The sequence below is a fragment of the Uloborus diversus genome, chromosome 5, assembly GCF_026930045.1.
Source record: "Uloborus diversus isolate 005 chromosome 5, Udiv.v.3.1, whole genome shotgun sequence".
Taxonomy (NCBI): Eukaryota; Metazoa; Arthropoda; class Arachnida; order Araneae; family Uloboridae; genus Uloborus; species Uloborus diversus.
In genome coordinates this window covers 168,437,488-168,509,576 of record NC_072735.1, presented here as the reverse complement: position 1 = coordinate 168,509,576, position 72,089 = coordinate 168,437,488, and the positions used below count along the sequence as shown (strand labels likewise).

The following is a 72,089-nucleotide window of genomic DNA, read 5'->3' as shown; positions in this document are numbered from 1 at the left end:
TTCTAAAATAACAACAAAACAATGTTAAAATGAATACTTAATTCGGTCAAAAAGTTACAATGTTTATGCAGACTAAAAGCAACAAAAGCAAAGACAATTAACACCAAAATGTAAATAAAAATCTTGAACAGTGTACCAAACAATTAAACATTTTTCAACACATAAATACATGTAAAAGCGATATTGCATAACAATGCATAACACAAATGATATTCATCATCTAAGGAACAACAATGTACATTTTGTACATAAATAAGATGGCAAATTAAAAAATGATAATTTTTTACATTAATCAAGGACTGAAGCTGGTTAAGAACTTTTGATCATTTCAAATGTAAGTGTTGTTTAAGAAACCAAAAGTCGTAAAGGTATTTTAGCTCAGCAACATCTACAAGTCATTTTCAATTTCCTTACACACAGCAAATATGGCATATTAGAATTTTTGGCTCAAGTACATACATTTTTACATTTTAATTAAAATATATATTGGAAGGTACAAAAGAGGCTTCATAGAAAATCATTTCCCCCTCTATTTTTCACGATACATTTTCATTCTTCTAATATATGCGTTACTGTGAAAGCCTCGAAACCTGGTAAACGTCGACATTCGCTGGTGAGTGTCAACATTTACACAGCACAGACATCGGGGAAATACTGAACATTTCCTGTGAATGGGAGGTGAATGTTGACATTCTCCAATTTCAGTCTCTTTCACAGTAGCATATATACACAAAATATACACATAGATAGATAGCAGGGTGGCACGGTGGTTATATCGAATATTTCAATGGGGTTGGGGTGGGAGTCAAAGGGTGGGGCATACTCAATTAAAATTTTATTGGAAGACAAAAAAAAAAAAAAAAAAAGCAGAAGAGAAGAGCAATCACCTCCCTCCTCCGTGAATGATGACCTACAGTGTGATAAAAGAGAGAATTTTGGGTGTAAATGTTCCTCCCTAAATCCTTTGTTTACACCATATTGCCATTCAAAGTAGAGAGGTACCGAGTAGCACTTTGGCCGAGTACCGAGTTACCAAGTAACTCGGCCTTTCACTACTCGGCCGAGTATCCCAGTACCAATTATGTTGAAAGAAGGACCACCGACACACACCGATGAATTTTGAACTTATTGAAATAGTAGTATAGACCTCCTTGTCCATATAATAGTTTTTAAACTAAATTCCTGCTGAAATTTAACTACAAAATTTTGCAAAAATAATGTTTTTCAAATTAAAAATGAATAAATAAAAGGTATGACTTATCAAGTTGGAATTAAAACAAATTATACAAATTTATTCATTATAGGTCTTAAACATAAATAATTTTTAAAAGCAAAAAAACAAATGTGCAGGAACACTGCAGACACGTTTTTCTGTGTTACAAGGATCGTCTTCTCAGTGCATAACATGTGAACTAAAGAATGTAAAGGCATATGACAAAAAATTCGACTTTTGCCGGATGCCTTTAAATCAACCAGCTCACATTTTGTGCATTGAAAAAGAAATTCCTCATAACGCCAAAACACGTGTCTGCAGTGATCCTGCACTGTGCTTCTAACGTTGTTTTATTTCCTTTTATTTTTAAAGCTAAGGTATTTTTATATATCTTATAACTAATTTTAGTTTGTAGCAAAAATTCCATATTTGCACAATTTTTAACAAAAAAGTTTTATTAACTTTCGAGACATTCGAACCAAGATTTATTCCATTGAAGTATTTCAAACTTTTTTTATCCTCAAAATTTAAATTTGAATTGTAAATGGTTGCAGAAAATTATATATACTTGAGCTTTTTTGTAAATTTTAATATATTTAATTTTTTGCAACTACTTGGTATTGGCCGAGTATCTGATCAAAATTTGGCCGAGTACCGAGTACTCGGCATATTGGCCGAGTAGGCCGAGTACCGAGTAGTTACCGAGTACTCGGTACATCTCTAATTCAAAGTATTCACATTTATGCAGGCTTAAAGATTCATGAACAGCCTATCTCACAAAAAGAAAATTCCAGCTGCTTAGTCCATGTATATCACTGTCTTAACTCTTTTTTTTTTTTGAAATTCAGACCAAATAAAATGCAAAAACAATGAGATCTATATTTGTTCGAGATACTTAGTTAACAGTGAGTTTTAGATACAAATACAATGCAGCATAAAACAAAGTATCATGGGGGAAAAAAAACCTAAATTGACCCAGTGATGTTGTGAATCATTTTTATAAGTTAAAAATTTATCCCATTAAGTAAAGAAGAGGGGGGGGGGGAGGTTGCAAATGGTTTTTTAATGAGTGTGTATGTCCCAATGCTAATTTATCAAGCAAGTGAAACAAATTTATAAGTGCATTTAAGGAAAATCACATTTCTTGAGTATTTTATTTGCATTCAGTAGAACCCTGTTATATCTTGCCTATTGGACTATTGGATGACATGTTAGGTTATTGCCAAACAGACACAACAAACCTTTTCAGTAGACAGCAAATTAACATTTGAATGCATGGTAATGCATAAATGAATCATACTATTTTCAAACTAAATTTAGCAGTATTGACACCGCAAGTGAATACTGTGGAAAATAAGTCACACATCATTATGAATTTATTGAGATAAAAATCAGCATTTCATTAAACATCAGAAAATAGCCTATTTTATGATTTTTAATGAAAATCAGTAAAAAATAGTATGATTCAGTACGCCTCATGATGCGTTGAAGGGTTTAGGACTGAAATACAATGCAATATACACAGAAAAGGAAGGGGTGCCCACCCCCTTAAGAGCAAGGGTGCATTCCCCCAAATTAGTGAAAAATTCACTTAAAAACACCCTCCCTCCCTCAGTGGGTACCCTTGGAGAAGGAGCTATAAGAATAAGGGATAACTTTGGAAGGGATATAAGGCATTTCACAAACACGCTTATTGGAGAAGAAGCTCAGACTGAAAAGCAAATATAATGCTCTTGTTTTCCCTTGGAATGTAGAAATAAACAACATTTATAAAAGATGAAGAATGAACATTTAGCTTTATGAAAATTAGAAAATTAGATTTTCAGATGCTACATGTAGTTGAACAATACCACTTCTAAATTAATCCGCTTCCCAGCTGGCTAGGAGTAAGTTGAAAATTCTACTTACAATGATCCATTTCTTATTGCAGTTTGTAACTACCTATAATGATCTGGCATTTTGGTCAACGTAAACAGGTCATACCATACATTGAAAAACTAAACATGTTAGGTTATTATTTCAAAAACACACATTTTATGAAAGTTGAAACAGAAACATTCAAACCACAGCACAGTGATTTCTCATCCTTTCTGCTGTAAAAAGTTCAATGAAAAAACTAAAGAACTATGAGCAAAGCCATTTTCAACAACAAATTCATGCACACAAGACAATACAACAGAAAATGATTTTATAAAATCTGCTTTTAAAACTTGGAGAAATGAATGCAGATTTTAAAAGAAGTGAAAATCTGCAATTGTTTTAATCTACCTTAAGTTTCAAGTTTTACAACATGTAAGAGCTACATGCAGTAGACCAGACAGCCCGGTTACCACATTCTGAGACTGCAGTTTCGTTCTCATTAGAACTCCTCAGTCTGGCATAGTGAATGAATCGAGCTGGAGACAGATGTCATCTCATTGAAGCTAAGAGTTCAACTAACTGGTTGATAAAATAAATTTATCTACCAGTTTGTTGGTGCTGTCAGCTTCAAGGACATGACATTTCAGAAAAGAAATTTGTGAAGGAAACCTAAGGTAATTCAAAAAATTAACCGTTCTCTTCCAGAAGCTAGCATAGGCGCAGCGAGAACATTATGGGATGGACGAGTCACTGTCTCATAATGCAGTTCTATTATTGACTACTGTCCATTGCTAAGTGACGGCCCTTCCATTGAATTAATTAAAAACTCTTATAGTTTTTTCCTCCTATTTTCATCATACATAGTCTAACTAATTACAATAGACCTCTTTTGTAGAACAAATCCAATTATTTGAATTTTTGATTCTATCTGACAGTGGTCCAGTCTCCATTTATATGAACTATTGGAGTTCTACTGTAATCTAAAATCAGTGTAGATGTTCCTTAAAATAAGTTTTCATAACACCTGTGTCATCAAGTCACCTTTTAGCTAACAAATGCAGAAACTGATGTAAAGGTTCAACTTTCTGCAATGCTGCTAGGCATTCATTATTTCAAGAAAAATTAATTTTTTTTTTTAAATCAACTTTTCTGCTCTGACAAATTTGTATATTTGAAAAAAAAAAAAAATGATGATGACCTACATAAAAGTAGTTTTTAAAGGCATGAATTAAAATATGCATTGGTAAACAAAAGTCATAATATAATTTTACAAGTGATATATTCTTAACATTAACAAAGTTAACATTTTTAAGTAGATCTAAACACACTTAGACTAGATATAAAACTAAAAAAACTAGACTGTTTACTTTACTGACCTGAAGCAAGCTGCTTCAAATTTTATAGAAAAGACAGCCAAGAGAAACTTCAATGTTTATGTGTACGAATTACAACAAGTACAAACATAAATATTTGAATGCATATGTTTAAATTTTTGCTCCTAATTAAGTAAAACAAAAACAATTTGATTAACAGAAAATGGAATACATTTCACACAGATCACATGGACCCTTTGAGTGTTTGTTGAATTTTCTGGATTCCATACAAGATTATAAAAAGATTAGGTCTTGGGGAAACTTATATCTCAAACACTAACGCACATAGCTTGTGCCTTCTGCATACAATATACCAACCGCCTGGTTATCACATCCAGAGACTAGTTTCAAATTTTAGGCAGTTTCGGTCAAGTTATGGAATCATCAGTCTGGAATAGTGATTAACCAAGCTGGAGGCAGATGTCATCTCATCGGAGAAGAGGCGAGCGAAATTTACTTTAGCTGCTAGTTTGTTGGCACTCTCTGCATCAATGAGATGGCATCTTCCTCCAACTTGGTTATTCACTACTAGTGGTACCTGCACGGCTTTGTCCGTAGTAGACAATTAAAGGGTCATTTGTTTCGCCTGTATATTTACAAATAACGGATGATGAATTTCTCGCCAATTTGCTATGGCTATTTGCTCACCAATGATACGGTTCCACATTATGATAATTTGGTAATTTAATCGTCCTCGTTATGATAATTTGCTCAGTAAAATTTTCTTGTTGTTGTTGTTGCAAATCTCCGGTGTTTAGCAGCGCTAAACCAGGTCTATGAAATTCGTCACTCTCAAAAAATCCAACACCAACATTGGATCTGCCAAAAGATCCAACCTTGAAAGTCCCAGACAATTCAGTATATGTTCGGGGGTGGCCTGATGGTCGGCACACTTCACACAGGTTGGAAAAGTCTTTTTTCCATTGCAATAAGTCAATGATTTTAGATGTCCACTAATGAGCCTAGTGATGGTCGTCTGATCTCGCCTACCACACTTGAGAGATAATGCACCTCCCGGGCACTTCGCCTGGTACCAATTATGGGTAGGACGGACAGTCCAGGAGGATTTTGCATCTCTTTTAGCCTTAGAAAATAGCTCCAAGTAAGTCAAAGAATCAGGTGTATATAATGGTTCACCAGTCCCTTTTTTAGCCAAGATATCGGCCATCTCGTTACCGTGAACATCAACGTGAGATGGAATCCACTGAAAATGCACCTCTCGAAAAGAAGAAATATGCTCCAGTTTGTTAATAATAGAAACACCAGTACCATCACCCACTTTATGCCAATTAGAGAGGTATTGGATGGAACTTCGGCTATCTGACAGAATCCAAACGGCTGAAGAGCCGGATGAGAAAATTTTCTTAAAATTAGAATATAAAAAGAACAAAATCGAATTTTTGAAAAATTGCTTCGAGGTGCACTGGTGCACACTTCCATGCTACAAATTAATTTTGTGCCAAATTTCATGAAAATCGGCCAAACAGTCTAGGCGTTATGAGCGTCACAGAGATCCTGACAGAGAGAGATCCAGGCAGAGAGAGATCCAGACAGGGAGTCTTTCAGCTTTATTATTAGTAAAGATTCTATACTGGTGAGACCAAGGACAAAACTAATCTCTGGATATGATAACCGGGCTGTTGGTACGTTGCATTTAGTTCTGCCTAAGCCCTGGCATAAGGGCGGCAGCTTACTGCCCAATCATGCCTTTTTGTTTATTTTATGTCAATAATCACAATTGTATGCTTGGGAGTGGAAGAAGAAAAAACTCGTTTTGCAATCAAAAAGTCCCTACACCAAGTTGCCAATATTGGAAGATGAAAATTAGTGATTCTTATGGATAAAATTTGGGAGACTTTGCATGAATACATTTAATGACAAAAATTAAGAGTGTAAAATATTAAAAAAATTTCAGAGATGGTAATGAACAGTTCTTGCAACAGGCAAAAATGTAAAAAGTTCAGAAAAAAATTGAAAACCTTTTAACGCAGTTTGGGAGCTACAAGTTTTCAAAAGGAAAATGGATTTGAAATGTTTCAAAAATGATCAGGCATACACAATTTTCACAGTGAAGTATGAAACGGTTTCGTTTTTGCAATTGCAATCATTTCATTGTAGGGATATTTTCTAATTGTAATCATTAAAAACTTCTTTTTTCAGGAATTTCAGTGTTTTGATGAAAATTTGGGAGTCATTTTTATCATTAAGGAGTTTGGGAGAAGACATCAAAATTCCAAAGTCTCCTAAATAATGTGGAAGAATTGGCAACTAGGTTATACCCACTTTAAGTCACTGCCTGGTGTGCAGTGTTGAGATGTTGAGGGTAATCTTTGGAGTCATTTTCATTGATGACAACGTCTCTAGTGAATACTAAAGATATATTTTGTCCAATAATTTTATTCTGATCATCAAAGCAGTTCCAGATTCACTTTGATGCGGTGTATGCAAGACAGCTTCTTAAGTTTTAGCTCTGCTTGAAGAGCACTTTGATAATTGTGTGATTGTGATTTGTTATCACAGACAGACAAGAACTAACACTAACTGGACATATATTATATTCGTGAGGAAAAAGCTCAAGCTTTATATATTCAATACATAACTAAAGCTTTATAAAACAGAATGTAAGCACATTTCTACATTGTTTAAAAAATAGTACATGGGAGAAAAGCAAAAGTTAGCAACAAATTTTGTATACAAATTTGTTTGCTGTTTTGCATCAAAAATACTTCCCCATATCATTAAAATTCTTAAACTCACAAGCTTTTAACTAATCCAAGTAATATATTTTCCTTAATAGAAAATTTAAACACAAGTGAAAACAGGCTCAGATCAATGGTTATTAAAAAGTAAAGATATTACTTCTTTTGTCTAATATGCATAGTTTGAATTCTTTTGAAAAAGAGAAAAAAGAAAGAAGGATAAAAACATTTTTAAAGGAGGTCTTATCATTAATTAAATGTCACTCATAACTTTAAAAACAGCAGGAAACCCATTGTTCAAAATTCATTTTTTGATTTTGTGATAACAGATTTCAGACTAGAAACATAAGCTTCATGAATTTTCAGTATCACATCAGAATTATCCTGCAAAGAAAAAAAAATATAAATATCAGTTACATCACATATTATTTTCTCCCATTCCTGCATTCTAAAATATTACAATCTCCTTAATGTAAAATAATAATGGCAATACTTTGACAAAACTCACAAACCTTCATACATTTTGATACATAAATATTTCAAATGTATTTATCCCCTGTAAAAGGAATGTTTTTGTGGCAGAGACCAATGAAATGATAATGGAAAATGACTGAAGTCCATTGTACTACAGTTGTACCTCCTTTAAGGGACACCTCTGAATAAGGGACACATCTATTTAAGGGACTTTTTCTGGTCCCAGTCCCTTTGAATAGAGATCTCTATGCATTTGCCTCTCGTTGACGGACTCTCTATTCAAGGGACAGTCACTGTGAAAAATTACAAAAAAAAAATTTATGAGTAAATGCATTTAAAATTTCAAACTTATAGGAATTCAAGGTTCCCTTTTTGCCCCAAAATTAACTGGTAAAAGTTTGACTCGACATTCACAGGCAAATAAACAAGTAAGTATTCTAAAATTCTTGCTGGGGCCGACAGCCATGCTTTTCCCTCATTATTTTTTTCAAATGGGCTAAACTCCAACAGATGGTGAGCCGCCCATGACAAGCTTTGTATAGAAAACTTGAAATATGATCAGTTTTTTACATTGTAAATTACATGACATTAAAAAAAAAAGAAAAAAAATCTAACACATTGAAATTGTAATTAAGGAAAATCAGTTACAAAACAATAATATTACTGAATTTTCCACACAATTTTAGTTTTTTTTATTTAGTTTGAATAATTCTGAATTTTAGAAACATTTTCAAGAATTAATCTTAAATGTTATTAGTTTCTATTTATAATAAAATTATACCGAGTTTACACAGTATGCATGAATTCATCTACCTCCAAAGAAGACACCTCTATTTAAGGGACAAATTGTCCTTAGTGTCGCTTATTGAGAGGTGTTACTGTATATGTTTTTGCAATAGAAATACGCCTCTGGTTTTTCTTGAAAACATTCAGGGTTCGTACTCAATTTCAGAAATAAAACGAAGGAGTTTTGGAGGAGTTCTGAAGGAGTGAAATGAGATTCCTGTTATCCTTAAATGGTGTCACACTTTTTTTTCAACATGTTTGATCCCCTTCACCTTGTTGGAAAGTGTTATACTCCATCTTACTCCTCCTCTTCTCACATGCCATATTTTTTAAAACAAATTGTTATAATAACTGCATGATGTTACTTTTTTTCACCCTCTCTCTTCCCCTTGTCACAATTTCATGAACTCATCTCCCCTCTCAAAGCATGACATCACTTTTGGTTCACTCATTTTACAATAGCATAACCGCGATTTGCTAAACAATTGTTTTTTTACCATAATCACTTAATATTGTACATCTGCTTATGTATTTTTAAATATTTAAATAATAATTAGACAAACTGACTTTTGCCGCTGAGAGTGGGGTGGAGAGAAAAGCAATAATCATTTAACTTGAAAAAATAGCCAAGCACCATTTGAGCATGGTTTATTTCATTTTTGAAGTGTCTTAGTCATCAAATAATATTTTCACCTTCAACTTTTATAATTTCTATGATCAATTTGTAAATCCCATCTTGGTGAGGAAAAAAGTATATGAAACTACTACTTTAAAATCGCTCTTGTGGCAAAGATAAGTTGTCGATCGAAATATTTGAAGTTACTATTATAAAGGAAGACTAGTTAGCTATATAGTCTTGAACTAAAAAAGAGGGAGTTTTGAAGGAGTTCAAACCAAAATGAAGGAGTTTGAAGAGCCCTTCAAAAAAATTTCCTAAATGAAGGAGTATTGGAGGAGTTTTGAAGGAGCGTACGAACCATGTTATTCCTATTTGTAGTAAAATTTTGATTTGAAGAATATGATATTGTTCTATGAATAATACTTTCTGCTAATTTCCAACAAGAAAATCACTAGATTTCTGGAACTGGCTGAAAATGTACTTTAAAACTACAATCCTGTTACCGTATTACCCCACATTATACAGCATTCCAGAAAAAAGTGAGGTTGACCAACATGTCAGCATGTCGGATAATTCAAGGTTTATTTTGCAACAAAACAAAAGTGAATTTCCCCATTCAGTACCAATCAGAAAGCAAACCATTGTAACGAAAAAAATAAATAAATCTCAAAAGTAACCTTCTTTCAAAAAAAAAAAAAGTGTATTGCATATAATATGTGCTTATTATTTATGGTAGGTCATTATTAATGGATTTAATTGTATGACAATAAAGTAATCAATTCAGAAGCAATCATCGTAACAGCGATTTGTTCATAATTTTTTAAAATAAATTATTTTAGGTTCCTTTTAGAGAGGTAAATTTGATTTTTATTTATTGAATGGCTATGGTAAATTCTTTAGCACTAGTGTAGGGGCGGTAATTTACTGCTTAAATATTTGCTTACATAAGTTTTAATTTAAGTTCCATAAAATTATTCGTTATTAAACAATATTTTTCTTGTTGAAATAACAAATGACATTGTTAGTAAAGAAAGTAGTTTTTACAAAATTAAATTGTTTATTAATACTAATGAGATATGTATAGAACTTATATTCATTTTTAAGCTAAACATATATTTTTTATACTATTAATTTTTTTTTCTAACCTTGATTTTTCCGGCATGCCAGAAAGGACCAGGAAAGTGTTATTGAAAATCTGGTGACCCCCCAATTTTGCCGCATGCCGGATACCGAGGGTAATACAGCACTATAGTATGTCAAAATAGAAATGAATTCATTAGGAAAAGAAGTTTTATGTTCTAACAAAAGACTCTTGCCTTTGTTTTAATTCTGAAAAGAGAGAGGTTTAAGAAAACTAATGAGAATGCTCACTATTTTTAACAGTTGGGTCAGTCCTGTTTCATAAGCAAATAGATTCACAACAGCTGAAACCAAGCTTAAAAGAGATCCTTTAATTGCTAAGTCAGTTAGATAAATGTTTTTCGGCTCTTTCTTTGTTATCTGTAACAAAGGCTATCCGAGAATAATTGGCAAGAGACGAATCTGAGTCATCTAGCCTTAGAGTAAGAGCAAACCTGGTTCTAAGATGTTGGAAAAATTTAAATTTTTTAAAAAAATAATTAGACTAGAGGTTTTTTGAAGACAAATTTGGCTCAGTTAAAAAGAAAACCTATTTGCGAATAATAGTATTTCAAATTTGCCATCCACAATTTTTATAATAAAATAAAAATTTATTCATAATTTTTTTCAGTATCTGAACTAAAGATCTCTATTCAACTAAATGAATGAACTATATAAGAGTGCGTGAAATACACCGCCAGCTCAGTCATTTCCAGCCGAGGACTGCAGTTTCGTGCTTATTCGCACTCATCAGCTCGGCATAGGAAAGTGACTGAGCTGGAGATGGAAAACCTCTACCAGTGCCAGTTAGTTTCGCTGCTACCAGTTTGTTTCACACTCTTGGCTTCCTTAGAGGTTTTCCATCTCCAGCTCAGTCACTTTCCTATGCCGGGCTGATGAGTGCGAATAAGCACGAAATTGCAGTCCTCGGCTGGAAATGACTGAGCTGGCGGTGTATTTCACGTATTTCTGCTTTAGCCCTGGCTACTGGGCGGTAATTTACTGAATATATAAGAGTGATTACAAATTAAATTTTGTTCTATATTAGTCTGGAAGTTCAAGAAAAAAGAGATTCAAAACTCTATTGCGTCTTGTCCTTTGTATAAAATTCAATGTCTGACCAAATGCTTAATCCAAGCTACAGGCCTGATCATACTTCAAATCCAGTTAACTGAATTTCAAAACATACTTTTTGTACTCCATATGTTTGAATATTGTTTCTTATGAATTTTAGTTTAAAAATTTATTACAGGTTTTCAGATTTGCCAGCCCAACAAAATAAAAAAGCAGGGAAGGGGGGGGGGGGGGAGGCGGATAAAAAATAGGAGAAATGTTTGTAATTTAGAACAAGATGAATACTATTAGAAAATTGAGTTTCCATGTTCTTAAACTTACACTATAGAGAAATTAATCCACAAAATTTAAAATTTATATATTTTATTCTTATTTAAATATCAAAAACAAAATATTGATATTTGCTATTTTTATAATTATTAGTTTCACTACATTATTTTAAAAATCTTTCTTCAGTGGAGCAATACATTATGGAGGAAAACTTAAATGCAATAAAATTTGTTCAATTACATTTAATATATTGTACACAGTCATGAAAAATAGAATTACTAAAAGAAAAATTTACAAAATAGCAGCCAGCAACAACCTTTTGAAAACACAAACTGACATCAGAGCTAATACTTGTTTACAGTTGCTAGAGCTGCTGCTTTAGCATTTTCCAAAAACATATTAATAAAACTTTTGGTTAACAAACATCTGATTCCATAATAGTCAGTCATTAGGTTCTGTAAATCATCATCACTGAGATATTTGTAAAATTAAAAATACTCTTTACTATACTCTAAATAGTCAAAGTTTGATGAGTTTTTAATTAAATGAAAAGCAGCAGAAAATTATCTGGGGGCAGGTCAGAGGTTGGCTGGTCTAAAGCTGGAAAATTGGCATATCTAAATAGATTTTTTTTAAAAAATTCTAAAAGTTTTATCTTTTTTTTCTTTCTTTATTATACTTTTCTTTTGAAGATAATTTCTTAATTTGTTATATTAATAGACACACAACAATTTTAATCAAGAATTTTTCAAAAATAATAAAGCTTTTTTTTCATAGCTATCTTAACTACAGTGAGCGCTGGGGAAATTGAATCAGTGACTAATTAAATCAACCGCATTTTTAATGAATCAAATGTTAAAAAACAGAACAAAATTCAGCATTAAAATAAAAAACTGCTATTGTTTGAATCAAACACGAACACCTAAACAAATCAAATGGACATAATTAAATATTTACCACATACATGTGGTGAAACATAGCAGTTTTTTCTTTTTGTAAAATGAGATTTAGAATTTTATTTTTTTTTGCCAGCAGCGAAAGGTGGGGAGGCATGTTGTTGTACCCGTGTAGTGAGTTTCTCTAGTAAAGTCAAACATGAAGATTGAGACGGAGAGCGACATAGTGTTTATGGGAATTCTGTGCTTTAATCTTAATAACTGGTAGCGTTAACATTGGAGCAACGAGGTCCTAATTTTGAGGTTTAGATTTTTTCAAAGCACTTAAAAATTGAGTTTTCAAACTATTTTACTTTTTTATTTTCAGTAAGTGAAGAATGAATTTTTTGAATGAACGCATACTTTGAAAGATATTTTATCTTGTTTGACTAAAATTGACTTTTCTTAAATTGTATGTAGGATTCCACATTTAAAAGATCTAATTTTTGCTTTATTGAATCAAAAACGTTTAGAACAAACTTGATTCATGTAAGTGGCGCTCACTGCAGAGCCGTGTCCAAGGGGAGGGTTTTAGGGGTTAAACTCCTCCCATTGGCGAAAAATAATAAGGAAAATGAAGAAAATATATGTTTTTTTTTTGGCTTAAATTAATTTTAATGTAAAGTTTGTGTTCAGAGTTTTTTTTTTAAACTTTCTCTCTTTTCTTAAGTTTTTCTGCAATTTACAACTGTTAAAGCTTTCTCAACTGAAATAATATTTTGGAAAAACTAAGGTGGAAGAACTGCTGAATGATCTATCAATGCAAAGCATTAATATTGCTTATTGTAAGGAGGTTATGATGAATTTAGCATATGTTGTAGCAATGAAAATGCATTAGTGATGGTGTTTGGTAATGTAATTTGTATCTGCGATAACCTCTTTCTTGTTTAGTTTATTAAGCATTATTTCAATTATTTAGAACATAAAACCTGATATACATTCTACATTATAAAATAATTTGTGGATAAATTTTAGATTTTTTTTTGCAATGTACCACATAGTAAGCAGATTTAATTAAAAAGAAACAAACAAGGTTTGATTAAAGTGAACCTGTAAAATGAAGAATTACTTTGTTCACCTGCACAGCCAAAACTATCCCTCAAAAAAAAGGGGGGGGGGTTCCAGCAGCCCCTCCAGGTGTATAAACGCCATACTGGGATCGGCAATTTGTCGTAAACTAAAGGTTGTGGGGGGTTCAATTCCCCCTCCCCCAGGTAAGATTAAAACCCCTCCCTTTATGAAAATCTGGACACGGGCCTGGCTCACTGTATATTCAATTTGCCTATGGTGATGTTTGCAAACTCAAAATTGAATCGCCAATGAACGTAATAATGATCTTAAATTTAATTTTTTGGGGGAAAAAAAACATACACAAGTTTAACATAAAACTTTTAAAAGATATCGATGAATAATTAATTTATTTCTGTAGGTCAAAGAAGAGATTGCTCATGTATGAGTTGAGTATGTATGAGTATGAAACATGAAAATAGATCAAGTTGAACAACAAACCTTCAATTGGAAAATAAAAGCTTCTTTCAGTGCAGCCAATTGATAACCATCACAAATTGTTTCACTTGGCTTTACATCAGAATCTGAAAGTCATTATATAAATATATGGTTAATTGATTGCTCAGCTACACAAATAAAGTAACAAGAAAAATGCACAACATTCCCCCTAAATTGCAGACAGAGATTTATCATGTGAAATATATTTTATAAATATCTGTTTCACATTATAGCAGCATCACATGAACACGAAAATTGAACAGTAAGAAATGAATTCTTTTTAGAAGAAAAATTACAAACACAAACAAAATGGAGGCAGTGCAGTGAGAAGCAAAGGGATGTAAGCAGTTGTTTTCAAGTTTTGAGTAAAACGTGATTAAATATGAGGTCCTAGTTAGGCTTTCATTGAAAAGTTTTTCTAAATCAGCACCAACCAGATGTACTAGACAGAGGTTCACCTACCATTTGTACTGGTTATCTCCAATATTTTAATTTTGCCACTACATTCTTTTGGTTCTCACTACGTCGATTGACTTTTAGGGGGAAAAAAAACTGAAGTATAAAATAAACATGTAAAAATTTCTGCATAAAGTGTGTTCACACTTCTTTACATATAAACAATATTAGTCCATATAAATATATAAATATCCAATAAAAACAATTTGGGTCTCAACATATAATTAAATTTCAAAAGTGAACAGGTTTGTTATTTACAGGTAACTGGCAGAGGCCCCTTTTCCCATTTGGCTAGACATTTGAGTCAAGAACATTCTTATGGCAATATTATCAGAAAATGACAATGTTTTCTGAAAAAAAAAAAAAAAAAAAAAAAAGAGTCTTCTCCTGTAACTGAAGTTTAGAAAACACACCAAAAGGTCTTTCACAAAAAAGCTTGAGATCTATCTTACAAAAACAATACTTTTAAATACAAAACCTTTCACACAGAAAAATTAACTTTAAGTGATGAGACAAAGCATTGTAAAAATTCTGAATCACAGGGAGATTGGGAAGACTGATTACTAAAAGTAATACACATGCATAACCATTTAAATTCAGCATGAAAAAGGTAAAATGGCATCAAAAAGCTGTATTTTTTTAGAAATGTAAATTTAATGATTTTATAAAGATCTCAGAAAAGGGAATAGTTTCAAAAATTATTTATTTAATAGGGAATAATAACAAAAGCTTACTTAAAAAATTAGGAACATCTGTTTCAAAAGCCTTTTTGCCTCCATATTGCTATCAAAATGAAAAATACTATGTAAGTTTAAGATTATTGTATGCATAAGAGATAACAAACATAAACACTATATACTTACATCTTCATCAGCAATATAATAGGCACTTTTATATCATAATTAAAGGATATTCCGTATTGCATGCAAAATTACTACTTATAGAAACACGGTCTCACTTTCATATAAAGCTTTTGATGGTTGTTAAACTGACACCGGATTTTTTTTACCATGATTCTAATCCTTAGCATACTGCTTGAGGAACACTTTTGAACAAACATTTCCATCCAATCGCTTTTGGTATTTAAGTATATAACAACAAAACTGCACCAAAAAAAAAAAAAAAAAACTGTTAGCAAAGGTAACTTATTAATTTTCAAAATTAGTATAAGGATATATATATATATATATATATATATATATATATATATATATATATATATATATATATATATATATATATATATACAAAAATTATGGCCTGTATCATTTAGTAAGAATGAAACTTTCATACAGTGAAGGAATTTTTCAAATAGGTGCAGTAGTTCCGGAGATTACTTGGAACATATAAACATACAAAACCCTCTCTCTGTATAATATTAGTATAGATTTGGTTCATTATAAGAGGGCTATTTTGCATAATTTTAAGAAATTCTTTCATAATTATACAGAAATTTAGCACAATTTCAGTTGGAGCAAGCTATGTTTGAAGTTATTACCAAGTTAATAACCAGATTTATGGGCTTCTTCTTAAGTAGCTTAACATGCAGTTTCGAATAAAGGAAAGTAGGTGAAAACATGATTCAGTTTTTTAAATTCCTAAAAATGGAAGAAGTAGATGGTCAACATTTTTGCACAGAAAGCGGGAACTAAATACTGGTTTAAGATCAGTTCTCAGGCAAATCTTGAAGTTAGAAAAATCACTACTTTCAACAGTTGTAGGCATCTGGAAGTTTACCAAAAGGCATTGTTACTTGAACAAGTGTAATAGGGTGGTTCAAAAAAACTTTTTTTTTCAGCTAGAGTCCAGGACACCCCCTATTTTTTTTAGACTTACTAATAGTATTTTGCTGTAAAAGTTTTAGCTCCTTACCCAAATTTTAAGAAGGTGCTCAATGACCCCTTCATTTAACATTAGCCGCAGCATATAAAATGCCACAAATTTAGAACCATTTAATTTCTCCAAGTGTTTTTTTTGCAAATAATTATTTTATTGCAATGTATATGCACATTACTTGTGTATATTATGATATGCAGCATTGTTTTTTCCATTCAATGTATTTTTGTAATTCGCTTCCCATACGTTTGAAGTATGGGAGAGGGGGTTGAGCACCCTCTTTCAGTTGAAATAGGAAGCTACAAATTCTTCCAATACCACAAGTGTAAAAATATCCTATCCACAAGTGTAAAAATATTAAGGGGTGTCCCTTTATCTAGGAGAAAAATTTTTTTAAACGTATTTTTGAATCACCCTAAATTGCAAATAGGAATTAAGAAGGCTCTTGATTGTCATTAGGGATAGATTAATTCAGCAAAAGCAGCCAAACTGAGTTCAGTGTTTGTTGCTGGTCATCACTTTTGTATCTGAATGCTATTAAAAGCAAATTCTCAAAGCATTACAATGTCTTTTGATGGTCATCACTTTTGTATTCATATTTAAATGTTAATAGGAGTAAAGTCTTAAAGATTTATAATGCGCACATTAGCAAGAAGGGCTTGCAACAAATTTTTCTTGAAAGATTTCCGTTTACTCTTAGGATCACTTACAAGCTTTCCACATGGTGGAAATATTAGAATTAATGGAAAAATAAAGAAATATTAAGAATTGGGATAAAAGAGAATAGGTGTTAAAAAAGACAAATAAATAGAAAGATGTTTGTAACAAAGTTTTACTTTAAGTGGGCAGCACACAGCATAAGCAACAGAAAAAGACAAAATACAATTTCAAAATCTAATTTTATGGAAAATATCTGCAAAATATGTAAATAAATGTTGAATTGTTTCTGAATTCTTGTTGAATGTTGTTTTTTGCTGTACTCGCCTTAGTTTTTGTACTACATTGCTTTAAAACCTCGCAGGGAATTCGGAATAACCCTGTGTGTTTGTGAATTATAATTTAAATGTAAATAGTTGCAATTTATTAATGCTTAACTGATTAATCATCTGTTGAAAGGTGCTGAATGCAAAAATAACAATTGGGAAGAGTTAAGCACTTCTTGAAAGCAATATTTTTGCAAGCCCGAAAATAGTTTTAAAGATTATCAAAGGATAACATTTCAAACACTAGTTCTTTTACAGTTTAAAGAGATTCATTTTTGGTGCTGAGTTCCTTATTCCTGCCTTGGGAAAATTTTTAAATGGCAAGTCACATTAAGCTAATTTGTACAACTGAGCTGTGACATAGCAACCGGGGAGTTTTGGAGGTGAACCCCCCCCCCCCCCAGAAACATAAATGCAAATTCTAATACAGTAGTTTATGCATATGAAAAGGCAGTTTTGATTAAAATAAAACCCTTCAGAAGGTATTTTTGATCATAAAACCACCTCCAGAAAGTATTTTTTATTTAAAAGAAACCCCTCCAGAATGTATTTTTATCAACCCCCCTCCTCCAGAAGGTATTTTTTTATTAAAAAAAAACCTCTCCAGAAGATTTTTCTGGCTGCGCTAGTGCAACTGAGTAAAAATAATAAATATATTTTCAATTTACCAAACAAATACATTAAGAATAAATATTTACTTCACTTTCTTCATAAGAATCATCCAAGAGTGCGACATCAGACACGGCGGGAGATAAAATTTCACTCCGACTGAAAAGAGGGGAGAGTCTGGTGGGAGGGAGACGCTGAGCAATTTTAGTTAGGACATTTTCCGAAATAAAATCATCAGGTCGAATGATGTTGGATGATATTTTGTTGAACTCAGTAGCAGACAAATGGCTGGAATTTTTTAGCTCTGATTCAGATGAGAGAAGACAACTAGAAAGTGATTTGGAAATACTAGGGTCAAAAGAACCAGTGGATAGAAATCGCCTTCTCGGTGATGTCGGGTATTCTTGAGAAGAGGAGCGTAGGCCGTGTGCCTTCAGCTTTTTGTCGGATGCTTTTACACATTTGTTGTTCATTTTCTTCTCTGGATGGGTAGATAGGTTATTTACATCTTCTGAACTGGAGACAACTTCTTTAACAATTTCCACTTCTTTCTGGGGGTAGAAAATAAAATTGATTAGAGTTATGATATATCTATAATGCAAACTAGCAGCATTATTATTTAAACATAAAACGAGTTTAACTCTAAGACCACAATCATCAGAATGCTAGTGAACTAACAAAAGTGCGTTACAGAAATAACAAAATTTACTAAAGTGAAATACTTATAACGCATAAAGAACTATATAAGGGGCAAAGTAACAGAGCAGCATTGCGAAGGTTGCTGCTGATACTTATCACACCATTACATACGTTGTTGGGTTAGGTTTGTCCCAAATAAAACTATGCCATCTTCGGCAAAAAAGAATTATAAAGAATTGCACTTTCTAGAAAAGAACTTATTACAGAGTATATCTTTTTTATATTTTTCTTTAAATTCATTTCATGATTATTCTACTAAAATCAGTTTAGCTTGTTATCTATGTATATATTTATCATGTATGTAATTAAAATACATCACCACTCGCACAAATACAAATACAAATGTGACGACCAGCAACAGGCTCTGGGCCCAGCTAGGCTGGTCCTAGTCAATTAATTAGTCCCCAATGAAGATCAATGGGTGAAGATCAATAAAATACAATGTCTTATATTTAATTTCTCATAAAATATGGAAGTTTTTTCCTCTTTGAATATCAGTTTATCTTGAGTAATTTTGTAAAAACAATATTTTTGTAATATTTAAAAAAAAGTTTTCAAAAAGAAAAAGTGATAGCTGATTCAATGTAAACCAGAAAATCTATAGGAAATATTATACCATTATGAAACAAACTATGGGAAATGATATCAATCAAAAATTCAGAAATATTTAAGGAACTATTTTTTAGTATAGTACATACATGCAATCAGATAATGATTTTAATAGCATTGCCATTAATATGAAAAATTTCAGATCAAAAAATTGTTTTAAAAAACAAATTTGTGTTAATGAATATTAATGAAAAGTGCATTTATAAATAAACTGTTTTTAATGAGTCTATTTTGGATGCAACAAGAGAATTAATTCAGGCTAATAGCACAAAAATATTACTTCTTAGGCAAATCTGAATGCTTAGCAACTTTGAAAATATTTTTTTTTTTTTACAAAATTCTACTTGAACTCAAATGATGAACATTAAGAAATTTATTTACAACATATTTTTCATGAGCTTGTGAAAGAAGTGTTATGATATCTTGAGTTTCATCTTTTTTTGGCAGGGTTTCACTTTCTGAGGCACATCGTTGGCGTCTTGGAGTTGAGGTTTGCTTCAAAACAATGCTGAAGGATAAGAATGCAGTTTTTAATTAGGGTATCAAGTACACAGCATTTTTTTCTTGATAAAAGGTTTCAAAAAGTTAAACTTCTCTTACGTTTGAATTTTATTGCTGATTCTTCGAAGGTCTTTGTCTTCATAAAACCATGAGCCAATAATGTCACCTAAATATCAATGCAAAGATGTTTTAATTTAAAGAACAGGAACACTTAACATAGTTTTCACATTGTCTAAGCTTCATACAATGGAAAGAGACTCAGCAGTATTTCTTATGGAATGTTACAGCTATTCCATCACAAGACTCTTTGAATCATTAGAATCAAAGAAAAGTAGCAGGAGTAGGATCTGTTCCACTTTCTTTTACCAGTTTATGTGAGAAATATTTTAAAATCATAACTCGTAATACAGTGAAACCTGTGTAAGTTGACCACTTGCGGCATGGGCGCCCATATGCAAAGTTGCAAGGGGGGGGGGGGGCTCAAGTATTCTCCCAGAGGTTTAGTGGATGTTTTCCCCATGGAAACTGATTTCAGGACAGATTAGAGTCATTAAAATTTGACATTTTTAATAACTTATTCATTAATGGCTGGAGAAGAAATGTTTTTACATTTTTGCAAAGAAAAAAGTATTAAAAGCAAGGAAGTTTTAACTTCATAGGGGGGGGGGGCTCGAGCCCCCCTATGTGGGCGCCCTTGACTTGCGGTGCACTACTTTAAGGGTCAACTTAAACAAGCGGTCAACTTACAGAGGTTGATTTACATGATAAGGGCTAATTCTGTGCCTGAAAAAAGCGGTCAACTCGGACAGGTTGTCAACTTACAAGGGTGGTCAACTTCACAGGTTTTACTGTATTAGTAAAAGTAGCTTTTCTTGAGTTACCTGTTCCATTAAGACTAGATGCATATTTTATACAAAACAAACTAGTTTAAGGTTTCAAATAAGCAAATCTTAGATAAAAATAAATGAAGGAAAAAAAAGGTGGAGGGGGGGGGGGAGATGCCCCACAAATGATATAGAAATTGTTAGAAAACAAACAAAGGGATAACTTTTTCAAAATTAAAATTTAAGGTAGGAAAGCAGGGGTGCAAGTGGACTCAAGTAAAATTTTCTGAAGACAGTGTGAAATTTTCTGAGAGTCCAGTTTTATTTTTTTTCCTCTGAAAAATGTTTCTTCAATACTTCATTCCAGAAATATCCCACAGGAAATTACTTATAGTTTAAAACAAAGTATTAACAGAACTTGGAAGGCTTTTTTATTTCATTTATTTTTTTAATAAACAGGCTTGTTTTAATACCTGCCTGTTAACAATACCTGGTTTGAAAAATCTTTCAATTGACTTGTATAATTTTCACTTGTTCTTTTAAATTAATTTACAAAAACCAAAATATATTTTGCACATCCTTTTACTCTGTTAATTAAAAGAAAAAACCATGGGTAGGAACATGTAAACGGATCAGTGAAAGCATCTGCTTTGTCGTTACTGATCCCTGGAACCAGGGGCGGCAAATAGGGGGTGCGAGAGGGGGCGGTTGCACCCCCAAATTTTTCACTAAGAATAATATAAAATGGTAAAATTCAATTTAGATAACTTAGAAAAGCATTTGCCTGAATTTTCAGAACAGAAAAAACTGATGGAGGATAAGTGTTTGCCTTAACTAAAGAAGTAATCTCTTCATATGGGTTAAATATTTCAAAATTGAGTAATCTATGTTATGATGGAGCATCTTGTATGAGATACCCGTACAGTGTAGAGTCTGTGCAATTTTTACACGTAAATTCCATGTCATTTTACATAAATTTTTATGCTCATATTATAACTTAATGTTCGACTAGTAAGTGTTCATTGACGCCATGTACTAGAAACACATTTTAGCAACTCGGTGTATCATATGCTTTCATGGGAACATTTTGTAAAGATATGCTATTTTTGAAAAACATCTCACATCAAAAAAATACTTTCACATCAACAAATGTATCTTGAGGCTCTTTACTTGACAATCTCTGAGTGACACAAGATGGTCTTCAAGAGTTATAAAAGCCCCCTGGAAGAATTACTGGAAAGCGACCTTTTCATTGATAAAAAATTTGATGTCATTTTAATATGTATGCCTTTCTGAATTTTTTGTTGACTTTATTTATACTGCGGAGCGTTTTTTTGATAAATGCTACACTCTATCATAAAAATTTTAATTCGCTAATCTTAATTCTTGGATTGACAATTGCAACTCTTAGTAATTTTCGCATTAATGCATACTTGAACCAGGTGTGGAACTTTGTGACAGAACTTTTCGTAACAGTTTTTAATGTATGCCAATGTGGAAGAGGTGACAAAACCCAGATGAAGTTTTAGTCAAAATATTAAATCAATATTTTGAATAAACTGATCAATTCAGTTTCTCAAGAAATTGAGACAGGATTTAATGAGACATATTTATTATTGGTCTTAACTTCAATATTATGTAGGTCGGTTATAGAAAGCGAAAAAGAAAATATTACACTTATAAGTAATAGCATGGGGGAAGAGGAATTGTTTTGTGAATTGTGATAATACTTTTTAATGACACAAAATAAATACTAGTCTATTTAAAAAGCTTTCTTGGTTATTTTAAAGAGAGGAATCTAAAGGAAATGTGCTTTTTTGACATAACTTTCTTGATTCCATTGTTTTTTGACTGTTTCAATCAGGTCAGTCATTTGAAAGATGACTTCCGTGATTAAATTGAAAAACCGATGTAAATAAAGTACAAATTTACGCGAAAATACAGCATATAGCTATTTCAAGGCTACAATAATGGAGCCTCTTTATCGGTGTAAAAAACTACGCACACAACCAGAAAGTTGTAGGAGAACTGAACGTCAACCAATTTTGACTTTCGTGTCTCAGGAGGTTAGAGAATTGCCTTCGAAGCGCAATGAGGCAAAGCAAGACCTTCCTCTTTAGCTATACTGGCAATAAATTAAGTCATTGGATATTGATTAACTATAGTTACAAAATTTTCTGTTCTTCCTGACTCCAAAAATAGCAGATTAAAACTTTACTAAAAAATAAAAACTAGTACCGAGATATTTTGTGAGATAACTTATAACAAAATTAATTTAAAGCTTCGGTCGAAAAAATTTTAATTGTTCTTTACAAACCTAATTATTCTTAACATTAAAACGATTTAATTATCAAAGTCAGACCAAACAACGTAAGTAGAAGCACAAATTTGTAAATTACAGCAGACACGTGTTTCGGCGTTACAGGGAACGCCTTTTTCAATGCAAAAATAATGAGCTTATGGATGAAAAGACATCCGACAAAGGCTTTTGTCGGATGTCTTTTCATCCATAAGCTCATTATTTTTTGCATTGAAAAAGGCGTTCCCTGTAACGCCGAAACACGTGTCTGCTGTAATTTACAAATTTGTGCTTCTACTTACGTTGTTTGGTCTGACTTTACTATTCAGCACAAAGGTATTTATTTATCTCATTTAATTATCAGTTCTTGTTAAACAATATGTATTTTATACCGTTCTGAGGAAATTCATGTTCAAGAAACTCGACCCCCCAAACGAAATGCTGAAATGCCGCCCCTGCCTGAAACCAGTGGTTGATTTTTGAAACTTCTACCTGTAGGCCAAGTTTTTATTAAACGAGCTGGTGTGTGCATTGCATGACCTCCTTTTATGCCAATTAAATGATAATAGTGCGTTGGAGTAAGCAAAGAAACTTTAAATATTTTTACCCCCAAGTTTGTTGTGAACTGAAGCAAAAAAAAAAAAAAAACGTTTCAAACAGATTAATTTTCCCAATAATGGACATTTTAATGTGATTCAATAGTTAACTCTCTAAATATTGCAAATAGTGGTCAAAATGAAACCAGATTAAAAAAAAAAAAAACGCCAAATTTGTCGCCAAGTGTTTGCCAAATTATAACACCACTTGAATTCACATTGAAATTAACAATAATTCCCTCCCCCCCCCCAAAAAAAAAAGCTGTAAAAGAGCCTTTTGGAACATTCGAATGCAACGAAAAAGGGAGGTGCACAACTAGACCCCACCAGGAGTCTACGTACCAAATTTCAACTTTCTAGGACATATTGTTTTTGAGTTATGCGAGATACATACGCACATACACACATACATATGTACATACAGGCAGGCGTCAGGAGAAAACTCGTTGTAATCAATTCGGAGATCATCAAAATGGATATTTCGGGTGTTTATACATTCTTGTGTGGTCGGGTTGAAAAAAAATTTCAATATTCATTTGGCAAAATGGAAATTAAGGCCGATATTTGGGGTGAAAATTTTTTCGCGAATACAATACTTCCTTTACTTCGTAAAAGGGAGTAAAAACGAAATGAAATGCAAAAACACACCTGCATGATTTTTATATAACAAATAAGGTTCTTGAAGTTGAAACTGCATGTCATTTGTAATAGATTCAATGAAATTCGTCGTGCTCATGCGGTTGACAATGATAAAGCCATGATGAGGAAACAGTGACCTTAAAAAGAGAAACAGTACAGTTAAAGTAAACAAAAGCAAACTCATTTCAATGATTAACATAAATACAGTAGAATATCAAAAAATCTAAACTAATTGGGACCATAGGTTGTTCGCATTAACTAATTCCCTGGATTTTCGAAAATAACCAAGAAAACACCATTTAGGAAAGTACTCTGCCATTTAATCAGTAAGTGGTTATATAGTATGTTTGCACTATAACACAGCGCTACAACATGAAATCATATTTTTTAACAAAATCTAACAAATATTAAGTCTCATTGTTTAGAGAACATGAAGATAATTTTATTAAAAAACTTCATAGGAGTGCGTTCGGATTTTTGACGTTCTACTGTAACATATTCAAACTTTTCTAATCAATAGTATGAAAAAGATTAATAGCGTTTGAAACTGAAATTTCAGAATAAAAACCAATCAGTATATTCACTTTTTATTTATTTATTTATTCATTACTATTAATATTATTATTATTTTAAATTTTTTGCGTTTGAATTTTTTGGTTTTTATGACCAAAGAATTGAAACTGTTACTGTTAAAACACTGCTTTTTAGTTTTATTAGCGAAAAGTCTTCGCGAAACTTTACATGTTGCATGAAAATCTAACAATATCAAGCACAACAGACAGCAACATCCACGATACAACGATTTTTTCTTCTTGTTCCAGTATATAATATATATATATATATATATATATATATATATATATATATATATATATATATTATATATATATATATATATATATATATAAAGGAGGCAATGAAACCAAAAGAAAAAGTGCAGTTAAATACAAGTAGGTAAGTAGGTTACAAAGTAGTTATAAGAAAAAGCGAACTCTTTTGGAATCTTTCAACTTTTGAATTTTCCAACTTAAACTATAACACCAGCACCACTTTTTTTTTTTTTTTAGAGTAGCAGGAATAATAACTTTTCAGTTAAAAACAGTGACAAAAAATAGAGCGATCATACGATATTGGATCGAAATTATCGATACATATGATAAAATGACAGAAGAACAGATTTTCTGCTCAGAAATATAAAAATTAAAGAAGGATAGGAAATAGTTTTAATAATAAAATTACAGATATTCAAGTGATAAAATAAAAGTCAACAAATCATAGCAAGTTTCCCTGCAATGGATGCAATTCGCAACTCCAACGAACTATAGGGGGCACTGAAGTCACTGTCTAATGGCGGACTTAAAAACTAAAACAAACGCACATGGTAACGAAGAAAATGCTAAAAGTGTTGTGTTTTTTGTTCGTACGTATGATTTTTTCGCTTTATTCTTTTTAAATTAATTTTCAAAGTCTTGTGGATATTCTGGCCCACGTAGAAAGAAATGAGAATTCAAGAAGCATTACTAAACGTCAAAGATTAATGCAAACTACGTAGTTCGTAGTTCTAAGCAGCTATTTCCACGATGTTGAATTCGATATTTATCAATTCTTGATAAAACTAAATAATAATTGCGGCCTGACAAGAACAACAATTAATGCTAGAAAATTCAATATGACATTACAAATTATTATCGAAAGAAGATGATACTTCTTTGTCTTACTTGGCTAGCGCTTATTTGCATTTGTTGCTGAATTATTTCTCTCGAATTCCCGAATCGGTTAATTTAAAATTTTTCTGTTTCGATTTTTCCAATTTCTGAGTTACGATTTAATTATGTCAAGTTATGCAAATCATCTACAGAATTCTTACGGATATATGTTGGTAGTTTTCTTTTCAGTTGATTGACCATTATTTCTTTTTTCTTATCGAATTCTGTAATCTTACTACCATTTTATTCCACTCATGATAAAAATCAAAAATGGTTTAACTAAAAACGCGAAATCTCGCCAAGGCTACTTTGCTCGCACTATACTAAAACTATAACCCTAAACAAATTTGGCGAAACTTTTCAGCTGAGAATAAAAGGAATAAAGTAAATTCTTTCTCGGTTATTCATTTTGTTCTACGATAATATATTCAAGAAAATATTTTGCATACTGTCCATTCCAACTAAATGCTGCTGTAAAATATGGTAAGTTTAATTAATTTAAGATTAAAAAAAACCCCATATTCTTACAAATTCATACAAAACAATAAAAATTTTTACCTTGTATAACGTTATCCAAGTTTGTTAATCCAGAATTTTCGCTTTCACCAATTATTAAGGAAATAATGAAAACTAACATTATTTTGAGAAGCTCGAGAATACTACTAAGGGACGAATTAATTTCTGTAGCTGAAAGCAAACTAAGACACATCGATTGCGTTAATAAATACTCAGAACAAGCTGCCTGTGTTTACGTCAACAGACACACGTGGAACGCAACGTGGCAATGTTTTAGTTTCATTTGCAGTTTTGTAAATCACCGCAAGGTAGCGTATTCGAGCGCTGGAGTTCCGAATCAGATTATGAAAATCAATAAGTATGGCATCACCGCTGAATAATTAATGTGTCTTTCAACGAAACATGAGCTAGTGTTCTATACAGTAAAGTATTTCTCAATGAACAACTGAGAATCGCCAAACATGACCGCTTAATTAATGAAAATCGCTGTTTTAGCTTGCGTACTCTACACATTCCGTACCGGTAAAGAATGTAAAAAAAAAAAAAAAATCTGTTTGAAAACGCAATTATGACAAAGTTAAAATGATGAATCGCAGAACCTTTAATTATTATTTATCTCTTTGAATTATAATTTTGAGCTTATAGGGAAATGACGGGGTACATTTCGCCATCGAGGGCTGGTGGGGCTATATTTTCACCCAAATTCATCGATGAGCATTTACCCAAAACTTTGGGAAATAGGGAATATTAAAAAGAAAAATGTTTTTTAAGTTTTTAAGCAGACGAGTCAAAAAATGAGAGTTTTGAGGCATCTTAAAATAATAATAACAATGATAGTAAAAGAGTTTTTAAAAGTTCTTGCAGAGCATTCTGATGTTTAATACTTGATTTGAGGGGGGTGTTTTCAGGACACCTGTATCTGGTGCTCCCTTATCAAATAAGACGAATCTTTCAAATGAACTATAAGAGGCACTGTAACTTCAAGCCCAATTTCTTTAATCACCGTTAGCTCTAAATCGCAAATTATTATAAAAAAAAATCTTTGCAGTGAAGAAACTAAAGCAATATTCCCATCCTATAAAAACTACATGAACACCCATGACCAAAATTCGGCATGTTTCCCCCCAACGGCAAGTTCTGTAAAACTGTCTTTCCTGTCTCACTTGGCGGCTTCATAGGAAACGCACTTTTGCTCTTAACAAATGTTATGTGTGTATTTTTTTTTAACAAATAACTAATGAGTTCAGCATAATTAAACTATAAAATACTGACCTTCAAATTACATTTCACAACACTAAAATGACAAAAGTAGGTGAAAATATCTAAAACACTAACACACGAGGGGGGACCCAAAAGTAACCGGATTTTTGTTCTAAAATATTTATGTATTAGTTTATTCACAAAATTTCTTTTGTCTCTTTCAAAGTGTTCACCCTTAGATTAAATACACTTGTTAATTCATTTCTTCCACTGTTAAAAGCTCCCCTGGAACTCTTGAGCTTTGACCATGTTCAGTGCTCGTAGCGAAGCTGTTTTTACAGGCTCTACATCATCAAAACGCTTCAATTTCAGACTTTTTTTCATCCTCGGGAACAGAAAAAGATCACAGGGGGCTAGGTCGGGCGAATACGGGGGGTCGAGGATCGACTGGCCACCCCTGAGAGGCCAAGTAGCGGTTAATAGGGAAGGCTAAGTGCACGGGAGCGTTATCATGGCGAAGGAACCATTCTTCTGATCGCCCGCGCGAGCACCAACTCACTCTTGTTTCTTCCAAAGTTTCGTCAATCGTAAAACGACGACTCTCGTTGATTTTTTGGGGGATTTTTTTGAACGTTTTCATCATTTCGAGACGTGAAGGGCGCTCAGAACGAGAATGATCTTCAACGCTCATGCTACCACGTTTAAAGCGCCCAAACCACTCGAAAACTTGTGTACGGGTCATAGCATTGTCCTTGAAAGCTTGTTGAAGCATTTGGTAAGCTATTCCATTGCCGACTCTTCAAGCAGGAAGCAAAATTTCAAGCTTATAGTTTGTTCTTTCAAATTTGCCATAATGAATTCGCAGGCGGAAAGCAACAACACCCGAGAAAACCAACACTACAATTAGACGTTATCAACTACACTGATGCAACTTGCACAACTGTTTTATGAAGGTCTCTACTTGAGCCATCTAGCTGGAGAACACTCTTCTACATCTAGAATTGGCATCGCACCATTAGTCCGGTTTCTTTTAGGTCCCCCCTCGTATTGAAGATATTATATTACGATATGAGCAAAAATCGTAAGTGAACTATGAAATATTTAATCTTAAATTATAATTCACAACAGGATTAAACATGATGAAGATCAGATAGAAGACAGCAAGTCAACGAAGACACGAACATAAATCAGAATACAAAAATCGAATAAAATTTTTTTACAAGTTATAGTTTATTCAGAATTCTGCTTCCGTATTCACATGTCCCAAATGACTCTTCTGGCTAATGGAAAAATCTATAGCCTGTGAATCAATATAATGTTTTCCAACCCTTGATAGGGAGGAATATCGAAGAGTAACATTTCTGGACTCGGGAATCTTATGAAAAACTGATTAGATAAGAAGGTTTGATTATAAGAAAAGGTAATTTGAATATTTTAGACAAGACAGAAAGTTATGTTCAAAATTGTGATATTTATTTTTGGAATTTTAAGATCTACTATAGTAGACATTAGTAGAATTGTTCAAACTAGCTACTTCATTCAATCATGGTTATTTTAAACTTCAGATTCATTTATCAAAAAAAAAAAAAAAAAAAAAAAAAAAAAAAAAAAAAAAAAAGTAACTAAAACTAAAATAATAATAATAATAAAATAAAATAAAAAAAACATATACATTATATGACCAAAAGTATTGGGACACTTTAAAAATTCACATTTTTACGGATTTCTCGAGAAATAAAAGATCAATTGCTCTGTAATTTTTTTCACATAAAAGGTATACTCCAGTTGCCATTTTCCAACAAAAATTAATTTTAATATTCATTTAGGGGACGAACAACAAAATGAGGAAAGAAAAAAAAAAAAGGTTTCTGATCATTTTTAATTGTAAATAGCTGGGAATAAGCTATAAATTTCAGAAGTTAAAAATCTATCTAGAATTTATTTTTATATTTTCGTGAAAGTATCTCTTATACCCACGGAGACATAAGTATTTCTTTCAAAAATTCAAAAAATTTTCAAAGATTTTCGGCTCATATCACGCAGAGTTTTCTGTCAAACGTTACTAAACTTTCAGAGTATTTGACAGCATATTAAAGAAACATAATAATAAAATTTGAAGTTAAAATATTGAAAATTTAATGAAATATGAACGTTTAAAGCAATTAAATTTTCACTGCGCATGCGCGAAAGATAACAATTTATAACCTTCATAATCGGAAGCCCAGATATATCCTACATCTCATAAAAAAATTTCACTTTGATATCTTTAAAATCTAAAAAGTTATCAGCGATCTAATGAGCCGAATTTTAATAATTCTTGGCCACACGACGAACCGTGAGGGATCTTTCGCAAATAACCCGTTCTTATCATGAATCACTCTGCAACGATAGCAGGAAAGTGTTGCCATTTTGCGAACGACCCCTTACCATTCGTCGCCATTAGATCGCTGATAACTTTTTAAATTTTAAAGATATAGGTGGAATTTTTTCATGAGTTGTAAGATATATCTGAGCTTTGGATTATAAACGTTATGCATTGATATCTTTCGCGCATGAGCAGTGAAAAATTAATTGCTTTAAACGTTCATATTTTATTAAATTTTCAATATTTTAACTTCAAATTTTATAATTATGTTTCCCTAATATGCTGTCAAATATTCTGAAAGTTTACTAACGTTTGATGAAAAACTCTGCGTGACATAAGACGAAAACCTTCAAAAAAAAAAAAAAAAAAAAAAAAAAATTGCATTTTTGAAATAAATGCTTATATCTCCGTGGGTATAAGAGATAATTTCACGAAAATATAAAAATAAATTTTTGATACATTTTAAACTTATTTCTGAAATGTATAGCTTATTTCCAGCTATTTAAAATGAAAAATGATCAAAAACCTTTTTTTGTTTCCTCAATTTGTTGCTGGTCCCACAAATGAGAAGCAGACTTAATTGTTATTGGAAAATGACAGCTAGAGTACACTTTTTATGTGAAAAAAATTACAGACAATTGGTCTTTTATTTTTCGAAAAATCCGTAAAAATGTGAATTTTCGAGAAAGTGTCCCAATACTTTTGGTCATATAGTTTAGATAGGTATTATATATTAGGGCGTAGCCCCCCCCCCCCAAAAAAAAAAGAAAGTCGATTTTTCAAGTCGCACACCCATAGCCATAGGAGCCGGTTCGCTCTCTCTCACTTCGAACCGTTTCCCATGTCTACGCGCACACCCTCTTATATTTTTTCGTAAGAATTTTAAAAAAAGTTTCATATTTTTTGAGCAATGGCAAACCGTGTCGACTTGCGCCTGAAAGTGTAAACCAGCTCCGTGTACTAGGCCGAATCAAAAAAAAAAAAAAAAAAAAAAAATTTTTTTTTGGAAGTTAAAAATTTTATGTTGATAAACCTTGCCTCTAAAGCCTCATATGTACCACAAAAATATTTATTTAAATTAAAAGGGATTAAGATGTCCAGCAAGAGGCCTAAAATTTATAATTTCCATCAAAAAATTGATGTTTTCGATTTATCTTTTGAAAAAGTACATGTACATTTAAATAAAGTATGAAGTTCAAAAATTATTAGCGAACACATTTTCAAATCAAAATTTTCAAATAAATAATAATAATAATAATAATAATAATAATAAATAAACAACATATTGAAAAATTTAATGAATTAAATGAAAAATTTAACTTAAAATTGAAAATATCCATTTTGAGTACAATGTAGGAGACTTAAATATTGCAAGAGAGCAAAAATTTCTATTTAACGCTAATTATCGACATTACTGTTATATTTTTCATTTCGGACGGCGTTTGGGAGAAAGCATCAAAATTTGGGAATCTCCCGAACGAATCAGAAAAGTTGGCAGCTATAGAAGAGGCAATATGGAGTTTTTCTTCAGAGAAACAAACCCAATCCCTTGAAACAAAAGTGATTTTTCAGGGAGAGAGATTAGAAATTTGAATTGGGGTCCTTTAATTGGGGGTGGGGAGAGGGAATCAACCAAGAAACTATGGACTAGAAATATATGAGGCCCGGATCTATTAAATTTGCATCCCCCTCCCCACCTGCAACAAAATCTGTAGGGCCCCTCCCCAGAGACCAGCAGTGTATATTTGCAACGTTAATAATTCATTGTGCTAGTTCTTTTCGTTTTTTTTTTTTTTTCAATTTTTTTGGGTCGTTAGGTGTTTTAAGAACGTGCCCCCCCCCCCCCCCCTCGCACTGCGGGTACGCAGATCTGGGCCTGAATATACGGTTTTAGAAGAGGTGGGCGCTCTGGGAGATTTTATTGCACTTGGAAAATGCACTTTAGAACGTGAAACGACGAATGTGGGTCAAGGTTGCGATCAATTGCCACGAAACCCTTAAATTCATATCCAATCTCATGAATGAAAAGGGTGCGAGGAGGGGGGGAGGTCCAATTTAATGTAATAACAACAGCAGAACTAAAAATAAACAGAACTGTTGATCTCAGGCGATGTAAAAGGAGAGAAAAAAGTGCCGACAAAGGCCACGTAAAACAAATAACATAACAACCCTTTTGTTCCTTGCATTTCGAATTGGCCCGATAGTGGCGAAGAACACAAGAACGGTACTTTGAGGGCGAATCGCTCGAAATAAAACAGAAACAGAGAGTCGCTCGATTTGGAGGGCGAGGGGAGTGGGGGAAATTGTCAAGACACATCCATTCCTCCCCACGGAAGAGTATTTTGGGTGACTGCTTCGTTGTCGAGCGAGATCTCAGTCGGTAGGCTGCGGCGCTGGACGCAACTGGATTACACTCCGGTCGGTGGTTTGCTACCAAATTTACTTAGAAAAGTGGAAAGTGAAGGGAAAAAAAAGTCATCATAACGTGCTTTTGTTGTGTGAACTTCGATTTTTTATTTTTTTGAAAGGTAATACGTTTGGGATATACGCATTCCGGACAATACTGGACGTCACAATGATACAGTGGTAAGTGATATGATTTTTTTTAAAACTCAGTACTGTAGTTTGGAGGAGGGGGGGGGGGGGCGTTGTTCCCCGAAAAGTTTGGTTTATTTAAAATAATACAATTGTAGGGGAATGTGAGGTAGTGAAATTTTTATGATAATTTACCTTTGTCAAAATGAACTGATGGGAAATTTCCACTCGGGGGAAAAATTGAAAATAGTGGAAATTTTTGCATGGGGTAACGTGTTCAGAAATTTATAATATTTACGTTCCAAAGTTTTTTTTTCTTGTTGAAATATTTTTTTTAGTGCTCAGTATCTCACATGAAAACACAAACTTTGATAATGGAAGCTGAAAGATAATTTAAATTCACGGCGCATCTAAGTATTTTATGCTACTTTTCTCACATAAAACTGTAAAAGTATATAAAAAAGGACATAATTATATCAATAACATTAATTAGTGGAAATATTTTGAATTAGCAATTTTTAAAAATCACACCTTGGTCAAAATCAACTCCAAAGGATCGATTTCGATCATTTTGGGTGTTTTAATTAAACTTATAGAAACCTAAGAATGGCAGTTAGAGAACAGAGAACAGAAAGGCTATTTTAATACTAAAAGTTTAAGCATCGTTCTAAGAAGGAAACAAATAGACATCATTCATAGTTTTAAATATTAAATACTTTTTAAGTTTTGTAAGAAAATATAACTATTAAATTATGCACTTTAATTGGTAAAAATTCAACTTTTCCATTTTTTTCAATTTTCCCTCAAAAAAAAAAAAAAAAACTTTTTTATTTTACATCTCTAGTACTGAACGGTGGAGGGAGAGGAGAGGGGGGAGAGCAATTTTTAGAGACCCGTTTTTACCCTTAAAAATTTTAAATTAACGAAAGAATAAGTATTGCCTTTATGTTACATTCAGGGTGTTCCGTTTTAACCTGCAAGACCTTTATTTTCGCAAGTCCTAGATGTATACTTCCGATTGCAAAAATGTTCAAAATCAGATGCAGAGTTAAGATATTGAAACTTTGCAGTGAAAATAAAAATAAGTCAAAAAATACAAAATTTAACTTTTGATACGGGCGCCAGGTCCCCTAACTTATATTAAAGACAATAATTTCTCATAGAAAAATAATTCCACCACAAAAAGTTTGAAATTAGTACGACCAATATTCACCGAGATATGAAATGCAGCGTTTTGTGACTTACACCACCTTTCATTAGCCGTCAATAACACCTTTTGGGGGAAAATATAGCGGTTAACAAGTGATCAAAATCATATGTGTGCACAGAGTGTGATTTTTCAAATTGTTCGAGGTTTTGTAGTGTGTTTTTGCGTATCACGACAGAAAATTTGCATTAATTTTTGTATAGCAATGAAAATATACAAAAACTTGATTTTCTACTTTGACAACCTGCCATTCTTCTGAAAGGGCGATAAGTTCCAATCTCATCTTCTGTATGGTCCCTTAAAACTTTGAAATGGAGTATCTCCTTGAGTTTTTGTCGTACAAATGTCAAGATTTTTGTGTCAGTAATAGATTTCAATGGAGATTATTTCTCTAAATATTAGTTAGGGGACCTAGGGCCCGTATAAAAAGTTAAATTTTGTATTTTTTGACTCATTTTTATTTTTGCTTCAAATGTTCAATATCTTAACTCTGCATCTGATTTTGAACATTTTTGCAGTTGGAAGTATACATCTAGGGACTAACGGTTGCGAAAATAAAGGTCTTGCAGGTTAAAACGGAACACCCTGTAGAACTGCTTATTTGACAGACAGAGCATTGATTATATAAGTAGATATCTTTTGAGTTGATACTACTGGCAACAGTATTGGAGAGATTCTCGACAAAATGTCTCGTGCGTAACGCTAAGTTTCTTATTTTTTCCAGCTAACCAAAGCTTTCAAAAAAATAAATAAATAATAATGCTGTTGGGGGATAATACATGCTTTAATATACTATCAAAGCATAACAGTTAATCCCATATTTAATTAATTGTTACTTGAATAAAATAAAAAACTTAGCATTGCGCACGGGACATTTTTTCGAGAATTGCCCATTGGTATTGGAAGCTACGATACTGTACTTGTTGAAGAGTTTTGGATCTAGTCTTGCTTAAAGTATTTTTAAACACGATGTATTTTTTTTTTTTACTATTTGAGCTTCCAATTGCACTGAACTTTCCATTTATCATACGTATGGTCATGTTTCGAGAGAGTGACAGTACTGACTTGTAAAATTTCCCTCTCGAAGAGTTGATGGTTGGGCTCATCACCTTTAAAAATATTCGATCGTGAATTACTCGATAATTGCATTAAAACCACACACGGATGATTCATGGCTTAACACTTGAAAAGTTCTTTTTCAAAATTTATTCAGTTGAATGAAAAAAAAAAAAAAAAGAAAGAAACCTGACTACGTGGACAGCTTATATAACAGGGACGACACATCCCAAAATTCCGGTTGCAGTTATAAGATCAGCAGCAAATTAACAAAATCAGAGGATCATTTGTTACAGATAACACATATTTGCTTGATAACTGTTCACAAAGTGTCGCGAGTGAAGTTAAGAACTGCTAAATCAGGGGTGCCTCCCCCAAGAGAATGAGTGCACCCCTAAATATTGCGAAGCCTCCCCCCCCCCAAAAAAAAAGAGAAACATATCCTTCATAACAACTCTTCCAAAAAATTTCAATAGCGCAGTCTGCGCCATGACCCATCCCTAGGTGGGCATCCCTGGCTAAATTTTTAGTCAGGTAACTCGTTCCAACTCAGTTTCGACAGCTGATGAAGCTCAACTGAAAATATTCAAAGGGTTAGCGAAAAGGATGAGCATATTCTGCTCAATAGAGATGATAACACAATCGTTCTTCCTCAAATCTTCCCTGTGAAATAAAAAAAAAAAAAATGCCACATCACATACACTTAGAGTTATTTGATTGACATGTGCTATTTTTGACTTTTATTTTTTCGCTTACGTATGCTGAAGCGGCGAGATGTTCGATGACTTTGTACAGATGAATACAGTAGAGAGGCGCAAATACGGCATTTGATAAACCGGACAAACGTCAAATCCGGAAACTCGGACACACCTTGGGAAGTCAAAAAAAAAAAAAAAAAAAGGGCGGGGAAACCTGTTGCGTGCATTCCCGTTAACTCAGAATTTTTTAATTCTGCCAGTGTTTAGGTCCACATTTTAGGCCGGGTCTGAGGGGTTCCACTTTATTATGCACTAGTGGTACCCGCACGGCTTTGTCCGTAATAGAAAATTAAAAGGTCTTTTGGTTCGCCTGTATATTTACAAATAATGTATGGTGAATTTTCTCGCCAATTGGCTTGTGCCCATGTTACGGTTCCACGTAATGATAATTTCGTAATTTACTCGTCCATCTTATGAGAATTTTGTTCTTAAAATTGGAATAGAAAAAGAACCCAATCGAATTTTCGAAAAATCGCTTTGAGGTGCACAACCCCATGCTACAAACTAACTTTGTGCCAAATTTCATGAAAATAGGCCGAACGGTCTAGGCGCTATGCGCGTTACAGAGATCCAGACAGACAGAGATCCGGACAGAGATCCTGACAGACAAAGAGACTTTCAGCTTTATTATTAGTAAAGATAAAGATGACGATATTCACAAGAGCTACAAGTGTGCTGCAAAGTGCGCAAGTGCACAAACTCTTGTGAAGAATTCGCTATTTACTAAGAGAAGAGGGAGAAATTGCTGCATGTGTTAGAAGCTTGGGGAGCTCAGATGGTAGAGTTTTGTATCGGTAATTCAAAATTCCTCGGTTTGATTCCAGGTTCAGGCGGTTTATCGCTTTTCTCCTTCATCTTCATTTACATAATATCGAATGATCGAGTAACGTTCCTGACGTCATCAACAATGAAACTCGCTTCAATGATAATTTCATAATATTTTTTGGTAATGTTTGACAGGTAGGGAAATGCTTTATTTTGAAGACGCTAAACAGGATCCGGTATACACGAAATACGCCGCCAGCTCAGTCAATTCCAGCCGAGGACTGCAGTTTCGTGCTGGAATTGACTGAGATGGCGGTGTATTTCATGTATTTCTGCCTTAGTCCTGGCTATAGGGCGGTAACTTATTGAATAAGGATCCGGTATCTGAACTGTTTCACTGGTAAGACTGTCACTTTAGGAGAATGAAGAAACGAAAAAAAGGTCAACAATGAACGCTACCTACTGGAGTTTAGGGTTCATCCACTGGAGTTACGGTTAAAATTTCAACTATCAAAATATCACCAAACAGGCAATTGTTTCGTTCAAACGTAGAAGCAATTTTCACCCGTCATACCTTCACGGGCGATTTTCTAGTTAAGTAATAATAATTGCAATTTACTATATGCAGAGTCAGTGGTGGGGTTGATGACATCGGGGCCTTCCTGCACAAAGTCCGAATAGGGCATTCTTTAAAAGATAATCCTCAATTTTCGATTCCAGTTGGAAACTCGGATGTCACGGATTCCGCACGCACTGTAGATTCTTATACCTTCAACAAGAGACATTCGCACATGATTAGAATTTAAAAAAAAACGTCTTCAAAATACACTTGAGCAGAATGTGAAACCATATCACGTGTTCCAAGAGACATTACGAGCGTTTTCCGTATATGCTTAAAATAAGAATATGAGAAAGTCAGTCAGCAAAACTGATTGATGGATTCACTGTTTTTCTATGTGTCGGGCTATACTTCAATCTTTGGATACAAATTGGCAATGTGGTTTTCATTTATTAACTCAAAGTTAAGGAGACGTCAGTAAAATTTAAAGATTAATTCGATGCTTCGGTTTGTAGAATAAAATTTGAAATTCTACATACGTTTAATTCTTAGAAATTCCTGCTAGCAAACAGCCATAATGAAGCACAGAGGATATTGGTAATTACTTTTACCATCCCAATATTTTCCGAAGAGAAGGAGTCGATTCGTAACTGACGGAAGATTCTATCGCGAGCTATTTTCAAGTTCCAATAGGAGCATGACAAATGGGAACAAAGAGGAGGTCGTGATTGTTCGATTGAAAACTTCAGTATGAGCTGAAGCTTCCATCTTCTGTGAACCAGGTGGATCTTAATTGCTTTTGCAAATAGCCTCTGGCGGGACTCCAGAACGAGGAGAACAAAGCAGATGGCCCCTCATTCTTCCTTCTAAAACACCAAGTGTCTTGTGAAGCAAGGACAGAAACAAAAAAGATGTGGCTTTCCCTCTTTTGTACGGGAATGTTATCTCACCGCGAGTGACGACAGTGAACATGTCGATTACTGATATCAAATAGAAATACGTGAGACAATCATCTTATATAATTAAAAACTGAGCGCATGTACCTATGTATCTATGTATGTATGTATGTTCGAGTTACTTCTCCCGAACGCAAGTGAACTGACCATCGAACCAGGTATTGATAGATTCGTAATTTGCCCGGCTTTATGTTTCGCTATTTAATAGCGGCGACATCAATTAAAACTATTCGCAACTCCAATAAACTATAGAGGGCGCTGCAGCCATTGTTTAATAGCGGATGGAAAAGGTAAAACAAACAAATGCCGTAACTTATAACTTGCTTTGACGCTTAGTGAATGACAATAATTTTTCATCGTGTTTGTGGGAAGCTTTTTTTTTCTATTCTTCTGAAAATACATTACATCATAAACTGTCTGAAGCCTGTAATTTACCCCAAAGAAAACAAGTAAAATGGAATGTTTTACCTTTTTCTTTAGTATTATTAATCTCCGCAAGGTAACGTATTCGAGCTCTGAAGTTGCGAATTAATTATGACTAGCTGCGTTGCCCAGCTTTGCCCGGTCTACCTCGAAAAAAACCATTGCGTCAAGTGAACAGGATTAAATGAAAGAAAAAAAAACATCATGCAAAATTTTCTCGCCAAACAGATACTAAAATACTTTCAAGAAATTAAAATAAAATGAGAAAGATGGATTTAAAAGGCGTAACCATGGAAACACAAAATAAAATAAGTTTAAAAACTGAAAAAGAGAAAGATGGAAATAAACAATAGATTCAAAAAGCGTTACCGTGGAAACGCAAAATAAAATGGTTAAAAACTTGGATAGAGAACAGATTTTTGAACTTAATTTAATTCGCTTGTAACTTTTTTTTCTAATGGAGATACAAGGTTAAACTTTCGACCTTAGGTCGAGTTAGATCTGGAGTAAAAAAAAGCAGCTCTTTCCAATGCTGTCGAAAAGAAAACTGTGGGACAATTCCTTCACTTTTTATTGATGGATTTAATGAAGAAAGTAGTGCCTAAATTTCAGCTAAGCCTAAAAAAATTCGAGCTAAAAACGCAAAAAACTCCCTCCGCAATTAAGTTAGAGCATTGAAACAAATTGTGTAGAACGCGGAAAATTCTTCCCTTTCCAACGATATATAATATTACTATTTGCGAGTAATTTTGTACCCCCATATTCGGGAATGTATGTGAAAATTGGGCCTAAATTGGAATAAAAAAAGAACTATTCATCGAATTGTTTTCGAACTGGTCTGCAAACCTTCTCAGGACTTAAAGGAACAAACTGAAAATTTCAGCAAAATCGGCCGGGTAGTTCTCGAGTTTTGCGAGTTCAAACACACAGACGCTTTTTGGAGACTTCATTTTATACTATGTAGAGATACTTGGATTTCGACATAAAATCCCTAATTTTCGAAGGCTTTCCACCATTCAAATTATTATTCAGTGCTGCAACTCAACTTTTCGTAACAAAGCTTTTCTTAAAATTTGTACTGTAAAGAAAATCATAGAGAAGACAGATCTGTTGCCATTTTTTTTCTCGAACATGAACAAATAAAATTCTGGCTTTTGTTTTGAGGCTTTTCCTGTAATCGGAGGATTTATTTACTTGATTATTTTTATTTATTTATTTTTTTGTTCAAACTTGATTGTTGAACACGCGTCACTTGACATAACTTTTATTTTAGAAGTAGACCGTGCAAAGTCGGGTGACGCAGCTAGTTAAAACAATTACTATATCAGCAAGACAAATATTCATCTAGATTTCAGTAACCCACACAAAAGTAACCACATCACTTCAGATGATGGGAATTGCATATACCAGTGAAGCCTAACCTTTTTTTTACCCATGGACATGGGAGAATACGGAAAAATAAAGAAAATTAAAAACCAGTAGTTGTTGTTATCATTACTAGCTTCTTTTGTTAAATGCATCCGTTTTTCAGGAACCAATTTCTGAATATGTTTAACTCCTAACTTGTAACATTGTCTTTGATCGTGATTTTTGATTTGTAACAATAAACGAAACAACAGACCACAACGGATCAGCTTTGCGGGCCGCATGTGGCCAGCAGGCTGTAGGTTGGGCACCACTGTCATATACGATAAACGTTAATAGGATTTGATCCCCCAAGTTAACGAACCGCAGCTTCGCTGACACCTTGCATTCTTCTTATTTTCCCCCTTTTTCCCCTTGTAAGTATACAGCGAATAAATTAATCAGAAAAAAATAAAGTTTAAAAATTTTCAAATAGTTCTCAAGTCTAGGAAATAATACTTTTTGACCTTTTCTTAACCCGTAACAGGGGACGCGAGGTCTCAAAAACCACTCTATTTAAAAAATTCTTAAAAATCGTGTAATTAAGATACATTCCTGTAATTTCCCTCAGATGTTCTTTGAAAAGTTATTAGCACGGGGGAAAATATTTTTGAACTTTGAATCGAAAAATACCTTTTCCGAGGAAATTTTGCTAGAGTCTTAAGATTTTTCGAGAAAATCATATGCTGCAGTCAATAACTAACTACTCATAGTAAAAATGAATCTATTATTTATTAATGACTAGCCGCCTGCGGCGACCAGCTGGTTCGCCTTCTTACGCCATTCGCCTTTTATGCAAGCAGCCACATACGGCGCCTGTTTGGCTAACTTTACCTTTTTACTTAGCGTTTTGCCGCCTTCGGCGGCTGTTTAAATAAATTTGGCAGCAGTATTAATCAATCCATCTCTATCTTTTTTTGTGCAATTGACATTTTTATGCCAAGATTGCCGCCTTCGGCGGCTATCTACCTTGACGATCCACCTCTATTTATTTTAACCTGCCCGCCCATTTCATAATAAAAACAAAGATCACTCAAAAAACCGCTTTTTTTTTTATTTAAGTTGAGCAAAAAAAAAAGCTTTCTCCAAAATTCCCCGTAGTGTGCAAAAAGTAGCGTTTGACAAAGAAAAGAAAATCTCGCTATTTTTATTGAATTAAATGCGCACAACTATGAAATGTTTCTTTTTATAGATACAGCAAAACGTCCAGCTTGGGGGTGGGGGGGATGGAAAAAGAAATAAATGCAATCCCTGAATAAAACAAAAAAAGGAAACAAAAAAAAAAAAAAAATCAAGCGCTGCCGGAAAAACACGTGGTCATCACGTCATAAAATGTAGAAGTAAGCTATATAGTAAAAAAAAAAAAAAATAAATAAATAAAATAAAATAACTGTTTGCGCTTAAGATTCTGTCGTAAATATCGAATCGAAATCCAAGTAGTGACGTCAGAGGCATAAAGGAATGAAGAACCTTTTTTCGACCGATGCGTGAAAAGACATGATGTGTTCAGCTTAAAAAAATTGTACAAAAAAAACTATTGCTTATTCTTAAAAACTTTTTTCTTCTGAAGAGGGCGAAATGTTTTTACTATTACCAACTTAAATTTTAGAAATGAGGCTTTGATACTTTTTGCAGGATGATATTAGAAAAAAATAAAACCCGGGAAAAACTGCACATTAAAGATTTTTTCAAAAATTCGTAAAAAATACAAAAATTGCTCTGTCTTCAAATTTTTTTCATTCATCATATTTAAAATTAAACTTCCTACATTACAGTACAAAAAATATTTGTGTGGTGCGATTGGTTCAGGGTCTGTGAGGTAAAAAGTACTAAAAAGTGCAAAAAAACACATAAAACATTAAATAACTTTTTTTCTAATTAAAATATCAAAAATCGAAGCCCGAGGTGCACATCTTCGGCAAAAACAGCACCTGTATACCAAATTTCATCTTTCTAGGCCTTGCCGTTTTCCCGGGAAGCGCGCCACACACACACACACAAACATCTTATTTTATTATATGTATAGATTTCAATTTGGTTGCTTAATATATACAGAACATTTTAGTACCAGAAAATTGATTATATCAAGTTATGGGAAATTTTTGACAGCCCTTTAACTATTAGTATTTCGCGTCGTGTTTCGAGGAATAATTTAGCCTTCATTGTCCCTAGAATATCATTGCTTAACGTTTGTGAACATTTCAAGCAACTCTCAACTTCATCTAGAATATTTTGCATCTCCTTCCGCATAACGCGAATAAGATAAATTTACCTATATCCGCGGCTCTAACGTTAAGTGCCTAATGTCTACTACTGCTGAAAATAGTAACACTGAAGGGGAGGTGCAGTCTCACAGACCGCTTCTAAAGAATGCAATGAAATTTAAACCAGATGCACTCGCCTAAAGATACTGAATAAGCAAGGGAGGTGTGCAAGGTCACAAAACAAAAAGCTATTGGGAAAAACCATTCAATCGGACTGAAAATGAAATAGAGATGATCGGATGAACTTTTGAGCGGGGTTTGTGAGACCGCCCCTCCCCTGTTAAGGGTTAAGCCAAAACAGCAACTTCGTTAGAAACTAGTTGAAAACTTGCGAGAGACAGAGGAAAAGCCATAATATAAACTTACTTTTACACAGGACCACCATAAAAAGCAATTTTCGTTTTTTTCCCTTTTGTTTTCCATTTCTCGGGCATGAGATTGCCAAAAAGGGAAAAAAGGGGAAATTCATGCAAAACAGAAAATATGGAAAAATGCATGCAAAATGACTCCAGTCACAAATTCAAATCTGTTCGACATTTTTATTGGGGACAAAATTGGCAATTCTTAGAAATTGGTTTTTGCTTATTATCTATTTTTATACCTAATTCTTCCACAAAGATTTGCCAAATTTCATATGTGAGGCACGTAGAAATGTAGATGTTTAGGGAGGAACTTAAAAAATTCCCTGGATGAAAACGTTTTTTTAATGTCAGTCTGGCGGAAAAATAGTTTTTCAATTTGGTGTCAGTATTCAAGAATTTGAATTTGGTTAACTGTGGTATACATTTTCCACGTCTGAATATTTTTTTAATCCACTAAAACTATAAAAATGTTTTCAATTTCAATAGAATTTTAAAATCATAACGGGATCTAAATTTTACTTTGAATTGAAACATATTAAAGTTACATTGCAGGGGCAAATTCAGAATTTTTATCTTCCTACCTATATTTTTTTTGTTGAAAATATTACCTAATATTCTATTTTTGTGGGGGGAAAATGGGGCATTCTATTTTTGTAAAAGTTTTTTTTATTCACATTTTGTTTTCGTGATTAACTTATTTATCTATTTTAACCAACATTCACCATTTTTGAAAAATAAATTCGAACAATCTAAATCCGCCAGTCGCAATGCAGTTTTGGGGGCCTATTTGTCAATTAAAGAAATATGTAAAACATTTTTCTGTACATTTTTTAATCCTCTTTGACCTTCAGGCCCCGTATAGTAGTGGAAGCCTCTCGCAATTGCGACATGGTAAATCCGCCAGTTTTTGAAGCATACAGTTTTCGATTGGTATCATTGAACATAATATCGGGGATAATAGATCCGTTTCGCGGGCCTCATATGGCATACAGGCTGTAAGTTGAGCACCACTGGTTAAGAACTCTTGATCAAGTCACCTTTCAAACAATAATAACGGGTGACATGGATCAGCTACGCAGGCTCCATATGGTCAGCAGAGGACTCAATGCGCATTTGGGTCTCTGTGAAGTCCAAATGCCAATCCTGTGGTCAATCTGGGTGACGTACTACAGTGAATATTGAAGAATGATAAGGGCAGGACTCTCAGGCTACACCAGTGGAAAAACTGATGCCATTGGTGTAAAAGAAGAAAAAATATCAGTACAGGTTAAGACTTTGCATCAGATGGCAAAAATCAGCATTAAAAAGTTGGTCTGTCGAAATGTTGGAGTATGGTCTTTTTTTTTTCCGGCCATGCACTATTGACGCATGACGAGATACAGACTTATGCACGGCAATACATGCATAGCCATAAAATAAAGATTTCCGCTGAAAGGTAAAAAACGACATAAAAAAGAACAGCAAGTCGAAGACCATCCTTCAGTCAAGTAAGAAGACGAACTCGAAAAGTAATTTCCACATTAACAAATTTCCTCTATGTTGCATCTTCAATCTTGTCTCAACCCTACAACGCTTGTGTCTCAGTCAAGCATCGTTGACTTGCAGCGAAAGAAGAAGCGACAATTTTCGCAGAAAAGGCACAGAGCAAGTGACGCCGATGACAAAAAAAGGGGATGCCAAGGTAAATAAAAGCGAGCGCGGCCGTGGGACGGATAACACTGCTATTAATAACATTACAGCTTTTAACGGATGTTTCAAGAATTTCCACCCAAAACAAGAACAGTTTTGTGTCCCAAACTGCTCACTTTTCACATCTGTCTCACGTGTTACGAGATACTGCACAGATCTATTTCTGGGAGGATAATACGCTGTTTGGGCCCACCTGACAAACGCAGAAATTCATCGAAGCACGCACAAACCTAAAAAGTCAAAGGGGGAAAAACACTTTAGGCTTGAAAAATCATAACATAACATAAAAGTTTCCCCAGTGAGTCAAAGAATGCAGACAGAGCTAGTCACATAAAAGTTTCCCCAGTGAGTCAAAGAATGCAGACAGAGCTAGTCTATATATACAAAAAAAAATAAATAAATAAATAAATACATTAATTACCAACACTAGCACAAACTGATCATTCACTCTTACACCCATCCTGAAGCCAGCGAACAGCCCGTGATTTCAAATTTTTCCGGGGGGAGGGGGGCAAAGGGTGCATACTCAATGCAAAGTTCAACGGAAAAGTACCAAAAACCGCGCCCACTTCATACATAAAGCCATTAATTTTTCAAAGCTAAAAGGTAATTGACCCTCCCCTCTCCGTCCCCCTAAATGACAGGCCATCAAGCGAATGAGGATTTCGGTATCTTATGAGTGTTTTATAACACTAGATTCAGGGTTCCTATGTTGTCTACATTTTTGTAAAAATTCCGGGAAGCCGGAAAAAATCGGACAAAATGGAGTGATGGAAATAAACTGATTTTACGTATAAAGTTACTGGTATGATGCAAAAGAATTTTACATTACTTTATTTATTAACAATAAGAATCAATTCATACTTTAAATGTGTTATTTAGTTCAAATATGACAACTGTATATTGTCACAATCTAATTAAAAAAAACACGACACGGTTAATTTTAGGCAATTTTTCACCGTAAAAGTGATTGAATTTTATAAATGAATCCAATACTGGCTAATAAATTGATTTTTAGTCAAGTTTGACGCTCAAATTCAGAATATTTTGCGGCTGTAGACTCTTAATTTAATCACGAGAAACAGCTCTCTACCTCCCCCCCTCAAAAAAAGAGGGAACAATTTCTATGGGGAACTACAGCAGATTTTAAACCACAATTACTGTAACTTTTAAATTATTCCTTCAAAAATTTTACTTTCCCTTAGTGAAAAATTTTCAACAGCCACGTTTTGTTTTTAGTTGCAGAAAGTTTTTCTGGGAAAACTGCAGATAATTGTGTAGTTTTCTTGTTTCCCACCCGCAATACACGAAGTTTGTAGAAAAACATTGCTACGAATATTTTTATTATCTACTGTGGGCTGTACATGGGGTAGACATGTAGTTTAGTGAAGAAAAATCAAATGAAATAATACTACAAACGACAAGGCTTGGATTTTAGAATCGTTAAGTTATTGGATTAAATCAGTTCCCGTACGACCACTACAATAAGGCTCGATTGCGTAACAATTTTAGCTTCCCTTTCATGTATTTTTGGATCATTACGTCTGTTAATGAAATTCAGAATAAAACTCATTAAGAGCTCGTGATTAATGAGGTGACAAGAGGCAAACTCATTTAGTAAAAAACGAAAAACCCCGTTATCTATGATAAAAATAGATAGTAAGAAACCAAAGATGCTTAAAACAAATCAAAGACGAAGTTAGAAAGGAAAAAAAAAACCGGTCAGATAAACAGCTGCTGAGAGCTAATATACACAATCAAGAGTAGCGACCCGGGGTTTTAATTTGGGGGAAGCGGTAAGTCAATGATTAGGAGAGAAGCCTAAAATAACCTCAGAACAAGAGAAATGCAGCTCTTCAGATAAAATTCAGGCTTCTGAAGTCGTATTTCGAGTTCATTTAAATAATTAAGAAGTAAGAACTGGTTCTTTCAAAGACTTAAATTTCTAATTTAAAGGTTGTAAAACCTTGTTGGTAAGGTGATCAATTTCTAAACAATATCAGTGACGTCAAAACACATTAACGAAAAAAGCTGAAAACGCCTTCACAAACAAAAACGTTAAATAAAATCTATGGTAATGGTGCTTACTCCCTTTTCCCGCTTTTGCTTGCTTATGAAATTAATTGGTAACGTTTATGCCTCATTAGGTACATTATTCCTGGTAGATTTGGTGCTTTTTATCGACACCCAAGCAGTTTCAAAAAATTTTCGAAGTAGGTTCTTTCGAAGAGGCGGGGGGGGGGGGGGAGAATCTTCATCATGATCCCCCCTTTAAAATGGTAGTTTTTATCGGTCCCTGGGTATCAGACAGTTATCTTCGCCAGATTCTCTTCAGTAACGGACTTGGGGATGTTTTGGATCAATGTGCTCGCGAATAAACCATACTTCTGCAGGAGGTAAAGATCCTTCTTATGTCAAGGTATGTGGCATTAATTTTGTCCCGTGCCAATAGTCTACTTTTGCGATGTACCTCGGAGTAAAGAGGATGCTTCAAATGTTGGAACTTCATCAAAGGCACATTAGTGTCCCGAGTTGCCTAAGAAGAAAGACCAAATGGTTCTTAACGTGATGAATAGCCGACGTTTATTTCGATGGAAGATGGCACGACTTGAGGAGTGCAGGTCTACTGACAAAAACATGTGGATGCTGGCATCTTCTGCGCTTGCCGAATCTACATGTTGGTTAGCTAATGAAGTAAGAAGCGAATATTGAAAACAAGGTTTTTGAATGAAGTTTTTTGGCATTTGTACACACACTTAAACTCTCGTAACAGTTGGAGGAAACAGCAGACTCCCCAACCTCCATCCTTCGATTGATAGGGCCCATATTTTAGATTAAAATACATAGTGCTGTAGTTGGAAAACAAAATATTTGGGAAAACCGGAGAACTGACCTTGGGGTTTGGGAGACTCACCAAAAGAAAAGGTGGCTATAAAGGTGGCATTTTAAATAATTTCCATTGCATTATTTTTACAATAAAAAACCAAATACTTTTTGGGGAATGGCCGTCACCCGCGTTCCTTCCTCCCAAACTACAGCATTGACTATAGCAAGAAGTTAGATAGATTAAGTTTAAATGATAGTCCTACCTTCATGAATGCAATTTAAATGATAATCTCTTTATCTATATACATAAGTGGCTACTTCTGTATGTAAGTATGTCCGGGGTAATCTTCAAAACTGCTGGACGGATTTTAACCATTTTTTCACCATAGATAACTACATTATTAGGAAGCAACTTAGGCTATAATTTATTCCTAAAAAACTTAGTTTAAAAAATTCATGATGGAAAACAGTAAATTTCATGTAATTTCCCCATCAAATGAATGAATATAAAACCCACTGTTACAGAAATTCGTTGCCTTACAAAATTTAAATTGTGGCATACGTCAGAGAGCACATAACTTAACTTTGCCCCCGAACCTTGATGTCCTTTTGGTTCATTGGTTTAAGCACTGGGGGGGGGGGGGGGGGGGGTTAAGCATCACAAAGGTCCGTGGTCAGTGGCGGATTGGTTAAAGGAATCGGCCCTGGCATAAAGGGATGACGCGACCCCATAGCTTATATAGATACTAATTTTTACAAAAATGATTGGGAAACGATATCACTTAAATATGAGGAAATTATTCAAAAAAATTAAATACTTTCTTTAAAAAAAAATTTAATAGATGGAATTCTTTTCTGTGTTTTAATGGTGAACAATTGATACAAGATAAGCTAAACCTTTGTTTGTTAAAAAAAAAAAAGGCGATTGTAACAATCTATTTTTAAGTGCATGCTGCTGTATTGATTATTTCCGTAATGATATCTTCTAACATTACTTCAGTTAGAATAGGGAGGTTATTAGGGGGGCGACCCCTTAATTTTTTCAAACACATGTATCAATACAGAGAGAGATAGGGAGAAGATTGATTTTCTTGCATGTGGGAGTCATTAAATATTAGCATTAGAAAACTAATTGTAAGTTTAACATTGAGTCAGAAATATGGGGTCCTGGGGTCTCTCTCCCGGAAAATTTTTCAAATTGTAGTCCAAAAAACGCAATTTTAGATTATCTCTGGTGATGTTAGGGAGAGGGAAGTTTGAGGGTCCTCCTCCGGCAATTTTTTGGAAGTGAAACTCCGAACTTGCATTTATATATTATCTTCAATTATGTTTGGAAGATGGTGTCCGGGAAAATTTCAAAATATTAGCTCTGAAAACGCAGTTTTAAAAGATTTTGGGTGATGCTAGGGAAAGGAGAGATTATCGAGCAACATCCACCGAGAATTTTTTTTGAAATTGAAATCTTAAAAAGGTGATTGTAAGCTTTTTTTTTTGATAAAAACTAGGACATCGACAGTTATTCAAAAGTTAAGTTCCAAAAACGAAACTTTTACCGACCTTCGATGATTTTAGGAGGAGGAGTTATGGCGAAGCTCTCCTTGGAATTTTTTCGAAACTGAAGCATTAAAAACGAGATTTCTGACGTGCTTTACTGATGTTGTAGAAGGGGGGAGGGGGGTGGACTTTCTTTGAAATTGTTCGATGCTGTAGATTCGAAAACGGAGATATAAACGATCTTTCATAATGTTACTAAGAAGAGTGGTGTGTGGTGTTTAGATTTAAATTTGAGGTTTTAATTTAATTTCTGTGAATAGGTCAAAAAAATCTGTCATTATGTTATGGGAAAAATAGGGATTTGAGGGTTTTCCACGTTTTTTTTTTTTTTTTTCAGATTTAAACCCGAAGAAGATCATTTTAGACGATCTTCGATGATATTATGGGAAGGAGATGCTTAAGGGGCCTCCGAAATGTTTTCGACACTGATTTCTGACGCTCTTTAATGATGGTGTGGGAACGTTTCTTGGTCGATTGCGACGGAAAATACTCTCCTCGAAGTTTTTCGAAGCTGAAATCCCAAATACGCTGTTGTAGGCCATCTTTAATGACGTTAAACTAAGGAGTGGAGTTCGGGAGTTTTTCCCAGGAATTCCTTAAAAAGCTAAGTTTCAAAAACGCACTTTAAGCAAGCTTTGGTGACTAAAAAGGAAGATATAAGCTTTTAGATCCCTCTCTTCTCCCCTTTTGGCTACGTCCCAATCTTCTTTTATTTATTTTATTGATAAAAATATGAAACACCCTCCAACAGTGTTCTCCTTCAAAAAAATTTACATTTAGATTTTCCATAATAAAATTTTAAATTTTCAGCCTAGTATTTTTATTTACTTGAAATGTAAGCTATCTGCGGAACTAGGTAAAGAAAACTTATCTTGAACTGATCTGGTGCTTTGGTGACCTTAAATAACCTTAATGACCTTTGTTCTTTTTTTTCACTCTATTTTATTTTAAATATCATTCCTTTTTCACCTCTTGATAAAGTTTTGTTTCAATTTTCAATTCATACACGATTTTCACATTCAAACACTTGGAACTACTGGTGTGACTATTAATTTCAATATTTCCAATCTCTCTCGCTATATTTTAATTTTTCTTCTAGTTAAACCATATTTCGGGGGCCTGTGTATTTTTCTATATACATAACTCTGATTTTCAGGATGATATTCTTCATTTTAAAAAAATAGGAAAGGTAAATGGTAGGAAAGGTCGGTGTGTCGGCGGCCCCTGAGGATCATATTTTTTTTATATAATCATTTTTAAACTGAAGGGTCTTCAACCGTGGGTTTGAACCCTTCGAGGGATATTGAGTGAGATAAACTGAATATTTTATTTTTTGCAAAAGAAAATGTTAAAAACGTTTAGCAGGTCTTTACTTAAATAATCTTTAAATTGCAGAATTTTGGATGCTCCAAATTGTGTTTTAAGATTGCATTTTCTGTTCAACCTTTATTGAAGAAATTCTTTTTGTCACTTTTATTGCAATTGTCATGGACTACAATTCATATGAATTGCCTTTCATAAGTAAAGTAATGTGAATTGCAATTCATAGATAACATTGAAAAATGGACAAAAGTGTTTCAACTTTTAAATACTGCCCTTGTTTTTCTGTATTTTATTGCATTACTAAAATGAAATTGGCGACCCATTTTTGAAAATCTGGTAGCACTCCCACGACCCCCTTAGCGACGGCCTTGCACCTTCCATCCGCGGGCTTGAGCCCTTGCGTAAAGAGGTATTGAAGCTAGAGGATTTACGTAGCGGTATTTACATTTTACAGTAGGCAGGGTAGACAGGGCAACTGATGGGCCCGATACATGACCGGCCCGTTGCCCGCCGGGCGTATCCGCCGCTGGTTGCATTTTAAAGCAATTGTGAATTGTCATTTATAAATAAAAGCCTCAAAGAGACCAAAAGTATTTTAACTTTTTACGACCGCTAAGGTTTCCCTGTTTTTTTTTTTTTAAATTTATTCATTTATTTTTTAATACACTACTAAAAATATATTGTCAGCCCCAAAGCCCGACCAACTAAAAGTAAGGCTCTAAGCCCCCATTAATTTGGAGGCCTCCTAAAGACTGCAGTGTTTGATTTAAATTTTTAAAGCACGAATGCACTTTTGGGGGCCTTTTTGTCTAATCACACAACTATGTATAAATCACTTATGTGCATTTATGAATCCTCTTTTGCCCCCTCATAATCGTGACCAAGTAACTTCGTTATTGGCAGAATGATTAAAAATTCCCCTTTAAAGAAGTTTTTCTCCAATTAATAAGTCATAATTTTTTATTTTTTAAAAATACATGTATTTTTCACATCGTTGCAATGCTATGCATAATTCTTTAAAAAATGTGGGTCCCCAGGCCTAGTTAGCCTGTGTGGTAATCAGGCCCTGGGCAGCCCCATTTCAAAAATCCCCCCATCGCCCTCTTGTGGTGACGGCCCTACCTCCCTCCACCCGCAAGCTCTAGTCCATGCGTAAAGAGAAGCTGATGCTGTGTTTTGCGAATTTGCGTTATTCTACATACATGCGCGTAATTTTCATTTTGCTGTTAGTAGACAGGCCCGAAAGACTTTGCTGTTAGTTGATCGGCCCCAAGCACGACCGGCCCACCGGGCAAATGCCCGGTTGCCCGCCGGCTGTATCCGCCACTGTCCGTGGTACAAATCCCGACCCGGACAATCATCATCCACGTCATGGTGATCCGTACCCCACAAAATATTTGGAAATTCTACTTTTTTGCACTCTTTGGGAAACATGAGACTTGTGTGTGTACTATTTAATTAAACAAATAAAGTGCAAGGTTGTTTTAGTGATCTTTGTTTTTGTTAGTTCATATTTTGGAAATTCTTCCAATTTTCATATGCTCAAATGTCGTGCTTTCGTTTGTAACTGAATCCTATTTGGTTCTTTATACTTATTGCTATTTTACTTTTATGGGTAAGGAAGAAGATAGATTTTTAATCACGTCAAAGCGGTGTGTTTTGAGTTCTTTCAGTTAAAACAAAAAACGAATGAAAATAGCGATTGTTTCTCAAAATTATTACTGACTCAGGCAACGCCGGGTATTTTTGCTAGTAGTAAATAACAGAAAGGTTTCAAAGAAATTCTGGAAGAAAGTCTGTGGCGGGCCTGTGTTCAGGAGACCCCATAGCACCTACAGCCTTGAAATTTTGTACAAAATTAATCCGAGCCCGGGGGGGGGGGGTGCACTTGGGGTTTTATTTTATTTTTTTTTAATTCGAATTAGTTTTTTTTGCAATTAATGTTTTAAGCTCACATTTCGCGTAAATTTACTATTACTGCCTATTAAAGGGGTGAAAAATTACTTGCACATATAATATTATATATCGTTGGAAAGGGTAGAATTTTCCGCCTTCTACGCAATTTGTTTCAATGCTCTAACTTAAATACGGCGGGAGGTATTTGCGTTCTTAGCTCGAACTTTTTCAGGCTCAGTTAAAATTTAAGCATTACTTTCTTCATTAAATCTATTAGTAAAAAGCGAAGGAATTGTCCCGCCGTTTTCTTTTTGACACCACTGAAAAGAGCGTCTTTTTTTACTCCAGATCTAACTCGACCTATGATCGAAAAACTAAGATTCTATCTCTAAAGGAAAAAAAAAATTACAAGCCGTTAAAAATAAAGTTCGAATAATCTCACATCCATTAAAATTATTGATGTTTTATTGTTTTATTTGGCGTTGCCATAGTTACGTCATTTCGATTCGCATGTTTCTTCTTTCTTATTCACAAACTTTAAGGGTTTCGATTTTAACGGAAAATATTAGGCTCAACTCAATTCAAGCATCGAGATTAAGAGCAAAATATATTACTAGAGGCCACGAATATGAAAGCGACTTTTCAAACGTACAAAACTAGTTTTCCCATGCATGCCCCTTTAGCCCTTACGGCTTCTGCAAATTGATATAAGTTATTTTGAAACCCGAGGAAGGGGTGCTTTTTGATCCAAAGGGAGCTCATAACGCGTTTTTAAAACTGTTTCTTTCTTTCTAATAGACGATTTAAATCTTTGCGAATCAAATACGATTACGAAGCAACCTTCGAGGGTTGGTGAGCGTTAGCGAGCAGGGGCAGAGCCCTCTAGTATATTTAAAATAATAAAAATTAAAAAATACTAGAGTAGGCCGACTAGTGAATGAAGATTTCGGTGCAATTTTATTTTCAAAAACTCATAGAATCTTCAAAAATTGTAGCATTTGTAACATGACAGAAAAAAACACTTAGATGATACATGTAACTATATTTTAAAAAGTGGGATAACTTTTATGGTTCTGCATCAGTGCCTCAACCAAAGTCTAATGAACAGCCCTACCATTGAGCAAACACAGTATTTCAGTATTTTTCTAGTCGCTTTCCTTCTGGAAATGAGTAGAAGAAAGTGTCGACTGCCAATTCATCTAAAAAGAATGTTTTAAAAACCTTATTTTTCAAAAAAAAAAAAAAAAAAAAAGCCGAGATGCTCATTTACTGATCGGTCTACTCTATATCAAATTTTTACACATTTACTTATTCATCAGTCAAAATATTTCTTACCTTCTGTACAAGAAAAGGGTACCTTCTATATCTGTTCCTTCCTAAGGATGGAGATGGGGAAAAAAAAAAGGTTTTATTTTCTATGTTACAAATATAAAAAACTACGAATAACAGTTATTGAGTTCAGTTAACCAGAAACTCGCAATAAAATGACAGAACACTTGGGGATATGTTAGGGAAAACTGGGGACAAACAGGACATACTATGTATTTTTACACTATGAAACGGCTACATCATATCATGTTCTTGAAATGTTTCGTTTTCTTTCTTTTTCGATAAATAAAACATTTCCCTATTCAGAGATAAAAACTTGAAATTATAGTTCTTTATTTTCAACGAGAATTTGACTTATTTTGTTAAATGCACTTTGATCATGACTCTGTGGTCTAATGGGACAAATGAATTAAACTACTGTATATGAAATCAGAGACATGTTGATTGCTTCACAGAATGAAATGATTACAGAAACCAAAATTCCACATTATTTTCCAAACAATTAATGCAAGATGTACTTCGCAGTGTGACATGCTCAATGTTAGATAGTGTTAGCAAACTTTCAACATCATTTGCTTTATGAATTCGTACAACACGTCCCAGCACAGCATAACAGTATTTATTCCAGTTGTTAAGGGGATTTCTAAAGCTTTTGCATGTTGATATGCCAATTTTCTGTATTCAGCAATTGTTAATCCATAAAGCATTTTAGAGGCAGTAATTAAATATTCTATCCAAGATTTTTCCTTGTTCACATGTAAATATATGCGCGATTTGAAACGCATCTACGGTACAATTAAAGGTTTTCCTTTCATCAATAGTTTCCTTAACATCAGCTAAGCGTCTAAAGAATGTCGTTTTTTTTTTGCCATAGTTTTCAGCTGTATCTCTAATAGCAGAGTTCAGTAATATTGTACAAAAAAAAAAAAAAAAAAAAAAAAAAAAAAAAAAAAAAAAAAAAAAAAAAACCGGCTAAAGTTGGGAAACACGGTGTAGTTCTGATTTTTTAATGTGTTGTTTGGGTCAGTAAGGGTAGTGTAAATCTAAGTTTGCAGTTTTTATAAAAATTGTGCTCGCTGTGTAATTCGCGAAAAACTGTTAAATTTTCGGACTTTTTTTAGTTTTTTTCTTTCTAACCTCCGAAAGTAAGCAACTTTTTATCCTAAATGTAATACCCGTTTTAAAAGCGCATCAAAATTTGAACAATTTAAGCTCAAGTGGCACTCTGTACGACCAATAGTTTAGGAGATATCGTACTTCAAAAATTGGCCATTTTTGGGCGGAAAAAAAAAGTGCTTCGATCACGTTTCAGGCCAAATATCGACATAAATTCCTACTCAATAAGAAAAAAAAATGATTTGTTGTTACAGTAAATTTAATTGGCTTTCCTTCAAGCCAAAAACGAAGTCTGTAGATTCAAAAGTTCTTTTAAATTCGCAAAACAAACAAATAATCGAAAAATTCGATAGTTGAAGGAATGAGACAAAACACTTTTCAAGACAATATGGAAGATCCTATTATAAAAAAAAGGGGGCAGAGAATGATATAAGTAGACTCTAGTGTGTGTTTATACAGGTTATCTGTGTTGGGGAAACACGCCGATTATGAAGAAGAAAAAAATAAGCCAATAGTTGACAGCCCTATCCAGGTAACGAAACATTCCTTCCCCCTGCGTATCTATTCCTTTCACATTGATGAATTTTTGGTCGCATTCCGTTTTTTGACTAGAAAAACTACCTACCGAGTTTTATTTTGAACAGAGAATATTTTTGATATAAGACGAATTCGTAATGATTCAAAAAGGGCCTCCCTGTACATTTTAAGTGCAATATTATCGAATGACTATACTTACTGAAAAATCATTCAAGCAGAAAGAACGGAAAATATTGATTAACCAAAAGGCTTCCATTTTTTGACTAGCACGTCTCGAATTCCACGCAAAAAATGCTCGCCTATATTTACAACAGATCTAAACAAGGGACTGTATTCAAAGAATTTTTTTATATACACCGAAAAAAAAAAATCACGTTTTTTTGCGAATCAATAAACTTTTGCCTAGTTTGTGAACATACTTGTGTAATGAACTAATGGAAAATCGAAAAGAAGAAATCCATAGTAGTAACAAGTTAAACAATTCAGCTGTGAGCTTTTTTTGCTGAGTTTAATGAATTGTGTTCATGTTAAACTTTATTGGAGAACTGGAATGACTCTAGAGCGGTTGTACTGTCTTTGGATACACCAGAACGACTGCGCCCTATAGTAATATGATTATATTTGAGGCCCCTAGTTTCAAAACCGGATACTTGCAAAAAATTCGATTTTCTTTTTTTTTCTGTTAATTTTGTAGAGAATCATAAGGCCTATTTGCCTGCTCAATATTAGGTTCAAAAACCGCTTCTTTCCCCCTTGAAATGGGGCGGGAAGGTCTGCCTCAGTTTCAAAACCGGACTTTTACGTCTCCTGTAAAATTTGGTTTTCTACAAGTAACCGGTTTTGAAACTAGGGGCCTCATTTGACTTCTCAACATCAGTGTGCCTCAGAAGAAGCTGTTTTCCAAATCGTGTAAAAAACGACGCCTCAATAATGAGTTGCTCCCTAGGTTTGGGCTTGAGGGTATTGAAAAAAAAAAAAAAAAAAAAAGAAAAGTCAACAAGAGAAACAGATTGAAACATTATCTGAACCGCAATCGAAAAAACTAGATTTCAACAAATCATGACGTTGATAAAGAGCATGTGGAATATGGATCTACTTTTTAAAAAAAAAATTGCTGTTTTTGTCTCAAACATTCAAAATATTTCCTTCCCGAAAAGTTCCAGTTAATTTGTATTCAGCTTTATAATTTTTTTCCAATCGAAGAAAAATGGAATAGCTCTGAGATTCGTATTCTTTCTTCACACAGTTAGTGGATGTGATACATCTTCCCATGTCTGGCTAAGAAAAACAAAACTGCGGTGTTTTTCAAACGAACCGGTGTTCTGCTGACCAGGCTACTATAGCTTTCCTTCTTGTAGTGAGTCACGAAGCTTTAGGCGAAGCTGTAGAGATGGAGTTAATTGCTCTGTATGGAAATGAGGTATCCATCGATATCCTGCGACAGTATTCAGTTCCACCTGTTCCTCAAAGCAACATGTAATGCAACTATGAGCCGTCTTTGTTAGTCTTCAACCAAAAGAGTAGCTTTATTTCATTTGTTTCGCAGGTAACGACAAGAAAACAAAGGTTTGGCAGAGGAGAAGGATGCCATAGAGTGGAGTTGGTCGAAGACCAACGTAAATTTTGAGATTGGTTCGTCACCCCCCCCCCCCCCCCCCCCCAATCACAACATTAAACGAACCAGCTTCACCCGTCCTTTTTAGATTTCTCTCATGTTTCTGCAAGAAGGGATACATTTAAGCATGCTGTTGTTTTAGAGCTGGTCTTAGCTGTTCAGCTTTGTGCAATCTGCATTTGAAAACACTTCCCACAACATTTTTGCCCTTCTAATCGAAAACAAGAAGTTCTGTCTAGAACTAGACGAGCCTACTTTCCCGTATACCCATACTACTTTCTAGTACCTGATCAATATTCTCAAAAATAGCTAAAATTGCAAATTTTTTCAAACATACTTTTAAAATACTTTAAGCTGATTTCTAGGAATAAAATATTCCTCACTTATCAAAAAAAAAAAAAAAAAAAAAAAAAACACGAACAAATAAAATAGCAGCAACTTTTAAACAAAGCAGCTAATACACTTTTTTAGATTAAAAAAAATCTTTAATAGCTTTCAAAATGAAAAATTAATAAGTAAAATTAATAAGCTCATTAAAATAAATACATCATATCAAAAAAAAAATCGTTTCTTTTTGCCCTGTTGCCAAAAACATTTTTTAAAATGAATTAATGCAATTACTTTAAAAAAAAAAAAAAAAAAAAAAAAAACTTTAAATGTCAACTTAAAGAAATAATTTTCTTTGTCAAAAAAAAAAAAAAAAAAAAAAAAAAAAAAAAAAAATCGTCTGCGCATATCTTATGTAGAAACATAAATGACTTCGAGTTGATTCGCCGGTAACTGAATACCTAAATTTAAACTTTAGCGTGAAAATAAAAACAAGTCATATCAACAATAAGTATTTCACAGTTAAAACCATAGCTGAGGAGTCGGAGTCGGAGTCAATCTCATTTTGAGATAAAGGAGTCGGAGTCGAATATCCAAGAATCGGAGTTAGTCATTTGTCCATAAATTTTTGCCAAAGCTACGAAGTCAGAGTTGAAGTCGGGGAGTCGGAGTCAAATTAATTGTCGGGCACAGGAATCGGAGTCGGAGTCAGGTGCCTCTAAATTCTCGGAGTCGGAGTCTGGAATTTGTGGTGTCAAGAGCTATTTCTAACAAAATTTGTTTGAAGTAAATCCGCCTTCAAGTACGGAATCTACATTGACTTTCAGTTTCCCCGTAGGCGCTAATGTTAAGGGATTTGAACAGTTCAAAATTGAACGGGAAATTGTTCAAATCAAAAAGATATTTTATATACAAGTTTTTCATCAAAAGCTTTTTCCTACAAATTTTGTTTGAAGCAAATTCACAGTTCGGAATTCCCTTAAATTTCCCCGTAGGCGCTAATGTTAAGTTTTTTTGAACTGTTCAAAATTGAACAAAAAATAGTTCAAATCAAAAAGTGAAATATGGGAATGAGGTGTCCTCGCCGAGATCTTTCGAACAAAAAAAGGTTTGTTCGAATCGGACTATTCATTCAAAAGTTATTAGGGGGGGACAGACAGACAGACCGACAGACATTTTTTCCCATCTCAATACCCTACTTTCCAATTTTTAATTTTTCGATATTTATTTAATTATTTTATTTATTTTTGAGTTTTTTTTTTGTTTTTTCGGGATATTTTTAAGATGCATTAAGCCTTCTTTCATGCTTTTTTCTTCTTTTTCTGACTTTTACTGGGAAAGTAGGCTAAAAATGAAAAAAATAAATAAATAAATAAATAAAAAAATAAATAAAATGAAAAAAATCGACCTATCACTACCTTCTTTTTTTCAGTTCGGGAGTACGATCGCACCCATTAAGGACACCATAAAAACCAAAACATTAGGCGTAGTTAATTTTTAGCCTACTTTCCCAGTAAAAATCAGAGAAAGAAGAAAAAAGCATGAAAGAAGGCTTAATACATCTTTAAAATATCCGAAAAACAAAAAAAAGTCAAAAATAAATAAAATAGTTAGATAAATATTGAAAAATTTAAAATTGGAAAGTAGGGTATTGAGATGGGGAAAAATGTCTGTCTGTCTGTCTGTCGGTCTGTCTGTCTGTCCCCCCCTAATAACTTTTGAATGAATAGTCCGATTCGAACAAATTTTTTTTTGTTAGAAAGATCTCGGCGAGGACATCTCATTCCCATAATTCATTTTTTGATTTGAACAATTTTTCGTTCAATTTTGAACAGTTCAAAAAAACTTAACATTAGCGCCTACGGGAAAATTCAAATCAAAAATAAATCTTGAACTTAGAAGCGAAGTGGCTTCAAACAAACTTTGTAGGGAAAAACTTTTGATAAAAAACATGTATCGAAAATATCTTTTTGATTTGAACAAGTTTTCGTTCAATTTTGAACAGTTCAAATCTCTTAACATTAGCGCCTAAGGGGAAACTGAAAGTCAATATAGATTCCGAACTTAAAGGCGGATTTACTTCAAACAAACTTTGTTGGAAATAGCTCTTGACGACCTACTCCCGACTCCGACTCCGAGAATTTAGGGGCACCTGACACCGACTCTGACTCCTGTTCCCGACAATTAATCGGACTCCGACTCCCCGACTTCGACTCTGACTTCGTAGCTTTGGCAAACATTTATACACGGAGGACAAATGACTGACTCCGATTCTTGGATATTCGACTCCGACTCTTTTATCCCAAAATGAGATTGACTCCGACTCCGACTCCGCTGCTGTGGTTTTAACTGTGAAATAATTATTGTTGATATGATTTGTTTTTATTTTCACGCTAAAGTTTTAATTTAGGTATTTAGTTTTCGGTGAATAAACTCGAAAAATATGCGCAGACGATTTTTTTTTTTTTTTTGACAATGAAAATTATTTCTTTAAGTTGACATTTTATTGTTTTTTTTATTTTGGTAAGTGCATTAATTCGTTTAAAAAATTATTTTTGGCAACAGGGGAAAAAGAAACGATTTTTATTTATATGATGTATTTATTTTAATGAACTTATTATTATTATTTTTTCGTTTTGAAAGCTGTTAAAAAAAATTTTTAATGGAAAGAAGTGTATTAGCTGCTTTGTTCAAAAGGTGCTGCTATTTTATTTGTTCGTTTTTTTTTTTTTTTTTTTTTTGAAGAAAAGTAAGGAATATTTTATTCCTAGAAATCAGTTTAAAATATTTAAAAAAATATGTTTGAAAAAATTTGCGATTTTAGCTATTTTTGAGAATATTGATCAGGTACTAGAAAGTAGTATGGGTATACGGGAAAGTAGGCTCGTCTAGTTCTAGACGGAACTTCTTGTTAAAATACGTTTTAATGATAAAACTAACATGTAAATAGTTTCACCCTTTTGAAATCATTGTTTTCTTTATTTTGTTCAGATGTCTCTTATTCTTCTAATGGGAAGAGTGTCATCTTTTGTTCAAAAATATTATGTTTTCCAAATCAAACTCAGTAGGTAACGTTTAAGTCGAAAAACGAAATACGGCCGAAAATTCATCAATGTGAAAGGTATATAATATAGATACGTAGAGGAAGGAATGCTTGCGTTAGCTCCATAGGATTGTCAACTATCAGCCTATTTTATTCTTTTTTTCGTAACCGCCGTGTTTTGCCAACAGACATAACTTATATAAACACACATTAGAGTCTAATTATATTATTCTTTGCCCTATTTTTTTAGAATAGGATCCTCCATATTGTCTTGAAAATTGTTTTGTCTCATTTCTTAAAAAACTGAATTTTCCGGTTGTTTGTTTTGAGATTGTAAAAGAACTATTGAATCTAAAGACTTCGTTTTTGGCCTAAATGAAAGCAAATTAAATTTACTATAACATTATATCTAGTTTTTTGCTTGTAGAATAGGACTTTATGTCGATACTAGGGCCTGAAATGTGATCAAAGCATAGTTTAAATTTTTGCCAAAAATGGCGAATTTTTGAAGTACGATATCTTCTATCTAAACTATGGGTCGTACAGAGCGTCACTTGAGCTTAAATTGTTTAAAATTTAATGTGCTTTAAAATGGGTATTTACATTTTGTATCAAAAGTTGGATAGTTTAGGAGTTAGAAAGAAAAAGTCCGAAAATTTCGCAGTTTTTCGTGAATTACGCACCGAGCACAGGTTTTTGAAAACTGCAAACTTAGGTTTACACAACCCTAACTGACCCAAACAACACATTAAAAAATCAGAACTACATCGCATTTTGCGATTTTAATGTCTAATATGACTGGACTATAGGGACGTTGGACACTGACATTCAACTTGATAAAAAAAATTAAGGCCCTAAGAATGTTCTATCACATAACATACAAATTGAATTAAGTACAGGGTGCGACGAAAGGTATGCCCTCATTTTGGAGAGCAATAAATAAAATATTATTAAATGTACAGGATTGGAATTTTTTTTATTACCTTTGGTACTTCAAACAGTTTTTTTACATTAACATTTAAAAACGATATCTGCAAGATGGCGGCCTTCAGTAGCAATGCACTGAAATAGCCGATTTTGGAAGCTTCTGGCTGCGTTTTGGCACATCTGAATCGGAATGGCGTTCATTTCTTCGATGATTTTCCTTTTCAGTTCTTGTAGGGTATGGGCATCGTCCCCAAAGTTCTACTCCAAAATGAGGGCATACCTTTCGCCGCACCCTGTATTAGGTTTTACATTTCCTCTTAATTTAGTTAGGGGTTTAATGGGACATGTCCCATTTGAACCTACATGAAACGCCCTATTAACCACCATGCCACTTTGCTCAAGTATTAGGCGAACTATTTAAAAATAACACAAAATGAGAATTGTAACAGAACACGTAATAAAGCTCCAAAACAGCAGATGTCAATGTTGGGAAAAAAGAGATTAAAGTTGACAGAAAAAACTATTCAAAAAAAGTGAAAAAAAAAAGTCTTGATGCTTGAATAAGACTTCTCCTTTGCTGTCTTGAGCATAGAAAAACAAATGGCTGAAACATAGTCATGTGCAGTACTACTAGTCATTAGGGTGTATCACGAAAAACTTTTTTTGGAAATTCAAAATTTCAAGTTGATAAAAAAGTTGCCACTATGATCATATATTTACTACAAAAAATATTTTTGAAATTGAAAAATATTTAGGTCTTCGGAATGCGCTTTAAATTTCAAGTTTTTGGTGTAAAATTTAGATTTTTTGACCTAAATGTTAACATTTTAGTTTTAATCAATTTTTACTTTCTTCTATATCTAATATATAGAAGAAAGTATTGGATTCGTGCAAATTTTTGAATTTCGAAGGATTCGAACGTTTTGAGGTGTGCTGAGTCCATTTCGACTATTTTTGGAAAATGTCTGTCTGTCTGTGTGTGTGTGTGTGTGTATGTGTGTGTATGAGTGTGTGTGTGTGTGTATGTGGGTCACGTCTGTGTGTGACCAGTTTTTTTGTGGCCGCTCTACAGCAAAAACTACCGCATGAAATTGAACAAAATTTGGTACACATATGTCCCCTATGTGAACTTGTGCCCATTGGTTTTTGGCGCGAATTCCTCCAAGGGGGGTGGAGCAATGGGACGTTTTTTGAGTTACGCGTGCTTGCTATTCCTCAGGAAGTAACTGGCGGAATCAAACAAAATTTGGTCCATATGTTGCCCCTAACAGGAGCAGGTGCTGATTCAATTTTGGTGTCAATAGCTCAAACGGGGGTTGAGTTATAAAACGTTTTTGTCGTCAATTGTGATTTTTGTATCTCAAGAAATAACGAACGGAATCAAACAAAAATCTTTTGACAAGTAGCCCTCAGTGGGTATAAGAGCTGATTTTATTTTGGTGTCAACAGCTAAAAAGGGGGTAGCGCAATCGCCCGTCCTTTTTTTCCATTGTGAGTGCCCTATCTCAAGAAGTAATGCTACGTTCTGGTTGAAATTTGGAATATATGTGAATCCATACGTAAACAGGCTTTGGTTCAATTTTGACTCCAATCGCTATAAGAAGTGATGATTTTTTTTTTTTTTTTTTGCGAATAAAAATAGTTTTATTAATGCAACAATAAGAAAGATAAATCGTAATAGATTGTCGTCTGCGTATTTCTCGTGATTTTAATTGTATGGAAATGATCGGAAATATTATCCATAGACTAATAATAAGAATAGACTGAGCTATGGCAACCCTTTTGCTGCTCATAAACCAAACCATGTGACTGGTGGATATCCTAGCAACAGCGGGCGTTGATCGTAGCAGACGATCAACGTCCGCGAGAAATAAAATAAATAGAATTGATGGAACACGGAAGAATGATCTTTTACGGAGTCCGATTTTTAAATTTGTTATTCTAAGTTGTAAATACTTTGTTAATATAGTGAGTTTTTCGTTTAGATAGTATTGTGCATTTTCTTTATTCAATTTCAATAACTCTCTAAGCAATTAAAGATGCAAGCGCCCAAAAAGAATCGGCAAACGGTAAGATTTTTACCTACAATTTCAATTTAAGATACCGATTAGTACATTTTTGCGTTAAAGCAAAACGTTTACGCCATTACGTTCACGTCAACGCTGACGTGGCAGTTCCAAATGAAATAAAAGTTACTGAAAACTGTGATAAAAAACTAATTACTAATGTCAAAATAATGCATAACTAAAAGAAAAACAGTTCAATCTCTGCACCTGGAAAAAAAAATTATAATGGAAAAAAAAATATAATGAAAACACATTACGTCTTAAAATACATGTCGAGTGCCAAACTATAGATAATGTTGCCATCTAGCAACCATGCTGCCAAAGTTTTCGCCAAGCCTTCCACCAGTCACATGTTGTATCCATGAACCAATTTTTTCATCAGCAAGTCTGGGAAAGCTCGGTCTACTCTTATTATTAGTCTATGATATTATCTCAATGATTTAAAATTTTTAACTGTTGTCATCTTTGTTTGTTAATAAATAAAATATTTGTAATTAATTCAAGTAAGGCTTTTAAAGTAACTTTCAATTTTCGCTCTTTGTTTTGTTTTTACAATAATTCAGACATTGGGATGGTCGTCAAGTTTTTGCATGTGTAATTTTGTTTTTGTTAGGAATATTGCTTCCTCGTCAAGCATGGGGAGGGATCAGAAAAAGGAAAAATATAGAAGAAAGTTTCGTGATGGCCACAACATACTAGTTATTGATGGGTTCTACTTTCAATTGCCCATTATAGCACTTGAATACTTATTTTTGCTTCATACATAGTTCATAATTTTTTTTTAGAAAAATCATCGTTTTGATTAAAAACTGTAAAACTTTCAAGTTCATTCCGGGAGACCTAAATACTTTCCTATTTCAAAAATATTTTTTGTGGTAAATATGTGATCATAGTGACAACTTTTTATCAACTTAAAAAATTTTGAATTTCCAAAAAAAAAAACAATTTTTCATGATACCCATGCTATGCAATCAATATTTGCTTACAAATGCTTTGTGTATGAGGGTATTTTGTTGTAAGCATAACTTCTATCAATTCATGTATCGTTAAAATAAAGATGAATAATTAAAAAAAAAAATAATTCAGAATGGCCCCTGAATTAATAAAACAATTTACTTTTAAACATGAAACTTGACATCACTTGAATATTTTATCATTACTTGAAACTTGGACAAAAGTATAAAACTAAAAGGGAATGTTAGAAAACAAGAGTGTTAGCTGCATTTTGCAGCCAACATTTTTGATTTTATGCCTAGATACAAGGGTTGGGTTTTTGACGTCAAAAACCTGACGACAACTGTAACTAGATGAAAACGTCAAAAACCTATCAAAAACAGCCAAATTCTGACATTTTTGTCAAATGCAGAAACTATTGATCATTTTTATGAGAACAAGTAGTTGCCTGATACTGAAAAATTATTTCATTTTAATTTACATATCAAATCAATAAAATTAATTAAAAATTAAATTTATAAGTTTGATAAATATACATATATATATATATATATATATTCCTTTACATTTATTTCTTATGATGTAAACAGTGCCGGCTGACGAGAGGCCATGTCAGCCTAGTCAGAAACTAAAGCCGTGGCTTAGAATTGGAGTTATATAAGTTTAATATGTTTTATGGGGAGAATGGGGAAGAGCGACCAAATTGACAAGCCTTGGCTCTCAGTGCCCCAGGCTGTAAAAATAATTAAGATACTAAAGGTGTTGAATCTAGTGTTCAAAATAGTTCAAATTTCTAATATCTAAAGCAAGCAATTTCAAGTAGTTTTACCAATCTATCCTGTGTCAGGATTTATGCAATGTCCCCCACCCTCCTATTTTCATGCAATAGAAACTGAGCTGATCAGCACTCAATGAAAAATTAGAAATGAACTAAAATATTTTGGATATTTTTTGAACTTTTGATAGTAACTTTCATGTAAGTTTCAAATAGTTTTGAAACTGTATCTGTTTTAAAACTATCCTGTAAGCCACGTCTTAGTTCAAGATGTCTCAGCAAAAGTATAGTAGAAAGGTTTAAAAAAAAATAATATAGGCAATGTAGTTCAAGAGGTTCTTTTCTAGTTATAAATTGATCAATTCCAAACTTAGAAATAGAATTGGTGTTCAAAAGGCTTCAAAAGTAGTATTTCATTATCATCAGAAGCTTTGAGAGAAAAAAGCTTTAGAGTGGGATTATATGTAATATATAAATGTTTATTAAAGATGTATAATTTATTTAAGGGTTTATTTAAGAGTAAGTGTATTTATGAGTGTTAAATATGCAAATTAAACTAGACCTTGCACTTTCAGCTTTGAAAAATTGTATAAATAGTCTTTAATACTGATATTTATAGGACTTTTAATTCTATACTAATAGTGGCTTTTTTATCCATCTCTTTCACTATACAGACAAGCAGCTTATTGAATTAACATTATGGTTGGGATTTTTTACAGTGCATTTGTTAAAAATCTAAATCAGTCAACAAGTTTCCTTTAGTACATCAAAATTCGTAAAGCTAAGAATCATTTGTTAGTATAATTACTATGTTAATACAAATTTTAGTCAGTTTTTGGTCAGAAATTTAGGTTTTTGACATTAATGTCAAAAACCAAGTCAAAAACAGGTTTTTGACATGACGGTAAAAACTGCGGTTTGAACCGGATAAAAACTACACCTGGAAAAATCTTTCCAGCTTTGCTAGATAGCCTAAGAGACAAATTTGACACCTAAAGTTTTTCAACATATTGAAGCTTTTTTCTCTTGACTCATTGCAATTAATAGGTCTTGATTACTGAATACAAGCAGGGGAACTCGGTCCTGGCCTATGGTCCCTTAATCGCTGAAATTGTTTAAGAAAATGACTAAAATTGTAAAGCTTGATCAGACTGCAGATGTACTCCCAAAAAAGTGTTTGGCCTAGAGCCCCGAATATCTTAATCAGGCCCTGATGGTTGAGACCCATTATTGACCTGACGGATAAATTTGTAAAAGTAATTTTAGAATTCAATCAATTCTATCTTTAGAAAATTATTTTCTTTTTAAAAATATTTTACAGATCTTCTTAATCTGTACTAATAATAAAGATGAAATTCTGGATCTCTGTCCAAATATCTGTCTGGATGTCTGCTAAGTGAAGTGCATAGCACCTAGACTGTTCGGCTGATTTTCATGAAATTTGGCACAGAATAAGTTTATTGCATGAAGGTGTGAACCTCGAGTGATATTTTGAAAATTCGATTTTGTTTTTTTTTTATTCTAATTTTTAGAACATTTTACTGAGCAAATTATCATAACGTGGATTAGCGAATTACCATAACACGGACGAACAAACTACCATAACATGGGCGAGCAAATTAACATAGCAAATTGGTGTGAAATTCATCATACATTATTTGTAAATATACAGACTAACCAAATGATCTTTTAACTTTTTACTATGGGCAAGGCAAAGCTGTGCGAGTACCACTAGTATGCTATAAACAGGGAAGCATTTCTATTTAATAATTATTTTTCGATAATCCGATACATACAGTAGGCGCCACTTAATGTGTTCATGGTTAATAATATCATTCGCTTAATGTTATCAGAATCACGAAGTCCCAGAACACTTGTATGTTAACACACGTTAAAAAAGTCGGATATTGTAATCAGCGTCTTCGTTTATTGTTATCACTTTTTCGTAAACTTTGAATTTTCCCCCCCGTTTTTGTTCCTCAATTAACAGAAATACATAAGCAAACCCTGACGAGACTAACTTTCTGTGTAGCATTTTGTGGTTTTCAATAGCAGTTCAAAACTTTTCCTGGAATGAAGCTGCAGAAAGTTTGCCCCCAGTGACCTGGGGATTGTGTCGAGATTGAAAACAAAGCGATATTAAATTAAAATTTAAACAACAAGCAAAACCATGCTGGAAAAGATAGAAAAGCTGAATGTGCTTTGAAACTGGTTTATGAATGTCAGGGAAAACGGTCATATTTTATTTCACCTATTACTATATGATTAAAAATTGCATAATTTAGCTTTAACTTTTTATAATTCATATATTTCCATTCTGTTAATTTAATAATTTGTAATTTAAAACTGCGTTCAGTTGAGTCATTGTGATTTTGATTTGAGGTTGTCAAAATAAATGCACCTTGATTGGAAAAAAAATCATTATTTTGTGTCCATTGGATTCTTTTCCGTTATTATTATCAGTCGGTTATTGTTATCAAATTGTATTTGTCCCAAAGTGATCACATTAAGCGGCGCCTACTGTATATTATGTATTTGATTCACCAAAAAAGGCACCTAAGTTGTTCATTTTGACGCCTAGAAAAAAAAATGCTTAAAAACTAGTTATTTTTTTCACAATACGATAAAATTTCATGAAAAGTTCTTCCCCCTCCTCGCCCCCCAAATGCAGCCTCATAAACAAAAGCCTGGATCGATCCCTGTCACTAAATTTATCCTCCCTGAGCATTATTCTTCCTTACTAATGACACAGTATTTGTTTTTATTTAATTACTTTATTTATTTATTTAGGTACTAAGCACTTTTATTATACTTGATCTTATTGTTATAGAAAAACCTGAGGTCTGTTTTTGCTGATATCTCAGCAACTAGACCACATAGAGACTTTACAGGATTTCACTAAATGATTTACAAAATCTTAAAGTAGAACTAAACGCTGAAAAATTAAAATTCTAAAATAAAATAATTATTTCGGTTAGGATGGAAAACAGCAAAGTTTATGCAATTTCCCCAATAACAGACTAAATGTAAAACCCATTGTTACAAATTCTGTTGCCTTGCAACAGCAATGTTAATAGTAATCATGATGAAAAATCTGAATCAAGGCTTCTCTGAAGCAAGCATAAAATGTATTCACTGTCATGCTCTCTTAAGATTTTTATCCTCACCTATGTCAATGATTGATAACAGGACGTAGCAAAGATACATATTAGGATCTTTATCTGAAGTAACTTATATGTTGTGAACAAAAAAGAAAAATAAAAATTAATTTGAATTTTGACATCTTGAATTCAAATTATGTTTTTCGCAATCACGAGTGTGTGTATGTAGGCGTGTGTGTTTGTGTGTAGGGGGTATGTGTATGTGTGTCTAGGCATATGTGTTTGGGTCTGTGTGCAGGCATGAATGTGTGGTAGTTGTGTGTATGTGTGCGTGTATGTTTTTCTGTGTGTGTGTATGTGTAGGTGTCTGTATGTATGCGTGTGTATATATGTATATGTGTGTGTATGTGCATGCGTGTGTGTGTGTGTGTATGTTTTCTGTGTCTGTATGCGTGTGTGTATATATGTATATGTGTGTGTATGTGCATGCGTGTGTGTGTGTGCGTGTGTGTGTATGTTTTCTGTGTCTGTATGCGTGTGTGTATATGTATGTGTATGTGTGTATATGTGCTTGTGTGTGTGTAGTTGTGTATGTGTGTAGTTGTACATGCGCATGTGTGTAAGACATGGATGCAGCCCGGAGACGGCTTTTGCTATAGGAGCAGCATCGTGAGGAGCTGGTCGACGGTGATGGTGCGGAGGGTGGCGGGGGGAAAATAAAAGCAATAAGCAATTGTGATTGCAAAAAAAAAATGATACACCTTGAAAACAAGAAATATTTTATTTCTTGTTGATCACCCTTTCTGTCTTGAGGCAACCAATTGATTTTGGTAACAGTTGGAAAATAGAAAGTGTTTGTCTAAAATTATTATTTTAATCTGGAATGGAAAAACTAAAGAGACACCAGCACACCAGCGCAGCGCAAATGTCGCTTGGAAAAAATGAAAAATAACAAAAAATTTTTAAAAAATACTAGGCACTTTTCATAATAGCAAAAGAGCAAAATAACTTTTCTGGATCAGAAACGAAGAAAAGTGCGGCTGGGGTCATTTCAAACCAAACTCCCAGAAAAATATGCATGTTTCAACACTCACATTTATGATTGAAAGCTAGATAATAATAATTCTTTGACTTGAGCCACACTTTCCTTTGTTTGTGCTGTCATTTTCTTGAAATAATTGAAAACTACAAGTATACTCAAATTGTCCTTTCTGATCCAGAAAAGTTATTCTTTTCTTTTGAGTGCATTATGAAAAGTTCTTAGTATTTTTTAAAAAATTCTGTTATTTTAAAAAATATTTCCATCATGACGAAAATAATAGTTTCTTGTAAAAGAGCAACATAATAATGCAAAAAACGTTCAACAGTTACACAAAAGTGCAGCAACGTTTTATTGTGTCTTTATTAGGTTGTGACTAAAATATTTGTTAAATATCATTGTTTGCTAAATAATTCCTTTAAAATATTTTTTTGACAGTAAATAATGTAATGATATTATATAATAATTCTACACATGGTCCTAACAATTGTATGGTACCAAACTTAAACTTATGGAAAATTAGTGGATCTTCATTTTGTTCAATCAGTTCATTGTGACCATTTTTTTATGCTGTCCTAGACTTTTTTTTTTTTACAAACTAAGTAAACAAAATAGTAACCTTGTCTAATTGATCTCTTAATTTGCCGAGAACACCAAAGTTTGAAAAAATGAAGGAGAAAGGAGTTTGGATATATATGCATTCTGATTGATTCTAACAAATTATTTATTGTATTCCGAATGTTTTTTTTTTCAAAATCAAAGTCAAATTCATTCAGGCAGCCGGCTTCAGTTCAGTATTGAAAACAACGATGAGACATACAACTCACTAAATTTCACAATATAATTTTTTTCGAGGGTCATACTACTCTTAGAAGAACGCGCGCCTTACAGTTCGCTAAATTATTTTATTATTTTTAACAGTAGTAAATAGACGTATGATTTTTTAACACGCAGGTAGTAGATATTCCTTTACAAATAATAACTCAAAAATAAATAAATAAATAAAAAATATGAGATTAGCATGTTTCTCTAAGTGAAAACTTAAAAATAATCTATGAGATTTCATGAAAAAAAAATTAGAAACTTCACGACATGACATTCTCACTTATGCATCACTGCATGTCATAACAAATTGAGTCACAAGATTATGAAGGCTACAACAAAAAAGGCTTACCCATTTCTCCAGCTTTCGCTCATACCGGTATATTGCAACTTGACTAGCATTGTCAATAATTTCAATTATGTTAGGATCAACTCGTTTTAAAGTTTTCAAATTTATTTCAGTTTCACTGTGCGCCGCCATTTTATTCGATTATTTCTCTTCATTCAATTTCTCTAGCAGACGACACTACTGTTATGTAAAGGCTCAACTTGATTCGACTGAAAGCAAATTCTCTTTTTTGATTTTATGTTAAAAGGGGGTATTTTGAATTTTTTCAAAGAAGTTCTTTTTTTTTTCTGCTTAAAATGTATTCATTTTCAAAAAAAAATTAAAATATTATTAAAAAGCAACCAATACACATTATTTGTGGCGCCATCTACTGACTAACTATTGAAACAAAATGGCGTTTATTTAGGAATATGAATGATAAAAAACTAGCAATATTTTTATTCTATTCCAAAATTTCGCAGCATACAAGCATGCCAATTTTTAGTGTAGTGTACTGTACAGTATAGTGCACTACACTAAAACATTTTCCTGTTGAAGTACGCAACATTAATTTAACTCAAATCGCAATCTAATTTTTTTACATTAAAATTATTAGTTTACATCAGAGGTTCTCAAACCTTTTTTGACTTGTGGCATAAGATGGTTCAAAAATACATGAAAAAAAAAAATTCCTCCTAGATAACAGGAAACCCCTCAATATTTTTAGACTTGTAATCCTCAATATTGTTAGACTTTATAATATACACTAGCAATATAAATATACATTGCAATAAAATAATTATTTCGAAAAAAAAAAAAAAAACAGCTGGAAAAGTTAAATGTTTCTAAATTTGTGGCATTTCCTATGCTACGGCTAATGTTAAATGAAGGGGTCACTGAGCACCCTCTTAAAATTTGAGTAAAAAGCTAAAATTTTTGCAGCATAATGTATAAGTAAGTCTGAAAAAAAATATAGGGTGTCCTGGACTCCAGCTGAAATTTTTTTTTTTTGAACCACCTTATTGTTGCCCCCTTTTGGGCATCAAAGTCTGTCATGGTTCTCCTAGGGTGTCCCTGTTTGCGATGACTAACTGTATGATATTAGGAAGAATGATAGAAGAATACAGATGAAATTATATTAAAAAAAAAAAAAAAAATCTAATAGTGAATTAACATTAAATGATGGAACGCGAACGTTTAAGAAATTTAATACTACACATTCAATTTCCAAAATTTAGTAAAATGATTGAAAAAGTGCGACTGATTAATCAGTCGCATTTTTTCAATCTTTTTACTAAATGTTTTTAAAATAGAATGTGTAATACTAAACTAATTGTCTTAAACGTTCGCGTTTGATAAAACAATTTAGTTTAAAAAAACAAGAAAATTGTCCTGAAGTAAATGGCCTACTTTCCTGTACATCATTTCGATGCTAACATTAGCTCTCCGTATTTCTCTCATTTGACCCAGGCTCCCAAGTCAAACTTCTTTTCGATTAAAAAAATTCTCTGAAATCAAATTCATCTTTTTAAATGCAAAGAAAACATTAACTGATATAAAAATAAAGTCAAAGGTGAGTCTCTGAAAACGATAGTCAACAATTTCGAAAGATTAATCTTTTATATAGTACTTATTTTCAACTTGTTAGCTTACAAACATAAGCAAAATAGAACGAAAAGCTAGGTTTCAAAAATTAACCTTAATGTGTAAAACATGAATATAAGTTAGGAAAAGTAAAAATGTATTCGCAACTCCAGTAAACTGGAGCACTGCGCAGCCACCGTCTAATGGCGGATGAAAAAGGTAAAACAAACGCATGCCGTAGCGCATAAAATGCTAATAAGCCTAGTAATTTTTGTTTGTATGTGTGATCTTTTCGTTTTATTCTTTTGAAATCAGTTTTTAAAGTTTTGTGGATATTCTGGTACACGTAGAAAGAAATGAGAGATCAAGGAGCATTACTAAACTTTAGAAATTAATGCAAATCACGCAGTTCGTAGTTCTCAAGCAGCCATTTCCACGATGTTGAATTCGATTTTCATCAATTGTTGATGAAACTGCATTTTCATTGCAGCCATAAGACTGACAATAACATTTAATACTAGATAATTTAATTATATGACAAAACGATTGATTATCAAAAGAGGATTTTTTTTTTTTGTTTGTTTGTTTGGCTATCGCTATTTGTTTTACATTTGTAGCCGAGTTATTTTTCAAATTGCGGGACAAAACGGTTAATATTAATTTTTTCTGTTTCGTATGTTTCTAATTTCTCAATAAATGATTTAATTTTGTCTCGCTATGTGTGTGTGATAAAATTAAAATTAAGGATTGAGCCAAGAAATGTAGATTGTAGGTATAAGTAAAAGCTATTCGTACAAAGCTGTCTACAGACGCATTTTGCATGAAATTTGCTCCAGACGTACATGTACCCGACCTCTCAACGCAATTTAGTGCAATATTTTCGTTGAAATTTTTAAGATGAAATTTAAGACTTATTATTGAATAAATTTTTCAGAACTAAAGTATTTCAATTTTCATAAACTCTGAAATTAAGTTAGGTGTCACCCACCAGATGTTTGTCACCCCCCCGGGGGGGGGGATCGCTCACTCTCAAGAAAAGTTTTTTGACTTAGCAAAAAGTATTTTTTTCTCTCCCAAGTTACAGCTTTCAAAAATTGAAAGCACAGGATTTTATCAGCATCTATTTGTTAAACAGTAAAGGGGAGCAAATGGGTCCTTTTCAATTTTTAAAAAAATAGGATTT

General features: G+C 33.3%; 1 protein-coding gene across 1 annotated transcript; it reads right to left on the bottom strand.

Annotated features, from left to right (window-relative positions):
• Positions 1 to 17,883: 17,883 nt before the first annotated feature.
• Positions 17,884 to 69,475, bottom strand: LOC129223268 (mRNA-decapping enzyme 1A-like). The gene is made up of 6 exons (XM_054857834.1): positions 69,347 to 69,475; positions 52,679 to 52,719; positions 23,989 to 24,116; positions 19,721 to 19,787; positions 19,502 to 19,628; positions 17,884 to 18,363 (listed from the first exon to the last, which is right to left on the bottom strand). Exons 1-6 carry the CDS (start codon positions 69,473 to 69,475, stop codon positions 17,884 to 17,886), a joined length of 972 nt encoding a protein of 323 aa, XP_054713809.1.
• Between the last annotated feature and the right edge of the window lie 2,614 nt (positions 69,476 to 72,089).

What these genes read in the sequence shown, in the direction of transcription:
- LOC129223268 (XM_054857834.1), bottom strand. Translation starts at nt 69,475, where the DNA reads ATGGCGGCGCACAGTGAAACTGAAATAAATTTGAAAACTTTAAAACGA. An exon ending in ATCAGCAATAAAATTCAAAC is followed by an intron (nt 19,629 to 19,720) that starts GTAAGAGAAGTT and finishes CTTATCCTTCAG; the next exon opens with CATTGTTTTGAAGCAAACCT. An exon ending in AAGCTCATGAAAAATATGTT is followed by an intron (nt 18,364 to 19,501) that starts GTAAATAAATTT and finishes TTCTACCCCCAG; the next exon opens with AAAGAAGTGGAAATTGTTAA.